This window comes from Cetorhinus maximus, chromosome 13 (genome assembly GCF_964194155.1).
Source record: "Cetorhinus maximus chromosome 13, sCetMax3.hap1.1, whole genome shotgun sequence".
Classification (NCBI taxonomy): Eukaryota; Metazoa; Chordata; class Chondrichthyes; order Lamniformes; family Cetorhinidae; genus Cetorhinus; species Cetorhinus maximus.
In genome coordinates, this window is record NC_135891.1 from 7210594 (window position 1) to 7282682 (window position 72089).

The window sequence follows — 72089 nt, forward strand, 5'->3', positions numbered from 1 at the left end:
CACCTCCTCTCCCCCCACTCCTCTCACCTCCTCTCCCCCCCTCCTCTCACCTCCTCTCCCCCCACTCCTCTCACCTCCTCTCCCCCCTCCTCTCACCTCCTCTCCCCCCCCTCCTCTCACCTCCTCTCCCCCCCCTCCTCTCACCTCCTCTCCCCCCCCTCCTCTCACCTCCTCTCCCCCCTCCTCTCACCTCCTCTCCCCCCCCTCCTCTCACCTCCTCCCCCCCTCCTCTCACCTCCTCTCCCCCCTCCTCTCACCTCCTCTCCCCCCCTCCTCTCACCTCCTCTCCCCCCCTCCTCTCACCTCCTCTCCCCCCCCTCCTCTCACCTCCTCTCCCCCCCCTCCTCTTCCCCCCCTCCTCTTTCCCCCCCCTCCTCTTCCCCCCCCTCCTCTTCCCCCCCCTCCTCTCTCCCCCCCTCCTCTTCTCCCCCCCTCCTCTTCCCCCCCTCCTCTTCCCCCCCTCCCTCTTCCCCCCCTCCCTCTTTCCCCCCTCCTCCCCCCTCCGCCTGAGTTTAATTGTTAAGACCCCAAATGAAAGTGAAGCAGGAAAGAATACGAGAAGCTGAAAATGATTCCAAAGCCTAGAGGGGGGGGTTCCTCCCCACCCCAGTGATGGGTGCTGACGTGCCTGCTTTCTCTGTGTTTTCCCCAGCTCCGCTTTAGTTACATTGGGGAAAGCAAGAGTTTGCGGAAATTACGCTGCAGACGGGAGGCGGGGAGAGAGAGAGAGAGCGCAGAGCAGCACAGTATAAAAACCTAGGCGGCTTACACAGGGAGGCACTGCAGAACCAGTTTGCTGTCGGAGTCAGTTTCACGGTGTAACTCACCCACACCCACCACCTCCGGCTGTGACTTCGCACCCGATCCAGGGGGGGACAAAGGAAATTGACGCAAGAAACTCGCTCGCAAGTTTTTTATTTGTAGTTCGCAAGTTTCGGCCAACGCTCCCGTCCAAGAAGGAGAAGGAGAAGGGGAGAGTCGGAGTCAATAAGAACCGATTGCGAGAGAGAGAGAGAGAGAGAGCGCTACCCAGTCGGGTTTTAGACACAGACAGAGAGCGAGAGGACAAAAACAAAACAGGAGCCCATTAAAGTCCAGAGAAACTTCCAAAAATGTTGAGATTCTGGGCACTAGTTACGCTGCTTCTCGTTTCCCTCTGCGGCATTTCTTCAGTTAAAACGGTAAGTACCAGAATTATACAGATCTAAACTTTACCCACTGTTTTCAAACATCAATCCTTTCTTTATTTATTTTAATATATAAATAAAAGCCTCAGGACAGGATCCCAGCGCCTGGGCTGCTAAAGGCACGAGTTGCTGGGACCTTTTTCTTTTCGGTTTCGAGGTCTCTACATCTTTTACCTTTTCGATCGATTTATTATTTTATTGTTGATGTGGACAATTAAACGCCGATCGAGAAGGGGAGGGGGGTCAGTTAATGAGACGCAAACCGGTGTCTTCGGGTGAATTCTGCAGTTCATTTGACATGATTCAGCCGCATCTGTTTTACTCTCTCACTTGAGTTGGGACTAACTCGGAGGGAGGGAGGGGGTGTTAAATTCCTCCTTTAACGACAGTCGGAGGTATGTTTCAGACTCTATCTCTCTCTCCACAACTTTTAACGATTGAAATGGCAACAAGCGGGCTTACACATACCTCCCTGGGTTGGAGTCTGTTCGCTTTCTAGCCCCCGCCCCCCTGTATCTGTTTTCACACAGGACCTGAAACGTGACTTACAACACAACTTGAGTCGCTGCACTCTTGAGACCAGAAGACATTGGGTGGGAGGGGGGGGTGGTCTTGCAACTGAATGATTTTCATCCTCCGGGGTTCAGTCGAATTTCCAATGTGGGGTGGGTGAGTGGGGCAGTGGAGAAGGGTGAAAATACTGAACCCGAAAGGGGGTGGGTGCGGGTTGCTGAAACACTTTGCCCCCCCCACCAAATCTCTTTACCGCTAGTGATAATTGCCCCTTTGGACTGGTGTGAAGGGTAAATGATAATTACCATTTGTACTATTAGCCTTTTTTTTTTTTGTTTTGGTTTTGAATGTCTTTCCAATAAGTGTTTTTGAAGGCAACTGTAAGAAGGCTGAATCGCAAATGAATATTCCTTCCCCTCTCCCGGTGTAAACTTTATTGCCCCAGCATTATCAGCCACGTGTTAATCCTGCATTGAATTCTCCCAATGTACAGGTCAGCGCAGTGTTTTGAGTGCATTGGGCTAAGTAACTCGGGGGCTGATCCTGAACTTTGTTGAAGTGTTTGGTTTCTCCAGCTAAATCACAGCCTCTCGATCAAAAACAGAAACGAGAGATTTGCTGTGATTAGAATCTGTCAGCCGAGGAGATCATTTGGCTCATCACGTCTGTGCTGACCGAGTAGCATGGTTGTCCAATTAGTCCCGATCCGCTGTTCTTTCCCCACAGCCCTGTAATATTTTCTCCTTTTCAATTGTTAAATTATAACCCCATGGAAAATTACTGGCTGCATTTTTACTGACGGCTCTTACCCATGAGTTAAATTATTCCCTTTCAGTATTTTGAAAATGAGATGGGGATGTAGATAATGAAAAATGGTTTACTCACAGAAATTGATTGGTAATGTTCCAATATAATCTGCGGCACTGAATGGATAAAAGTTAATAGATTGGAAATTAACTCTGAAAGTCAAAATGTCATAAATATCGCCAGGGCAGTGATTCTCAAAAGGTGGTTGTTTGACTTCATAACTCTCAAGACCAATTATGAAAAGGGCTGTGTTGTTGACTACATCTTGGAGTTATGCCCCTTCTTAAGAGTGGTGTTTGTATGGCCGTCTCCTGCATTGCTTTAAAAAGTCCAGGTTGTAACTCTTTTCGAGTCAAAACAATAAACTAAATGAACAGAAACAAGGGAGAAATCAAGCACAGCCCCTAAGTCAGGTCAGCTGTAAGATCAAGGAAAAACTTCAAAGGAACCTTACAAACATCAAACTAAGATGTGATTAAAGGGGTCAACAAAACACCCCAGTCCCCGCGTTGCCCACCGTGCACGGAAAGCAAGTCCAGGTTGTATTCTAGATGAGCTCACTTGCCTTGTTACCAGGAAGCATGGAGGAGGCAGGGAATAACCCCCCCACACATAATCACCCATATGTGATATAACTCTAATGCCTTGTATTTGGAACCAAATATCAAGATTGCACTTCTCTGTTTGATTTCTGGAACTTTCTTTGGCTTCGTCTTTCATAAACGTGTGAGACTTTTTTTTTAAAAAAAAAGTTGTTTTAATTATTCAAGCTCTTTACCAAGTCTTGATAAGAATGTTATTTTGGAATGGTGCAGCCTAAAGCTGACCTATCATGCATTCCATATAGTGACAAGTGTGTTTTGTTGTTTTTTGCATAATGATTTGCCGAAAGCATCTATGTGCAAACATTTCAGGAATTCCTACAGTTTAAAAAGTTAGGTCACGGTTACTTGAGAGACCCTGGGGTTTGTTTCTCCTCAGTGGAAAAATTCCCTTACTAAATTGCTCTTGTAAACCAATAAGTTTTAATTAAAAGGGTTTTTTTCCCCTCTTAAACTGTACACAAAGGCCATGGCTCTGTTCTGTAGGGAGGTACAATGTAACTTTCACTGTTACCATGTGCAAGAATGTCATTTATCACAGCCCCTAGCTGCAGTGTTTGGCAAACACATAGGAAAAGTTTATCAAGGCCTGTTTTAATGAAGGCAATGATCTTTTTAGTTTGTTAACTTCCATGGCATTGGAAAGAATCAAGACTATAAAACAGCATCAGTTGCTACCATACAGGATATCTAGTGACCAATACATAACCCACCCCTCTATGGTCTGTTCTGTATTGGCTTATTCAGAATTGCCAATGTTTCGCATAGACTTGATGAATTTGGTACCCTAGCCTTGACTTTACTACTTGTGACTGAACTCTTGATGTTGCAAGAGTTTGTTTGCCTTTTTTTTTAGTTCAACCACCTTCTGTTTGTCATCGTCTTGGAACTGAGGTTTGAAGCTAATTTTTTTCACTGATTTACAGTACTGTAGTGAAATGACCAAGCAGGTTGGGCAACTAAACTGCAGAGGTTCTTTGTGTAATTGTAGCTGTGTTTTGGTTTTGTTGTCCAGTCCGTGCTGTGGTGGAATTGTAAATCTACCCCTTAATGCCTCTGGCAAGGCACTGTGCACAAGAACCAATGTTTGCCTCTGTGTGTCTGTGCATGAAGCTGAAAGAAGGAGCTTGCTTTGGGGTGTCTTGGAGATGCCATACAAAACTGCTTCAGCACCAAGAAGAATTCATTTTGCAATCCAGCCATTATGACCATAAGACATAGGAGCAGAAGTAGGCCATTTGGCCCATCAAGTCTGCTCTGCTATTCAATGAGATCATGGCTGATCTGATAATCCTTACTGCACTTTCCTTTTCTCCATAACCTTTGATTCCCTTACTGATTTAAAATCTGTCTATCTCCGCCTTGAATATACTTAATGACCCAGCCTCTACAGCCCTCTGCGGTAAAGAATTCCACAGATTCACTACTCTCAGAAGAAATTCCTCCTCATCCCTCTCTTAAATGGGTGACCCCCTTACTCTGAGATTATGCCCCCTGGTCCTAGACTCTCCCACAAGGGGAAACAACCTCTCAGCATCTACCCTGTCAAGCCCCCTAAGAATCTTATATGTTTCAATAAGGTCGCCTCTCATTCTTCTAAACTCCAATGAGCACGGGCTCAACCTCTCCTCATAAGAATATCCCTCTATCCCCAGGATCAACCTAGTGAACCTTCTCTGGACTGCCTCCAATGCCAGTATATCTTTCTTTCCTTAGATAAGGGGACCGAAACTGTTCACAGTATTTTAGGTGTGGTCTAACTAGTGCCTTGTATAGTTTTAGCAAGACTTCCCTATTTTTAAACTCCATTCCCTTTGAAATACCGATTTTAATTTTTTTTTATTTTAAAGAATTTAGTAAAAAGGCATCCTCTTTTACAGAGCGAAGTAAATCTCAGGAATTTTTTGTTTGTAAATCATACTTCAGAGGAGAGCTTTGCTTCGGAAGGAATATCTAATGCACACATCATTTTGCAAAACAACCTGCCCATCACTTACCAGATCTGTAGAGGGTATTGAAAGGGTAGCAGATTCGCCAGAATGTCACTGAGCTAAGTTAAATTATGAGATAAACTAAGCTTGTATTCCCTCGAGTATAGAAGATTAAAGGGGTGAGCTGATGATTAAAGGATTTGATAAATCTCTCGCTCTCTCAAAACTGAGAATTGAGGGTATTATGGGTTATGGAACCAAGGCGGACAGGTGAAGTTGAGATACGCTATGTTCTAACTGAATGGTGAAACAGGCCAAAGGGGCTGATTGGCCTCCTCAGGTTTCAGAGGATTGCAGACAGGCATCCAATCAGCAGTTCAGCCAAAGTATCAATGTTGTCAGTAGATTGTTACACCTCGGATTAATTCCCAACCTGTGACTGCTGTTAATGATTTCTATATTACATCAGTTTTAATAATCAGTCTAGTTGCAGGACATGGAATTAATTTAAATGCTGATTTACCTTACACATGACACAGATTAGTCTTTTTCTGAAGTTTATCTAATAAGCAGGATGACCAAATGTTCCAATCAGACTCTTAATTTTGTTTTTAACATTTTTGAATGAAACAGACAATGGTGCACTTAAACAACTTGGACAATGGAAGCTGCAATGTGGTGATATTAGTGTTGCAGAAATTGGAGTGCTTTCTTCAAAGAGAGACTTGCATTTATATAACACTTTTTCATGACCATGGGGTGTCTCAAATTACTCTACATCTGTAATGCAGGACACGTGGCATCCAATTTGCACACCAGCTTTCACAGACAGCAATATGATAAAGACCTGACCGCTTTTCTGATCTGAGGATACATCATTGACCAGGACACTGGGGAGACCTTCCCTGCTCTTTAAAATAGTGTCATGTGATCTTGTATGTCCATTTGAGAAAGGCAGGTGGGACCTTGGTTAAACATCTCATCTGAAAGAAGGTGCCTCTGACAGTGCAGTGCTCCCTCGGTACTGCAGTGGAGTATTAGCCTTGGTTTTTTTTTGTGCTCAAGTTCTGGAATGCAACCTCCCCCTGAATGAGTTCAAGAGTGTTCTTGAGCCATGACCCTTTGCACCAGCTGGGAGGGGTGAACTCTTATTCCATTGATCTGGGTTGCCAGAGATGGTGATCCCAGTAGATTTTGTTCTTGGTCTGCATACACACCAGGCAAAAAAAATCGACATCTTCCCAAAACACCCTATGCAATGCTCAAACAGCATTGGATATAGGCTTCATGACGCTTGAAGAACAAAGGTTACACTGAAAGTGCAGTAGGACATGGGTAGGTCATATGTAGGCTTCAGATAAAATTCACATAACCTTCCCCTGCAATAAAGTGATAAAAGGCTTAATGGGCCATTGCATTCAGACCAAGGTCCATCCTTGTATTGTCTCCATTTATAATGAATGCAACTAACTTTGCTGAAAGTGGCCCTTTGTGTAACAGCTGGGCATGCTCCCTGAGGAATATTTGTTTTAAAACCTCATGGAGGGGCTGAAACTAAATGAATGCACAGTGAATCCTAAACTAATGAGCCTAGAGTTCCATTGCAACCGAATAGGAGAGATGAGATTGAAGATGCAGTGATGCCTGCTTCTGGTGAAGTGAACTCTCGCTGTCCAACTGATCTAATTGGCTGATACTGAGCATCTCCAATTCCTGTTGGCAGGTCGTGGGGAAGTGATTCCCACCGCCCCCCCCGAGCCCCTATGAGAGCGTAGATCACCCAGCCCAGGAGGCCAGTTAGCCAAATGAAACCTGCACCAACTCTAAGAGCAACCCAGTTATTCCCACTCCTCTGCTTCACACACACACACACACACACACACACACACACCCCTTCCCCTCAATATTCTTTCACTTTTTTTTTCTCCTAGTAATTATCCATTTCCCTTTTTGAAAGCCAGTATCAAATCTGTCCAGCAGCGCATTCCAAATACTAACCTTGGCTGGCTGGAGTTATACAACCCTGTTGGGTCAGGGCTGTAAAATGCAGCAAGCCATTCTGAACTCCCATTGACTTCGGGAATGTAAAATCCTGTCCCCATGTGTTTCATAAAACCTTTTTCCTCATGTCAACATGGGTTCTTTTACCAATCACCTTAACTCTGTGCCCTCAGGTTATTGCCCTTTCAGCCATTGGAGGCTGTTCCTCTTTGCTCACTCTATCCAAACTCTATCTGACTTTAATCAGATCTGGTCTTTTCTGCTCTGAAGAGAGCAGCCCTAGCCTCTTCGGTTTATCATTTCTTATCCCTGGATTCATTCTAATAAATCTCTAACCCCCTCTCCAAAGCCTTCATGTCCTCCCTAAAGTCTGGTACCCAGACTTGGACACTACTCCAGCTGGGGCCAAACTAGTATTTTATGTAGGTTTAGCAAAATTTCCTGCCTTTTATGCACATGCCCCCTGTCTGAAGATTTGTGCATAAGCACCCCATGTCTCTGTCCATGCAGCCCTTTTTACAACTCTATTTAGAGACTCCTGACATAAATATACAAGTTTCATTCCGAGTTTCATCTGTCATGCGTCCTCTCGTTTTGCCAGCCTGCCCATATTCTCTTCCTCAATGTTTACTACATTTTCCAAATTTCATATCATCTGAAAATATTGATGCAAGTGTTGAAATAGCCATTCATGTAACATTGATTGTTATCTTGCCACCATGTGCCTTCTGCGCTCAAAGCTGTGGAATTCCTCCCTAACCCCCTCCCCTCCTGTGACGAGTTGCTTGAAACCTATGTCTTTAATCATGCTTTTAGTGGCCTGTCCTAATATCTCCTTTGTGTCTCGGTGCCCCCTTTTTTTTTCTCTTGTCTGGTTATGTTCCATGGTGTGTTCTGTTAATGGTGCTATATCGATACAAGTTTGGGATGGTAAAGAGTTTTTACTGTGGGATCCTTGGGAGCATTTAGCAGCTTGCAGAGTGTGCCTGCCACTTGGTGATGAGACACCAGTTTCCCCCTTGTTCAGTGAAAGCATTTTATCCTCCAATTGAACTAATTTCTGTGGCCAAAGGGTCTAAACTACTGTAACATGAGCATTGCAGAAATGCGTGTTTATGCATCAGCTTTTTTTTTTTAGTCGTGGGGTGTTTTTGTAGTCCTCCATGGGTGTATTTTAAAACAATGCTCTGGCTGACAGAGCCAGGCGGAAAGGGCCACTTCTGAGTCGATGGGATGGGGTTAAGGTCAACTTGTTTTTGTACAGTTCAAAGTGAAAGATTGTAGCAATAATGGTTGGCAAAAGGAGCACTGAGCCTGGTACAGAGACATTGACTCAGAAAGGGTTACATTGCATGGCGTGACCTTGCTTTCAGATGTTTGGCAGAGTGCGTTTGAATTCCATCTTGAAATGACTAAGTACTTTCCACTGTCCTCCTGAAGGGGTTCTGTGGGCATTGGTATCTACAGTGGAAATGAGCCTGGATCTTTGAGGGTAGCTGCACTTGTGTGTAGTGCCTTCTACACAACATTGGGAACTCCTCAGAATGCCTCAAAGGCTCCTCCTCCTGATCAGTGACTAAACTGCACTGTCATTTAAAAACATAATCATTTTCATAATATTGATTTTACTGTAGAGGTAGGTTAACAGTGGGATTTGGGTTAGTTTCTCTGTGTGCAGGAGATTGAATTGAATTGGAGGCAGCTGGTTTGGAGCTTTTGAGTTACCAAAAGGGAAGTTAAGTTTGAAATGCTAAATACATAAGCGGTTGAAAATTTAGAATGTGAGGTGTGAGGAACATTTGCATTTTTTTTTTAGATAAACCAGAGTAGTGAATTTCAAAAAGATGCTAAGGTGTTACACCTAGCCAAAAGAGGCTAAGTGAAACTATATTTATCTTTCCCCAAAGGTTACTGATAATATGAGTACTATGAAAAGATTAATATTATGAGAAAAGTAAAGTTGCAAAGACGTCTTGGAACAATGGGAGTTACATTTAAAAAGGGAGAAACATGCACAACGGAGATGGGGTTACACGTAAGGGGGAAGGCATTCTAAGATCTAAGGCAAGTGTGAAAAGCCTCTGGGCATCAAGGAACCGAAGCTAAAAACTCACTTTGAATATCACTGCCCAGGGTGTTGTGCGCTTTGCTTGGATCTGTTGAAATCTATTTTATTTTACTGTTGCCTTAATGGAGGTGTAACTGGGGGTCAGATTAATTAGAGGACAGACCTATGTATGTGCTTAAAATCTTTTAATGACTTTTTTGTAAAAAAAAAAGGAGTCCACCGAGACGTGGTTTACTACTGAAGTCAAGGCATGCGTCTCAAAATAAAATGCAAATTGCAAAAGAGTTGTGGCAGCTGTTTCAGGTTTCCCACTGGGATTTGAGCAGCTCGGCATTTACCATCTGCTGTGCTGCCATAACTGGCAATTCTTGCCAACCAACCCAAGTGCCATCCATGGAGGGAACAGTGAAAGGGTTTAGCAGTTTGGGAATAGACCTTTTATGAGAACTGGAAGATATTACATTTAAGCAGCCTTCCTTTTTTTTTTAAAGAGAAGAGGGTAAATGAGTGTGTAAATAGAACAATAGAATAGAAAACAAGACTGTTCAAAGATTGATTACTATGTGACATAATGAGAAATCTCAAATACACTCAGAACACAACATGTGTGAATGGGCACAGGAGGTTTCAGCCCCTCAAGCTATTCCACTGTTCAATTAGATCACAACTGATCTGTATCTTAACTCTATTTGCCTGCCATCTTTCCAGGCGCCTTTAATCCTCTTGCCCAAAAGAATGCGGCTGATTTAAAAATTGGAAGCAGGGGAAAGTGGCCCAGGTGAACACTACTTCACCTGTAAGCTGCTACCTGACAGGCTTCCAAACCTGGCTCTGTCGTTGCCTAAACATTAATTCTGCAAGGAGTTGCAGTAACAGATAGTGATGAGTAGCAGAATCCCAGGCTAACCTTTCCCCCTCCCCTACTACTCCTGGGTGCAGAACCCAGTCAGCGCTGCTACCACCAACCCTATCAAATGTTGGCCAAAGCTGAACTTGTGATCTACTCTTGTGTGACTATGCACATTTGGCTGTATTTTCCCACTTGTTTTGTGGTCACAACCTATTGAGGCACAACAGATGTGTGGTGGCTTTCTGCGATGCAGAGCTTCATTGACTTGTCAGTCTTTGGGATGTTCTGAGGCAGTGAAAGATGCTATATAAAGACAGTTTCCTTGTTGTTTACCTGAGGTATGGTTGATGTTGGAGAGGAGCGGTGTCTCTCTTGATCCATTGTTTACTAACTTCAAAGAAATGATTTGCATTATATAATACTTTTTCAGGATGCCTTGAAGTGCTTTACAGCCAATTAAGTGCTTTGAAATATATAAAAAGGAAATGCTGGTAGGCCAGTCAGCATCTGTGGAGAGTAACAAAGTATAAGGCTTGAGGTCATACATTTTTGCAAAAGATCAATCACTTTTGTAATGCAGGGAAATGCTATATCTGGTTTTTGTCCACATTAAGGTGCCACAAACAGCACTGAGGTAAATGACCAAACTACTGGCTGAGGGATAAATATTGGACAGACCACCTCAAATTTCCCCTGCTTTTCTTTGAACTTAGCACCATTGTCTCTTTTTGATCCAGTTGATAGGGGGCAGGCAGGGCTTGGGTTTAACGTCCCATTCCAAAGAAGGCCCCTCAGGCAGTGCAGCACTTACCTCTGTCCTGCACTGGAGTTTTAGCATGGATTATATGTGCTCCAGTTTCTGCAGTGGAAATGGAACCCATGGCCTTCTGACCCAGAGGTGAGAGCTGCCCACCAAAGAACAGTGGACATCAGTGTACTCTACAACCTATTGTGTAGTGAATTGCTAAGGCTTGTTGATGTTGTGCCTGTCCCAGTAGTTTGATACCCCTGTGGCAGCGTGGTTGACACTAGGCTGACATTGAAAGCCCCATTGACCAGTTCTACTGGGATGTTTACTCTGGTGGGGCTAACTGAGTTGCTCTAGCAGAGGGCTGGCATGGACACAATGGGCTGCATGGCCTCTTTCTGTCTTGTGACCATTCTATGAAATGTTTTTGCTTTCTTGGCATGAAACTTGAGTCATTGCCAAGGTGGGTGGCATGTCACACTGTGATTAGCTTCGTAAAACTAGGCTCAAGCAGATAATTTTGTAATTGAAGAGCCTTGCTTCAGAAGGAGACTGCAATGTCGGATAAGATGAATCCCATGTTTCATATAGGAGTAGATCAGTTTCTCCCCTACGCTTTTTCCCCCCCCTCTCTCTCCCTCCTCCTCTAGATGGCAAGTTTTTTTTTCTCTTTGGTGGACTCACTGACCCCTTTTTAAACTGCTACTATCGGTGAGGCTTGGTGCTATTTACAGAATCAAATGGAATGCAGTCCCCCTAGATTAAACATAGTCTGCAATCCAAAGGGGTGTTTTCAATTGGAAAGCCCGTTGCATGTTGATGCTTAGCTGCTTTGATAAGCACTTTGAACTAGGATGTTGAGGTCTTGTGATCTGAAGGCTGTGGTTTTCTCTGAGCAGATAAAATTCTATTGAATGGTTTGAGAGAAGTCTTTGTAACTTTGACATTTTATTACCTAGTTAAAATGACTTATGTATAGAATAGGTGATCTGTGCCTCTATTGCTACCATTAACATCATTGTTCTCGTAAGCAGTTCTTTTAATTTGCTCTTGCTCTCTTGGATTGAGGGATCTATTTGTTGACCCTACCCATTTCTTGAGCTAGTTGTTCTCAGCCTGGTCAGAACTGTACCCCTGGGTTAGGGCAGATGGGGACAAATCAGCCAGTGTACTTACTACATGTAGTCTGGCGAGGGCAGAATCTGGTTTGTATTGTGCTGCCTCTCACAGTGGATCAGCTGACTACCTAGACTGGAAAATGCAAAAGAATAGCCTCTCGGAGAGGACAAAAAAAGGTAGGATGACTGTGTAAGCCTTCAGAAGATGGATCTAATGGTGGGATGCCCCTTTAACAGAAATCCCACACAATGTTAATGCTTCTATAGCCTGCCCTTTATTACCAACGAGAGGCTGACTTGAGTTATTGCAAATCTTCACTCCACAAGGAATAACCGATTTGTAAGTAAACCTTTTCTATCTTGAGGCTTTAAAACATTTTTCTTCCTCCTGTGACGGTGCCAAAATACCCAGTCCAGTTTCTCCTGTACTCAGGCCCTCGGGCCTGAACCCCACACCCTCCTGAGACCAGCCTTGACCTTTTCTGTTTCATTCGGTATCAAAGTTCCCCTTCAGAACAGGGAGTGGCTGCAAAACATTCCTTTACCGGACGGCAATGCAGCAGAATTCATTAAATTGCGCAGCAAATCTTTCTAACAATTTTTAATTGTTGTGATGTTATTGTTAATCCAGCACCTCTACCTCTTTGCTTTACATAATGGAAAATACAGGGGTGCTCCAGTGGCTTCTAAATTGAAGAGATTTTGCTTGTGTTTTCTGGGGGAGGCACGCGTGTGCTATTGAGCTGAATCACATGGGGGCCCTTTTTTTTTGCTGTTGGTTCCCCCCAGAGGCCATGAGATCAACTTCTTAACCTTCAGACTCGCCAAAGCGTTTTACAGCCAATGCAGTCATCACTTGCAATGCCGGAAACAATAGTAGCCAACTTGCATATAGCCAGTTCTCAGAAGCAGCTGTGTGATAACAACTGGATAGCTTGTTTGTAGTGATGTTGGCTGAGGGACACTGACCATTCTGTTCAGTGTACAGATCAGCTGGGGCTGCAGGTTGTGCCTCAGGTGCTTGATATCTCCAGTGGATGTAGGGTTGGGGTGGGGGAGGGAGGGAGGAGTAAGAGGTGGGAAACACAATCTAAATCTCGAGCCCTTGATTTTAATGCGTTCCAGAAAGAAACTTTATTCTTGAGGCAAACGAGTTGGAGACTGTGTATAGAACTTGAGCCTCTTAAACCACCCCGCCTCAGTGCATGGCAGAGGCTTTTAAACTCTGCCTGGGAGTCACTGTCTGTCTCTCTTTCCCTCCCAGCCCCCACCATTGTCTTCTGTTTCAAGTGTAAATAATATGAATGTAGAAACCATTGTCGAGCAAAACAAAGGAAATCAGAATGACAGCCAAGTTTTTTTTTCTCACTCAGGAACAGTGTTTGAAGGCCTCATTGACCCTTTGGCTACAAAAAGGCTTTTTTGTCACATTTGTAGTGCATAACCGGGGCAAGAGTTGAGGTGGAATTCTGTTGTCTCTTAATGACCAAGGCCACCAAGGAACTTTCAACCAACACTGAAAAGTTAGAAAATGAAGAAATGTGCACAAATTGGCTGCTACATTATAATAATTACTACACGCCAACTGCTTGGAGATATCTTGCAGTTGTGAAAGGTGCAAAGAGCAAATTTTCCCCCCCTCCACTCCCCTCTTGACTGCCGAAGAGACTTGGACAGAGTGTAACACCCCCAGCACCATGGCAGTGCTACTTCCAAGAACTTGAGGCCATCCTTTGGTCTTTGATCCACCAGGGAGCACAGTTTGGTGTGAAGAGATGCCATGAGTGGCATATTTAAATCTCTAAACTGGCTTCCCTTGCAGTGCCAGCTCACCTAGGAATGCCAAAACCAGGTTTTTAAAAAATATATTTGAAAGCCTTTAGATGTACTGAAGGTATGCAACCTAGTTTTTGTTGTTAGAAAAGAAGTTGTGGATCCAGGAGCCTACACAAGTCTATTAATCCCCAACTGGCTTTATTAGCAACTTTCGACCCCTTTAACATGTTGTTTTTTGGCTGTTGAATGCACTGCCTGCTGATTAAGATTAATGGTGCTCTGAGGACACTATCACAGTCATTAATTCCTTCCCCTCTGCCATCAAACCTGCCTCCATCTGTTGTGGCTGGGTACAGACCCTGGCCGCAGTTATTTCAGGTCAGATGTTGTTTTTTTGTGTTAAATAGCTGCCCCATACTGACAGCAGAACCAATGAGATTTGACACACCCTGCTGCTCCTGCTACCCAAGAGGTAACTTTGTCTCGATGTGATCTAGGCCATATTTTCGCTACTTTTAATAAGCTGGGCTGCTGAGTTGTAATGAAATGAAATTTTGTTGACTTGTTTTTGATGGGTTTTCTCAGCAGGGGCTAACATTTTATCCCCTTTTTTTTAATTTCCTGCTGTTTTGGGCATATGGATCCTAACTGTCCATTCTACCCATCCCCAGCCTGTCTGATTGGACTTCTTTATTTAACTACCAGTCGCTGTACTACTGCCAATGCATAGCTCTCAACTTGCACATCAGTAACGGTCAATAAAGAGTTTGCAACTACGATTGTTCATAGCCGTGTTAGCATGGTGTCGGAAACAAAAATGTTCTGGTGCAGTAGAAAACACTCAGCATGCATTTATATAGCACCTGTTTTTTTTTAAACGTAGTAAATGTCACAAGATGCTTCACGGGAGCATTTTCAAACAAAAAATTTTGTCACTGAGCTGCGTAGATTAGGACAGGTGACCAAATGCTTTGATTTAAGGAGGTAGTAATATATAAGGGAGAGGGGCGAGAAATAGCAGTTTAGGGAGAAAATTCCTGAGCTTGGAGCCCAGCCATTTATAGGTAGTGATGGAGTGATGAGCTATTTAAAAAGTTGTGGGGTTGGAGCAGGGAGGATTGAGGCCATGGAGGGATTTGTAAATGGATGATTTTCTTTTCCAGTCCTGGGAGTAGCTGCAGAGTAAAGAGCACTTTGAATTCCGAATTAGCATGGCAAGAGTTGGAATTATTTAATGCCAGAGCTTTATTATAATATGGAATTATACTTTATAACAAGTGACTGTTCAAACTTGAGTCATTTGGAGACATTTTGAGGCAATTAGTGTGAAATTATTAAAGGGCACAAGGAAATTGTATTGAAGTAGATAGCTCCCCGGAGAGCAAGTACCATCCACATAGGCTTCCTCCAAATGAAAATGTCTGTCATTTTGATGCTACCTAAGATCGCACCATTTCACCTCTGCACAAATGGGAGGAAATTGCACATGAGTGTGTGTGAGAGTTGCCAGGAGGTCTTGAATTTGGACAGCTCCCAGGAGTTACAGGTTCAGACTTGAGAAGGATCAAGAGATCGTTGCGTGATCAATATTGAAACTGAGAATAGTGAAGTCACTCCCCGTATGCTTAGCTTGTTTTCAGATGAAGTTAAAAATACCCTAATTATTGGTGTATTTCTACTCCCTTGGTATTGTCAAAGGACCCAGTGTGGTATCCACCCCTCTTTAACATTGCAGCAAACAAAATAAAACTGGGAGTGGTTTGGAAAGTTGCTGAGTATTGGGTCATTATCTCTCTCTCTCTTTCCTTGTTGCAACAGAACGACCCATGCATTGATAGCGAGTGAGAAGTCCGTAAGATTGGCCTTTGTGGCAAGGCTTGAGTTGCTTGGCTGGGAAGTGCTGCATCCTTCAAGTATAGGTGGAAGCAAGTTCGGAATTTCCATTCCAACCTGGAATAATGTGTGTGTGTGTGTGTGTGTGTGTGTGTGTGTGTGTTCCTTCAACTGATCGGAGCTTTTTAATTAGGCGGAATAATGAGTGAACTTTAATCAAATCCAGAAGGTTAGTTAGATATTTGTGGAGATCAAATGAGATTGCTCCCACAGAAATGGCTCTTTACATGAGAGGAAATGCAATGGTCACCATAATCCGTTGCTAACATGGTATTGTGTTCAACTTGGCAAAAGGCCACTAATTTAATTGCTGTAAATCCCGAACTTCATTGAGAATTAAGACTTTCTTGTTAAGCCTAAAGTTGACACCAATGACTTTTCAGAGACCCCCTTCACATTTCCTTTGGAAATGCAGCAACTCGAGCATGACATCCACCAGACTTTCTTTATAGTTGAAAATGCTCTGTTCATATCACCTGTTCACTAGAAAGAAATGAGATTATCAACTGGAAATCACACTGCAATGAGTTAGGATCTAGAACATAAATAGTGTTTAAATTTTTGTTTTTATTGACATTAACAGCCAAATGCTTCCGCTTAACCTTGACCTAGGGTCACATTCCCTGGAATATTAGATTAAAGGTTGATTTGCTCGAAGTTTGAGATATTAAAGTGGAGGAAAGAATTGTTTTCGCTTGTGGAATCTAGAACTAGAAACTTAAAAATAAGTCAGATTCAGAGTTGTCTTTACATGAAAAAGGATGGTAGAAGTTTGGAACATTCTTCCTCCAAAGGACAATTGGTGTTGGGTCAATTTTAAACCTGAGATATTAAGGGATATGGGGCAAAAGTGGGGAGCTTTTTAAAATTCACTCAAGATGTGGGTGTCCCTGGCTAGATGAGCATTATTGCCCAATGTAATTGTGGGTGAATCTAGAACTAGGGGTCACTCATTTGAGACCAAGATGAGGAGAATTCTTTTTGAGGTTTGAGTCTTTGGAACACTCCTTTTAAAGGTGGTGGAAGCAGAGTTTGAATATTTTTAAGGCAGGGCTAGATAGATACTTGATTAACAAGAAGGTGAAAGGTTTTTTTGGGGGTAGGCAGGAATGTGGGGCTGAGGTTACAATCAAATCAGCCGTGATCTTATTGAATGGCACAGCAGGCTCGAGGGGCCTACTCCTGCTAATTCATATATTTGTTTGTAATTTCCCTTGAAGGTGGTGGTGAGCTGCAGTCCATGTGGTGCAGGTATACCCACAGTGCTGTTGGGTCCAGCTCAGTTTCTGGTCAATGGTAACCCTGCACCCCCACGATGTAGAGTTGGGTCATAGATCTGCCATTATTTAATTGAACGGTGGGACAGGTTGAAGGGGCTGAAATAGCCCACTCCTGTTCCTGTTTTTACATATTGTGACTATTTTCAAGGTGACCAGGGATTAGAAGCCCAGGCATTTTTCCCCCTTTCTGTGATAGAACTACTATTCTCATGGGGACACTGTTATGTTTTTCTTATATTGAAACTTTGTAGATCTGTGACTTGTGCTGTGGCATGCTGCACTGCAAGTTGTAAGGGATAGGGTTAAATGGAGGATTAGTAACTGGATGTGCCAAGAATAGAATCTTGCAGGGTAAAGAGAGGCCATTTGGCCCATGATGACTGAGCCAGCTCTTTGAAAGAACTATCCAATTTAGTCCCACTCCCCTGCTCTTCTCTTTCTCCCATCATTTCCTCCCCCGCCCTCAACCACAAACCCTAAAAATTGGTCCTCTTCACATACAGGTCTGCTTGCCATTTCAGAAGTTACTATGGGGTCTGGTTCTACCACAGAATCCTTTTCATCTGGGTTTTTCCAAAAAACAGAATCTGCAGATTGCAAGCGGAAGGGATAAATGGAACGATGGTCTATTTTTCCTGTACTGTCCAACCTTATTAGAGTTAGAAATGGTCTGATTAGCAGTGTATTTTTCAGAGTTGTCCGTGACATTTATTTCTGTGGCTCTCCACTTGAGGCTACTGTATGAGTACTGACACTGCAGTCTTGCTAACTGGTGGTGGTGGTGTGTTAGTATTTGCAAATCTGACACCTGTTTGATTTCAATCAACCTTTTTTTTAAAAAAAAAGAATGCAAGTTGCTTTTGTGAAGACATGTAACATGACCCCATTTTCTACATGTGGGAGCAATCATTCAACTGTGCTACACAGAATTTGACAGCAGTGTTTAATTAAACCGGAAGATTTATCATTAAGGGCGCAATCGTTAGGCTGCAGAGAATGGGAAGTGTGATCACTTTACACAAAGCACAAAAAAGGGAGTGTAGCAGCATCAGCTGCAAACATCGTGATTACTTGGCCTTGGAAGGGATCAGTTGAAGACTGAGGTCTGAGAGCTCATAGCTGCAGAGGCAGTAATGGAGGAGGATTCGCGGTCCTGTGTGTGGTTACTAGGACCTTTGGGTGTTGGCTTGAATTACCTTGTGCTCGTGGTCTTGAATAGTACAACATGGAAGGAGGGAATTTGGCCTCTTGAACCTGCTCGCCCAACACATTGGCCATCAAGTCCATTTAGGTTGTTGATGGCTCCAAATTCACGATGCCTGTGCCGAATTTGCTTGTTTGGGTGATGTAGCTTGCCCTCTACAGCAGACCTTGGCTGTCTAAGGTTAGGAGGAGAGGAGAAATGGGGCCTTGAATCCTGCTAATCACAAAAATTGACCTCCATGGCAACTTCTCCACTGGGGTGTACCTGAATGGTGGTCTCAAAGGGACAGTCTATACCCTAGCCACACTAAGCAATGCCACAGGAGATCAGCAAGTAGGCGGGGGTGGGGGGAGATTTCAATTTGACTTATGTAAAACCATTCCAGGTTTTGCTTTAAATTGCTATGGAAGTCCGAGATTTGTGTGGCTCACACATGCAGCACATATGCTCTAGGTGACCCTTCCTATGATCAAGGTGCAAAGCTGTGGATGTGGGATGTGACTGCCCCAGGCTAGGAGTTATCCTGGCAGTCAACCAGCCAGATGCCAAGGCTGTTACCAGTCACACTGATTTTAATCAGAAAATATGCACTTTTCATCACCACCCGCACCTTCCATTTCAATCTTTTTGTTTTTCTCTGTTGCTTTAGTGTTTGGGGAGTTTCTCTGCTTCACTGTTCCTTTTTTGACTGTGCAGGCCATTGACCAAGCTACAACTCGCTCTGAGCACCCAGCCATGACTTTCTTGTGATGATGTTTTTGTGTTTTTATTCAGCCTTATCACTCAAATACCAGGCATTTACTGGAGTTTTGTGTGTTTACACAGCTGAAAGTGTGAGGGTGTTTTCGACTGACTTAATCTGGCTGGTGCTAATGAGCAGCTAATACAACAGCCCCTTTATCATAGTTTGTGATAAAACAACAACTTGTATAGCACTTTTTTTTTAAAAAAAAGCAGTAAAACATCCCAAAGCACTTTGCAAGAGTATCATCTGATATTTTTGATCGGAAGCCACGTAAAGAGCTATTGGGGCAGGTAACCAAACTGTCAATCAACGGTGCACATGCTAAAGGGGAGGGAGAGGGGGGCAGAAATGTTTATGGAGGGAATTCTAAAGCTTGGGTGCCAAGAGCACAAGAGGCCAGGATTGGAGGAGTGCAAAGATCTCTCAGGATTGTAGAGCAGGGGGAGGGAAGGAATAAGCCATGGAAGGATTTGAATATGAGGATGAGACACTGCCTTGGCAGTCATCTCCTGGCTGGGTGGTTGTGGCGTGTAGAGATTTGAGGTTTTATTGTGTGAGTAAATAGATATCCTCTAATGTGGCCTGCACAGATTAGAAGGCCTTGGATTTGACCACAGAAGAAGCAGAGGTTATGGAGATGGGTGATCAGCCAGGGTTTCCTTTTCTTATCAATGTTCAGAGACCTTTCTCGCTGTCCTTGCATGGGCAATGTGCCATTTGGGTCTGTTACTGGAGCTTGTGAAAATTGTGTCCTGGTGTGCCTTGAGGGGGAGAGGATTTGGCATGAGAGGGAAATTTTTGACTTGTACAAGTTTGTTAATTTTCATAACTAAGAAGGACATGTTGCAACAAGGACATGTTGCAACTCGATGACTCAATGTCCTAAACAAATTGTGTACGTAACCTTGTAGTCACTGGCTCTCCCCCTCCTCCATAATAATTCCCTGGTATTAATGCGCTCATATTATCTCGTATACATCCAAGAGGGATTCTGCAGCCCATCGGTGACTGCTGATCCACTCCCATCGGTTGTTATCAGCCATAGTTCTGGGTAGCAGTCTCTGATCATCAGAAGATTGTGGGTTCAAGCCCCAATCCCAGAGGCTAATGTACAAAACCTCCAACTGACAACCCAGTGCAGTTCTGTCTGAGACGATGTCCTTCGGGAAAAGCGATTAAAGGGCCAATCTGCCCCGTCAGGTTGGTGTAAAAGATTCCATGGCAGTAGCTCGAAGTTTTCTCCAGTGTCCTGGCCAATAGCTATCCCTCAGCCAACCTAATAAGATAGATGAAGTAGTCAACGTCGCGTTGCTGTTTATGGGACCTTGCTCTGTGCAAATTGGCTGCCCTATTACTACATTACAATAGTGACTGCACAAAATGCTTCATTGTCCATAAAGCACCGTGTGATGTGCTGAGGCTGTGGAAAGGCGCTATATAAATGCCAGTCTTTCTGTCAAAAATCACCAACAAGATCTTGTGTTCTATTCTCATTGCTTGGCTGTCACTTTGCATAGGTCATCTGAATTCAATATCCAGTAAGTTATGGAACGAGGCTTCCATTTGAGAGGGAGCGGGAGAGGTGAAAATAGCAGCCTTTCAAACCCAATCATTGTTAACACCAAGTGTTGGGCCTTGCAGTAATGTGACCGTGGTAACCTGTGCAGTTGGTAGCTTTATTTTGAAAAAGGTATGGTGATCTGGGATATGATTCCTCCATATCTTCTATGTATGAGAAGCGGGTTTGAAAAGGAAATTGACTGGAGACATGTACCATGGTAACTGTATCCCTGGATTAATTGGCTGGGAAACATCTTGCATTCCAGTTGCATGTTAGTGCTGTCATCAGCACATTGGATCCAACCCTTTTTGGAATTGCCCCAACCCCCTTTGCTGCATCTAGTTGCTTTTAAGTAGTTCTGGAAAAGGATCAAATCCCTGTCACATGGGATTGACTTGCACACGCTGAGACATTAGATCATTTTAAAAATGTAAATCCCACATGACACCAGATTTGATCTGCAGGGAAGGCACCAGTCTGAATGCACAAGTGGTAACTTTCTCCGTTGAAAAGCATCAGTTTTATTTTTCAAAGCTATTTGTTGTCACTTGCTGATGGAATGTTACATGTGTGGCTGTCAGGCTGATGGGCTGTAACTCTGTACCGCATCTATTTTAAATCTGCCATCTCTTCTACCCCATATTTTTGCACTTCTAGGCTTTCCAGAGCATGTTCACTGCTCTTGTTGTGGCCCAGGTGTGTCTTTCTCTCTCGTTCCCTGCCGTCCCTCATGTGCAGTGGTTGTCACTGCAGATGTTTGGTTGGTGTGTAGTCAGTCCCAGCTTGATTTTTTTTGCTTGCTACCTAAATTTACCTCAGGGGGCTCTTGGTTCTGATCTAGAATGGGAATCCTGGCTGATCTCCCCCTTCTGGTAACCTGAGACCAATTGTAGCAGTCAGTTGGTGTGATCTTTTCATCCCTATGGGTGAGAGTTTGATCATGATTCTACTGGCCAGCAATTGCAGTTCCACTTCAGAGGTGCCTGATGTTGCTTAGCTCATTTATAAACTGTAGTGGTTTACAAATGGGAGTCAGTACATCCGCCCCACCACCCTCCCAAACTGCCCCCAACTCTACATTTGTCATAACTCCTCACCTTTTGTACATGAGCCAAACCAGATCTTCCAGTCAACCTCTTCCCATTGTGAACCAGGTTCTGTCTGCTATAGCGAGTTGAATGTTGCTCTTGATGAGATGACAGTGCGACGTTAAGAGGTACATAATATTCGGATCAAATCACTTTTTTCCTGGTTCTGGTCGTATTTCAATGAAGTTTTTTAAAAATAATGGCAAGTAAATGGAAAGATTCGGAAGATTACATGTGGCAGAGTAGAAAGACAATTAATCTATCTGTCTCTTCCCCTCCAGTTGCACTAGTAACCAGGGTATATATTTATAACTTGTTTCCTGTTTACTGCCTGATTGGAATGTTTCTGCTTTAACAGCAAGAATGTAGCGCTTGTTTCTGTTTAACATGTGATTTGGAGCTTGTGCTAGACTGACCTCCTTGGGAAGGAAAGGTGGGGGGGGGTGGTGTAGATTAAAAGAAAAGTCTTAAATTCCCACTCTCCAACCATGAAAAAGAATGAATTAATATTGTTTAAATGTCTGGGAACTAAACCACATATTCGGTTAAGCTGCACAAGGTCTGGTTCCTGAATTGCATACTCTGTACTGATCTGAGTGTCCTCTCTCTCTACCTGATCTAGCAAAGGGAGTCCTTTCCTGAAAGGAACCACTTCAATGACCTGGAGGGTTCAGGGTTTGATGGACTAAATAAACTTCACCCTGATGAACTAGAAGATGGCTCTGGTTTTGCCTCTGGAGATGACAACGATATGGGTAACTATCTTGTTTCATGTTGTGTAGTTATACTAATCCAGGTTAATCGATGTGGATTGCGACTTGACAAGTTCTTTTTCACTTCCCCACCCGCCCCTGCAAGGGAAGCCAACAACTTTGCGCCTGAACTTAGCTTCTGGGCTCTTGAGTGGAGCTGAAAGCTTAATTGTTAGGAACAGAGACCAATGCGTTAACAAACTCCGTTCCAAGGTTCGAAGAACATTTATTTGCATCACTACAGCCCTTCTTAAAGAGACGAGACATTCACAGCTTCTCGCTGCCCCTCTGTGTGCAGCTGTTTGCTTAGTGTATAGGATTGTGCTCAGTCCCAGGGTGAAACAGATGAGCTAACTTAAGCACCTAACCATTCCTAATATCACAAGTCTCGAACGCATTGCAGTTCCACTAAGGACTCAAAACAGGTCCAATGCACACATCCATCTGTAACAAGTTGGTTGCTTTTTCCAACCTGGTTTGGGGGTAAAGGTCCTTACGAGCTTCAAGAGTTCAAAAGGATAGCTGTTCTTCATTCCAAAGGCAAATGGAATTTTGATAGCATTCTCCCAACAGTCCATCTTGCATAATCAATCTCTCATCATGAAACTCCATGCCCTTTGTATACATTAATGGAGCTGTAATATGAAATTATCTCTGCTTACTTCAGAAATAAGCAAGTCTCCTGCAATCCTCATCTGCCATTTGCAAGACGCGGTCTATCACATGCTAACAATTAACCTCATTCTACAATTAATCTGAGAACTATTTTTAAGCTCTCTTGCAGTTTACAATTTATGCCAAAATTGTATAAATTGTGCTTTTTATATAGCTTAGTTGACCGCATGTGTTCTGTAATCATTTATGTAGATGTTCCTTTCTTGTGGTTGGGGAGGGGGGGGTTTGGTGGCGTGTGTGTGTGTGTGTTCTCTCTATTTAAAAACTGTTTTGCAAGCCCACTCAGCCTTTTCAAAAGTGGGTGTACTTCTAGCTATTTAAAAATAGATTTTCAGCAAACCAAAAATGATTATTTTTCCTCATAAAATCCATATCCTTGGTTTGCTCACATAAATCTATCATTCTAGAGGGGCCCAGATTACCCCCCCCCCCCGCCCCCCCCACCCCCACCCAAACTCTGGGATTTGCATATTACAGGAGGCTGTGCCTGATTTAATCTAATCTATTTGAGTGGCCAGGCCAGTCTGTGCTTGGGTTGACCATTCATGGCATCTAGCTGTCACTGGCAAGACCAATGCGTATTGTCCATCCTTGGTTGCCCTTGAGGATCAGCCGCGTTAAATACGATGCTTGCAAAGCTATTTCGGGTTCGGCTGCGTTTTGTTGGCCTGGAGTCACGTACGGGTCAGTCAAGGAAGTGAATGGAGTCACTCTGGCCTTCCCTGACTTGATTTCAGATGAAAGGGAACCTGAAAAGGCAACAGGTCTGAGATGAAAGTTATTCCCGATGGGTGGGTGATGCTCTTGTTCCTTTTGCCTTCAGACAGGAAAAAACATCAAGTGCTTCAGGTGCCCTTCCCTCATCTTTGTTTTTGGGGAAAATTTCATATTTTTTTTTCCATGTTTGTTAACTAAATGTAGAATTTTAACAAAAACGTCCATGGATAAATGCCAGTGAGCACTTTTTTTTTTAATATATAAGAGCTAGAACTGGAGGTTTAGTAGGGTGCTGAGGGCTGGGAATTTTGACCTGTGGTTGAAGTACTGACATTCAGAAAGTTTGCAAGATTTTCATATCTCGATTCTCCCCTGCTCTCTCGTGGGGGCTATAACCTGCAGCTGAGCAGCTGGTGTTAGAGGAAGTGGTTTCAGCGAGGGAATGCAATGCTCTTCTATGAACCAGACTACAACTTCCGCAGTTCCTGTAAAAGTCTGTACAAGTGCAAGGGTTTTACTCCCGTCTACCTGTTGACACATTTCCCACCCCCACCATTACAAATGCACCTCATTGGCACACAGTGGAAATTCCAACTATCTTGAGTGGAAACTACATAACAGCTCACTTGAGATTGACGTCACCTAATGCTGAAGCAGGAGTTTAATTCTCTTCTTGCCTTGGGTGGGTCTGTGTTCAGCAATGTTTTTAACTACACGCTTGACTGTCCATTGGACTCCATCCATTCATGACCATCATATTTGCTGGTAGCATCACCAAGCATGTAGCGCAATTTCTGAAATAATTCTGTTAGCTGCAACCACTCCTGCTTTCTGCCCTTGGCTCTTGACTGCAGTTGGGCACGAAATGAAAGGAAAATCTTGCAGGTATATAAAGCTATTACAATCTTGTGACACCCCCCAAAACACTTCGGCTCCATTTCGTGTATTCATTGGCTGCAGTGTGATGCAGGAAACCGAGCCAAGTTATGCACAGCAAGCTCCCATGAACAGCAATGCCACAATGACCAGATCATCTCTTTTATGGTGATGGTTGAGGGATAAATTTTGGCCAGGACACCCCCTGCTCTACTTTAAATATTGTCATGGGATGTTTTACATCCACCTGAAGAAGAGGACAGACTAGTTAGCATCTCAATTGAAAGAGGGCACTTCCAACAGTCCAGTACTCCCTCCAGAACTGCATCAGTGTGACTGCCTAAATCTTTGCTCTTGTCTCTAGAGTAGAAGTACAAGCATAACTCTAGACAGTCTGATGCTATTTGCATTGCTATTATACCTAATCATTCAGATGTACTATATTCTTTGAGCCTCATATACTGCTTATCTAGATTTTACAAGTTGCAATGCTTAACCTGTTAATTCTTTACTTGCAGATGGGCGTGCAGAACCAATCGATGATGAGGTGAGATGTGCTTCATTCTTTACTAACTGTCTTTAGGGTGATATGATTTTCATAGTGCGCAGGATACATGAAGTCAAGTGAGCCCAAAAGCATAGGTGATTGGGAGAATAGTTGACTTTACAAAGCACCAGTGAATTTCATGGGATTTCTCCACTGACTTTAGGACTTTGGTTTTGTACAAGCTTCCCAACCATAAAATGTTACTGCACAGAGGCCATTCGACCCATCGCCTACAGCAGCTCTGTGCTAGTGTTACACAAAGTTAATGCCACTGCCTTGGACTATTTCTGTAATGCTATTGCATTGAGCTGACACTACAACAACCAAAGTTTTGGTATGTTGGCACCAATAAAGGACAACCTGACAGGAGCACAATTAGGGTTGTTGCAATATTTTGCTGTCCATGACTAAATGATGCTCCTAGATATGTTGCTGAATCACAGTGCCTTGGAAGATCCTATCATCAATTCACTAACTGTGCTAAGTTGAGCCCTGATCTAAGCTAAAGTGGCAACAATTGGACTCTGTGCCAGAAAAAGGGAAGGGAGGGTGGCGATGGTAGAAAGGAGGTGACCAGTATTACCAGAGCTCCCAATGCCCACTGGCCCTCCAGCAATGCCTGTTGGTAAGGGAGCAGTACTGAATTACCCATCACCTGGGTTATGACCAAGAGCTGACACCCATCACAACAAACAGTATTTTTGGCTTCCCTTCTCATTAAAAGAGAAGATTTTGGTGGGGGCGGGATGGTGGTCGGGAAAGGGAGAAGGGGACTAAGTGTAATGGAATTGACATTTCTGCTTAGGATGATTCTGACAACCGAATTGACGAAGTTGATGAGGCAACAGTTAACGACGTGGATACCGCTGTTAAGAAAAATGAGGTGCAGCAGATGAACAATGTCCCACCAGAGAAAGACCTTGACAACAGGGTTGCCATGGCAAGCACAAACAACGGCAGCAGTGTCTTTGAAAGCACAGAGATGCTAGCAGGTACCTGTCTGACACAACCTCAAGGGGCTGATACAAACATCTCATCCAACCACCACATACAGGAATGATCTGTACAGAATATTTATGCCCTCCCTACAAAACCCATCTTTGGTAGAGTTAACATTGTAGTAACAGGCCACTCTGACCAACCGGTCTGTGCTTTTTTTTTTTCTTCACCCGCCGCTCTTCATCTCATCCTCCTTTGTTTATCCAGCTTCACCTTAAATACATCTATATTATTCACCTCAACTACTCCCTGTGGTTGTGCATTCTAACCCATTAATTCAGTTTCTGCTGAATTCCCTATTGGATTTATTAGTGACTATCTTATGTTGATGGCCCCTAGTTCTGGTCTCTTCCCACAATTGGAAACTGCTTCCCAATGTCTACACTACCCTATTGAATGCTTTCCATAATCTTCAAGGCTTTCTATCAAGCCCTTGAACTGAATGCTCAGGCAGTTTGAGTGAACCACATTGCTGAGGATCTGGAGTCACATGTAGGCCAGACCGGGTAAGGACGGCAGATTTCCTTCCCTAAAGGGCGTTAGTGAAGCAGGTAGATTTTTCTGACAATTAACAATAGTTTCATAGTCACCGTTACTGAGATTCCCTTTATATTCCAGATTTATAAATTGCATTCATTCCGGCAGCTGCCGTGGTGCGATTTGACCCCTGTGTCCCAGAGCATTAGCTTGGACTCCTGTGCAGTGACATTATCATTACGCCACCCTCCCACTCCCACTCAAGGGAGACTGAGGAAATGCTTCATTGTCTGAGGTGCTGTCTTTTGGATAACGTGAGAAACACCAGCTGCCCTCATGGTTCAGGAAGATCCCATGGCGCTATTTTGAAAGGCTGGGGATGGACTCTTCAGGCATCCTGGCCAATTTTTAATCCCTTAACCCACATCAAAAACTGATTTTCATCTGGCTATTTATGGGAGCTTTGTGTGAAAGTTGGCTGTCACATCTGTTACAAAAGCAGCTACACTTCAGAAGAAGTGCTTCATTGGGCGTAAAGAACATTATTTCATGTCCCTGAGGTAGTGAAAGCCATTACATAAAACACAGTAAACTTGTGTGGTGGTGGTGATTTTTGTGACATCGAACATGCCTCCAATGTAAAACTACACTGACCGACTCTCCTTTATATTTGCAGCAATGATTGTCGGGGGTACTATTGGCCTTCTGTTTGCCATCCTTCTCATCCTGCTGCTAGTTTACCGCATGAGGAAGAAGGACGAAGGCAGCTACGACCTGAGCAAAAAACCCATCTACAAGAAGGCACCAACCACTGAGTTCTATGCGTAAGCCTCATGGGTGCCTGAGCTTCTGAACAACAGACTTTATCTTTCCAAGAGCTTCCGCCTTAAGACAAAGACAAAAGTGGAGCCAAATTCTGCAATTAGTTTAAAAACCTCCAATCAATATATATATATATATATGTATATGTGTATATATATATTAAAAAAAGGCCACTTTTAAGTGCTGGAAAATATGTTGCCTAACCCAGATTAAAAGCATTTTCAAATGGATGTGTCTGGACAAAAAAAAGTCATCTGTTATCGTCCGTGATGAGTATCTCTACCAAGATCTGTTGAGGGAGCGAAGAAAGGTTTCACATTTCCAATCCCTGAAATTGTAGCTGGTTTTCAATACTGCCAATCCTGGGCAGGCAGGAAAATCCACGGATTTTCACACAAATCCACGGATTAAACACTAATAGGCAACTTGATCAACGGCCTTTTTTTTTTATAAGAACCGCAGTTGCATTTCTACATTTCTTTTAAGAATTTTAAATATTTGACTGCTCATGTGTTTTTCCCCCATGCAGTAAACTATTAGTTACTTGTGTTTTCCCCCTGACCTTTAGAACAAATAAATTGGAATTTTTATAAATGGGTTGGTGACATACCTAAAGTAACAGATTATTACAAATACTAATAGCAAAAAATTATATTCCTATAACATCACTGTCAAAGAATTTTGCAGAACTGGTTCTAACTAAAATTTCATGCTTTTTTTTAAAAAAAAATAATTTATCTATAAAATATTTTAATTGCCGCCTCTTCATTTATTTCAAGGTGTGATTTATTTTGAATGTTTCAGTTGAATGATGTTTAATTCCAGGATGTACGTTTCTGCCATTTTTATTTTGTGAACAATATGACAGTACCACAGTTGGGTTTCATACTGGAATAGTCACTATTTAGAAGTCAGTGCATCACAGGATAATGTGGGGTCATTCACTCTGAAAGTGATAGAAAACATTTTACTGTTGTTGTTTTAAACCGGGTTTCTTTTTATGTATTTTTAATTTAACTCTGAATCCTGAAAGTGCCCCTTTTACATCCTGAGCAATTTTATGACCTCTCCGATCTTCATCCAATTAGTGACGAGCTTGACCTAGGCCCATGTTGTTGCTAGGAAACTCCAGACCTTCTGTGCAAGAAACATGCAAAAAGTCAAACCCTTTATCAGTTCAAGTTCCTCTTCCTGGCTATTTTGAAGTTGTTGTTTATTGTCCTCTCATTTCTTGTGTGTACACTAATTTTCACCCACAAGTCATCAGAATATCCAATTCGCTCTTTCCTACTGTATAAACTGCAGTAGTGTGGAGGCCTCAGGCTTTGCTGTTTTTAAGGCCTTGACGTAAACGGGCCTACGACTGTTGGATGTGTTCCTTAGTCAGCATTCTTGAGAATAAGATCCCATGACAATTAGAATGATTTCTTAAAATGTTAATTTATTCTTTAAAACATCAAATATCAAAGTTTTTAAATACAGCTCTCTTGACTTTGCCACTAAAACTGTTGGAAGTTTTAGTCTAAAGCTTTAGTCTAAACTAAACCTTCCAATGCCTCAATACTGGCACATTTTTTTTTGTTTGTACAAATGACAGAATTAGAGAGGGCAATTTATGGATTAAATTGTTTTATAAATAAAGGAATGTTTTCTCATGTGCAGCTGTAGATCCTATGATGTAAAAAGGGGTTTTGATGTGTTTCATAATTTAATAGCAATGCCATTGATACAGAAACACTAAGAGAAAATTCCCTTTGGTTCTCTCTCTGGTGGAAAAGCTGAGCTTTGAATTGGTATCCATGTGAGACTAAGAAGAAATACACTAAACAGTGTGGTGGTACCAGCTCTGCTGACAGGCCAAAATACAACAACAACATTTCTTCCGAAACAACACGCAGTTTTATATTTTTGTAATCAAACTTGTCACAAGAGCTTTGCAAAAGCATTTTTCAGACCACAATTGACTCTGCCACATTAGAGCAGCTTTTAAGGACAAGTTGATGAGTTTGGTTAATGTTTTTTTTAAGGAGAGGCTTAAAGGAAGAGAAGTTTAGGGAGGGAAATTGCAGAGCTGGGGCTTAGATGGTTGAAAGTATGGGTTTTTTAAATCCTCGAATGAGAATTCAGTCAGGCTTTTCAAAACCAGAAGTGTAATGTCAAAGGTTTAGTTTTAGCACTTTTTTTTAGTTTTGTTAAGTAGTTTCTTTTGACATCTTTTCGCTCTGCACATTTTGGGTATTCTCCACCAATTAGCCCCAATTCTTCTCCTTTAAACATGTGATTGCTACAGAGAGTAAGGTACCCCTTTAATTCTGGACTCTTTTTTTAATAGAGGTTAACATCCTTTGAACTGAATTAGATGACTTGCCAAAGTGACCTAGCAAATGGATAACAAGATGGCCAGAGGAGATGATGGCTTTGAAGCCATTAGCTTTTATCAATAAGGCCTCAATATCTGTTGCTTTGCTAGGGCCTAGGCCATTGGAGAGGCAGCCAGTATCCTCAATTACTATATAAAAAGAAACCATTTTGAGGGCTCATTTGGTTGAGTTAACATTTATATAGTAGGTGACCAAAACCCAACGTCCAACCATTATTCCCACCTCTTCAGCTGTTCAGTAAAGGGGATTGAAATCTAAAAGGTTATTTTCTTTAGTCAGAGTTTGTCTCTGAAAACTTTTAGCAAAAAGTGCTCACTTACTGGCTCCAGTATTTGAAAAGTGCACCAGGTACAGAACTTTATAAAAGTATAATGTTTTTTGGTTCTTCAATAAAACTATATATTTTGATATATAAAAGGAATTTGTGATTCTTTGGATTAATATTGGTGTAAATACTAATGGCAACATTCTTAATGGCAGCTTGATGTGGGGGTGGGATTGGGTTTTTAAGAAACTCCAATGCTTCCACTCCTTTGTGCAGCCAATTAGTGGCTGTTGAGTTGCATACCGCCCTTGGTGCTATTATACGCAAATAGAAAGTGTCATAAAATATAACTGGAGCAAGAGGTTCCAGCATCGTTTGTCAGGCTGGACCTTAAAAGTGAAGCTCCTTTCCTTAGCCCACAACTAAGCTTCGAATAACTGCAGGGTAAAAAGTGTCTGGATAAGGGAAGGAGCTTTCTACACGTTTCAGTATGTCACTACCTGCTTGTTGAAGATGTTGGGATGGTCGTGAGTTGGGACTGCTTTTGAACCGAGATATCCTGTTTATTGTAGCTCTTGCATCCCCGTTGTGCAATGCTTGTGAGGACATATCCTTGAAGCTCTTGTGATGCATGAGCACAGCGGGGTGAAGGAGAGGGGCAAGCCTGGGAGATTTTGGGATATCTCTCCCTTTTGATATTTATGGGGTTGGGGGGGTGGGTGTTGTGGGCAGAAGGCACCATTTCTTGCTCCCTGTTATATTCCAAGTATGATCTATGCTAGTAGATAGGAGTGCTTGGAAGTTTTAACCGATGAGTGAGTTTGGCACTGGTGGGTGCAACACAAGCTCCAATTTGAGTGTTGTTACTCTGAATACCTTTTTGTACATGCAGAATCCACACTGGTCTAGTCTTTGTAGTGATCCACATGGTAACTTCCAGTGCCCTATCTTGTGGGTGCAATTTTAACCCAAATTGCAGGATGGGGTTGCACGCCAGTTTCACATCCCTCCCAACATTGCTCTCTGATTTCAAGGGGAGTAAAACCGCCTGTTGTGTAAATACCTGTGTTGCTTCTGATCCTGCCAGTATTCCAATGAGCAGATTAGATTAAATGACTCTTTTTCACCCCCCTCCCCCCACCAACCCCCCACCCCCCCCAAAGTTCCAAACTGTCTTAGTACCAGTGGAAAAGCTGTAACTTGTCTTCCTGTTGACTAATTAGTTTGTCTATGGAGAAAAAAGTGATTTTTTTTTTTGCTATTTTCAGATCTGTACATATTCATGTTTTAATTTGTTCTATTGCTGGATGTATTGTGTATAAATAAAACATTATCTTTACACAAGGATGTCGCATCATTTTTTTTCTTCAATTAGTTAAGAAACACTGCACTTGTATTGCGCCGTGATCTCAGGACGTCTCTTTACAGTCAATGAACTTCTTTTGGAAGGTAGTCAGTATTGTAGGAAACATGGCAGTTGGCTTGCACACAGCAAGATCCCACAAACAGCAATACGATAATGACGTAACCTCTTTTTGGCGTAAGTTTAAAAATTGGCTAGGACACCAGGGAGAATTCCCCTGCTCTTCTTTCAAATGATGGCCATGGAATCTTTCTTGCCAACCTGATGGGGAAGATGGGGCCTCTGTTTAACGTCTCACCTGAAAACTGTCACTCTGACAGCACGGTGCTCCCTTGGCACTGAGCCTCTGACAGCACGCTGCTCCCTCAAGACACTTAGTGATAGGCAATACATGCTGGCCTTGCCGGTGCCAGCCATATCCAAGGAATGAATGAAAAATAATATTCGATGTCATTGACAGCAATGTTCTGAAAATCTCCAGAGTTATTTCCAAAGTCTTGGAGGGAGAGCAGCAGACCCTCGAGGATGGAAAATCCACGTGTAGCTGTTTGCTGCATTTTCCTGACCGATTCTGGCTAGTGTCTTGCCAGAGAGGGTATGTGGTAATTCCAGCCACACGTGGTTTACCTCAAGACATCATCGAGAGAGAGAGCGCACATTTCTTTAGTGGCATCCAATACCTGGGAGCTTTGTGTCACCTGAGAGCTAATGTTGCAGGCAGCATCACAACAGCTGGTGGTGGGCCCAAAATGCATATCTTTGTCAACTCAGACTTGACTATCCAAACCTTCTCATCATTGGTCTTCTGAATACATAAGCTTGATCTCATCAAAAACCCTGTTAGCTGTATTCTAACTCGCACCCATCATGAGTGTGCTCAATGACCTAGATTGTTTTTATTATGGTCGTTTGGTAGTACAGAACTTGAGTATTGCTGAAAAAAAGAGAGCCATTCGCTGACTCATTCCTCATGGCAATGCCTTGACCAATCAGGGTCAAGATGCCTGGTTTAAATTTAAAACAGTGCTTGGCAGTTAACTGTCAGTCGCCATCAAGTGGTGCATTCTCCATGGCCACACCTCTACTAATCAGTGTTCACTTGCCCAACTAATCAGCACACTCTTCTCGTACAGTTTAAATTGTTATTTTCCCCTTTAATTGGTTTTTTTTTTGATATTCATTCTTGGGATGTGAGCATCAGTGGAAAGGCCATCATTTGTTGCCCAACTATAAATGCCCTTGAGAAAATGATGGGGAACAGCCTCCTTGAACTGCTTCAGCCCATGTGGTGCACAACTGTGTCTTGCTCGGTGATTTTAGAGGACAGTTAAGAGTCAACCACATTGCTGTGGGTCTGGAATTACATTTAGGCCAGACCGGGTAAGGTTGGCAGATTTCCTTCCCTGAAGGACATTAGTGAATCAGATGGGTTTCTGACACTCCAATGCTGGACTGAGGGACTGCTGCACTGTCACAGGTGCTAACTTACAGATGTAATATTAAACTGAAGCCTGTCTGCCCTAGGTTGGTCAGCTCTGGGCTGAGGACAAGCAGCTGTGCCTGCCCAGCCTTGGTCAGGTGCTGCTGCCTCATATTATGGGCACCCTGCCCTGTATGAGAGAGGGAAGCGTGTCAGTGAGTCTAGTGCAACGTGTCTGGTTGATGTGGCTGCCACAGTTGAATAGGTGACAATGTGGGGAAGTTGTGAGACGTGGCGTGAGGCTTGCGGCAGTGCTAAGTGTGTGGCATTGAGGTAAGGTTATGACTGCAATGTATGAGTTGTGGCTGATAGAGACTGTTTAAGGTGAGTAAAGGTGGCGCGTGATGAACGGAGTAGCTAAGAATCTAATGGTGCAGTAGGTAGGATGTGGCATATTCACTCATGGACCTTGATCACTTGTGAGGTCATTGAACTTCTTCTGGCACTGCACCCAGGCCTGGGTTAGACTGCTTGCATTGACCTCATTTGCTATCTGCTCCCATTGCCGCCTTAGTATCTGCCTGGAGGACTTCCTAGCTCCCTGTGGGAAGACAACCCACTAATCCTTAAGTTAGTTGTTGCTCAGTTGATAGCACTCTTGCTTCTGAGTCGCAGGGTTTGTTGGATCCTGGTCTCTGGTTTAGTTGGATTAATGGATCCAGGTTGCACACTTGTTTTGGGATGACTGAGTTGGTACCATAGACATAGCAGATCAGTAGACGGTTCTTATGTAGAACACATTTTATTTATTTACAAAGGAACTCAGCAGCTACACTTGTGTACTTACAACTAAAACCCTGTCTCTATTTTACAGACTCTTACCCTAAACTACTGACTACAGACTACGAAGGTAGCCGGCTTTGCTCTGTCATTGGATAATACGATCATGTGATGTATTATAACATTCTTAAAGGTATATTACACATCAGATTACCACATCCCTCCCCCTTTACTCAGACATACATTTTACAGTTACAATTACAATTTTTCTCAAAACACCAAATTATTTACACAGATAAGTAATTTATAAATTCAGTCTCTCTGAGGGTTCCCTTATGCATGTAGAACATCTCAGCTCCACAGCTTCAGCTGGTTTGTCAGGAACCTGCTTTTCTGGTGCTGTCCGAAAATCAGGTTCTTCGGTGAGCACCTGCAAATCTGTTTCCTCACCTCTTGCAGGTACAGCCAATTCTTCAGACACATCTGTACTCAGTTGAGTTCCTTCAACAGGAGATGTTGAAGCAGTCGTGAACGCTGGAGGAATCATTTCCTGATACTTTGGTTCTCTCCTCCTTAAATGACCTATATGTCTCTGTATGACTTGGTCTTCTACTTTCACGTGGTAAGATTGAGGTCCAGTCACTGCACTTATTTCACTTGTAACCACTTAGGTTCTTCACCAAAATTTTTCACATACACCGTATCTCCTATGGTAAACTTTCTGTCATGAATATGCCAGCCATGTACAATTTTCTGACTTCCCTGACTCCTTTCCACCTCCCCCACTAAATCTAGCATTAGTAATCTCAATCTCATTCAGAGACAGCGTATCATCAACAATTCAGCAGGTCTGACACCTGTGTCGTGTGAGGGGCGGATCTATAATGGAAGAGAAAACATGCTAACTTGGTCACTATGGAATCTCCAGTTAATTTCTTCATTCCGCTTTTGGATGTTTGAACCACTCGCTCGGCCAGTCCGTTGGAAGAAGGGTGATAGGGTGAAGTTTTTACATGAGTGATACTGTTGAGGCTGATAAACCATTGAAATTCAGCACTCGTAAGTGCCGTGCTGTTGTCTGATATGACCACTTCTGGTAATCCGTTGATGGAGAAACTTTGACCTAGTTTGTCGATTGTAGCAGAAGATGTTGGCGGCTTCACCTCATTTATGCCCATCCATTTTGAGTGAGCGTCAACGATAAGGAGAAACATTGTTCCCAGAAAAGATGCTTGGGCTGGTAATGACTCTTCACAAGGTTCACTAAATCATCAAAACTTTTCGAATCCAGAGCACTGGATGCCATTAAGCTTCGGATCAATCCATATGTCTCACTCCCACTCGCGGATAAGAGGATTACCCTCCTCTTCTCTTCTCCCCTACCATCTCATTAGCTTGGAAAAAGAACGCGAGGCATTCAACATAATGAAACCACTGTTGGTTTGAAAGGATCAACTGTTGCAAACTGCGGCATGCTTCGAGAGGACTGCTTCAACGATCAGGATGGAAATTCTACTTACAATTACCGTGCGAGGTACGGTCTGATTTTGGTTTGCCTGATTTCCTTCCTCGCTTTTTCTTGCTTTTTCACCTCGTCGCCAGTTTGTTGAATAGTGGTCACTAGTTTAGTTGGACTAATGGATCTGGGTTGCACACTTGTTTCGGGATGACCGAGTTGGTACCATAGACAGAGCAGATTAGTAGACGGCTCTTATGTAGAACACATTCTATTTATTTACAAAGGAACTCAGCAGCTACATTTACAACTAGAACTCTGTCTCTACATTACAGACTCTCACTCTAGACTACTAACTACTGATTATACACTACGAAGGTAGTCTGCGCTACTCTGTCATTGGATAAAAAGATCATGTGATCTTCTATTATAACATTCTTCCTAAAGGCATATTACACATCATATTACCACAAAGTTCAAGTCTCGCCTGGTGTTTGAGCAGAAAAATCAAGACTAACATTCCAGTGCAGTACTGGGGGAGTGCTGACTGTTGGAGGTGCCGTCTTTCGGATGAGATGTTAAATTAAGCTGTCTCAGATGGATTTAAATGATTCCATGGCATTATTTTGGATAAGGGCAGGAGAGTTATCCCCGTTGTTCCAACAAATAGTTACCCCTCAATCAACATCACAAACACAGGTTATCTGATCACTGTCACATTGCTGTTTGTGGGAGCTGGCTGTGCACAAATTGGCTGCTGCTTTTCCTATTTTACAACAGTAACTAGGCTTCAAAAAAGTGTAAAGAGTAAGTGTAAAAGTGGCTCCAAAGTACTTTGGGACGTCCGGTAGTCATGGTAGACGCCTGGTGCTGCAGAAATGCAAGTCTTTCCTTTTCTCCTGCACCAAAGCTTCCAGCATTGCATCAGGGAACACATTATTCTCCGGACCACCTGCTCCTCTTTAACTCTTCCTTCACCCCCTTCAAGTCACTGCTGCAAACTGCAGCTCGTCTTTAAGAGGTGCAGCTTAGCTTTAATTGGTGTAGTCCCCCCAACACGGAGAAGCGCAGCCCCTCAGCAGTGCATTCACCGCTGGGCTGCACACCACACTCATTATAACTAGCACAAAATTTACCTGCTGCTTGCATTACTTCAGGTGGATGTGAGGTAATCACTACTGGTTTCAGGGCTTATTCAATTTTTCTCCCAAAATATTTTTAATGCTGCTTTTTTTTCCCCCTACTGGGTGTTGCTTGTGGTGGTGTTCTTGAAATTAATCTTCATTCCTATAGTGTCAAGGACAATCCTGGATGGCTGAGAACTTTAAATACAATTGATGAGATATAATTGTACTGAATGCTTCAATCACTTCACAGGAATGTTATCAAATAAGATTTGACACTCAGCCACATAAGGAGATATTATAACAGGCGACCAAAGGCTTGGTCAAAGAGGCAGGGTGCATCTTAAAGGAGGAAAGAGTGGTAGAGTGGTGGAGAGGTTTAGGGAGGGAATTCCTGAGTTTAGGGTTCAGGCAGCTGAAGGCACGGCCACCATTGGTGGAGAGATTAAAATCAGGGATGCTCAAGAGGCCAGAATTGGAGAAACTCAGACATCTCGGAGGGTTGTTGGGCTGGAGGACATTACACAACAAGGTAATCGCTTCTGGTGAACTTTATTCTAGCATTATATTTTCAAAGATTTCAATTACCGCACATTCCTGTTGTTTCTCTCTCCTTTGCCAAATGTATTGCTCAATATTGCTTCGTCACTTATGTCCTTCAGATAATCACTTCCCAGCAAGACAGAGGCAATCCTGGGATCAGCTGCCTTCTCCGAATTCTGGACCCAGAGAGTGCGTCAGTTCTTGTGGTGCGTGGTGGGCTGGTGGGGTGGGGGGGGGCGGGTGTCAAATGGGCAGATTTGTGTTTTTTAGTAGTTTCACAGCTAGTTGCTGACAAGCAAAGGAAGAAATGCCAATGGCGGATATTTCCAAAAAAAGAAGAGAAATGAAATTTGAGTGGGTGAAACTGATTCAAACAACACAGGAGAAATGATTCATGGGGTGAAGTCCAGATGTGGGTCACTGGGCTCAGTTAACAGCGAGGCCCTGTCATTTAAATGGCTTATTTAGATGTGGTGTTACGTAGGCATTAAGGGCCACGGGCCCATGCGAAGATCCATACAATCTACAAGAATCATCTGCTGGGTTTTCCCAGCCCCTCGGAGGGCGCTGGGAGGTGGGAGCCGGGAGGGCTGGCAAAACGGCGTCAGGATGGATTCTCGCCCCTCGGGGATATTCTGGCCAAAAGACAGCCATTTTACCGAGCCACCAGCATTTTACAAGCGTCAGAACTGCCCCACCTTGTGGCGAACTTGCCAGCTGCTGCCCAGCTGTCTGCCTGGAGGTGGGTGACCTTCCTTTCTGGAAGGTCCATGTCCCTAAGAGGGGCCCCCTCCTGGCGCTAATGGCCGCCCCTCCTGCACCCATGCTGCCCCTGCAGGATCCACCTCTCCAGTTGCCGGGCTCTGCCTGCCTGACCAAGGCATGACAGTACTTTTTAACGCCTGCCCTTAAAGAGCTCCTCAGTATGGAAGTGCCCTCTCTTTCCACGGCCACCTCTCTTGGTGGCGCTGCTGAGCTGCCGGCCCTCTGATTGGACCAGCAGCTCAGAGAGGTAGGCCAACGTCCTCAATCGGGACGGCGATCCCAGTGGCTGCTTCTTAATTGTCCACCATTGGTAAAATTGTCACAACAGACCCAGCATTTGCCTTTGCAGGCTTGGGACCTGCATTGTGTCCCAATGTCGGGAGCCACAGTGTGCCAATAAAATCCTAGCCATAGAATCAAACAGCACAGAATGAGGTCATTCGGCACATGGTACCTGTGCCTGAATCTATAAATAATGGTAGGATGGCATAACATCTTGAACATTTTCAGCCAATCAGAGAGCGTAGCTCATGAATTTGATTGAATTTTTTGAAGAGGTGACTCAAGTAGTGGACATGGGAAATGTTTACGGATGTTATTCAAATGGATTTCCAGGAGGCATTTGGTAAGGTCACTCAATAAGCTACTGTTTGCTAAAGCTAAAATCCACGGAATTGAAGGCAAATCATTGACCTGGTTAGGAAATTGGCTGAGCTGCAGGAGACGGAGAGCAAAGATAATGGGCAGATGCTCCAATTGGGAGCATGTGGCTAGTGGTGTCCCACAACAATCTGTGCTGGGACCTCAACTCTTCATCTTAGAACATTGTGAAATTCTGGCAGTCTGAGGTTTGATATGATTCAACCATATCTGGCAATGAATGGCGAAACATTTGAGCTTCCTGGCTAAAGGAAACCACAAATCAATACAACAAGGGGAAAACAAGCCCATAATATTATGATGAGTAAATATGAGTGTGTGCAGATGTAATTACCACATACTGGACCAAATTATATCATCTTCACTCTGTTGATAGAGCTCTCACCTATGAGTCAGAGGAGGTGGGTTCAGTTCTCATTCTTGGATCCCAGCACGTTGTTGAAACTTGCACTCCGGGGCGTGGCTTACCGAGTACCACACAAAAAAAAACCAGCTGGTGATTCGTCAACTGTTGTTTGTCAAATCTCCCTGTTGCAAATTGATGGCAAAACTCTGCTGCTCGTATCTTAACTCATAATAAGCCCCATTCAACTTCTGCACTCGCTGATTGGTTCCCAGTCCAGCAATGCCTCAATTTTAAAACTGTCATCCTCAGGTTCAAGTCTTTCCATGACCCCGGCCCTTCTCATCCACATAGCCTCCTCCACCCAGCCTGACAACCCTCCGACATCTCTGCACTCCCCCAATTCTGCTCTCTGGCACATCCCTAATTTTCATCATTCTACCTCTGGCAAATGTGCCTTCAGTTGTCTAGGAGCTGGAATTCTCTCACTACATCTCTCTGACTCTCTACTCTCCTATTAGCTTGGTGTCAGCTGTGGCTCAGTTGGTGGCACTTATGTCTCTGCGTTAGAAGGTTGTGGGTCCAGGACTTAGAGCTCAAAGACCATGGTAATCTCTCAAGTGGGGGAGTGCTGCAATGCCGGAGGTGCTATCATTTAGAGGAGATCTGTCTGCCTTTTCAAAAGAGCTTTGGTTCATTGGAATTCTACACAATATGAATGAACAGGAAAGGTTTGGGCTTTTACATTTGATGTCACAGATTTCTTTGTTAGAATTGTATACCCTATGTGTATTTAGATAGAGTAAATGAAGAGAAACTGTTTCCATTGGAGTGGGACAAACATTGTTGTTTGAAAGAGCCAGCATGGACTTGATGGGCCAAATAGCCTCTTCATGTGCTGTACTGTCCTATGATTCAATGCAGGAAACATTCAGCACATCTATTCTCTTGTTTCAACACCAGTTAATAAAAAGAAGGCATCTCCCTTTACTTTAATATATCGTTGATTGAATTATTTGAGCAGAAGCAACATGCTCCCTCTACCCCAGCTGTATGAGCTTCCTCTGCTGATTAAAGCGTGTGTCGTATGTGTATGAGGCTCTGTGTGTGGATGTGTGTGTGTGTGTGGGTGCGTGTGTGTATGTGTCCATGCTTGTGTGTCTTTCTGTGTGTGTGTGTGTGTGTGTGTGTGCATTTGTAGCCTGTATTTATACAGTGCCTTTAATCTTACAAAATGCCCTAAGATGCTTCACAAATATGTGTTATCAAAAATATCACTGACACTGAGCCATGTTATGAGACAATAGGGGACAGGACCAAAAAGCTTTTGATCAAAGACATAGGGCAGAACTTTCTAGGCTCCCCCCGCGATGGGTTTAATGGCGGGTGGGCGGGGGTGGGTCAATACGGTGGGAGCTGAATGATTGGTTTCCCGTCAGCATAAAATGATGGTGGGAATGTGTGCTCCCGCCCGTCACAGCGTTTGGCCATTCCCGCTAGAGGCCAGCGTGAAACCATCTTGCACCCGGTTAGTGGGAAGCAGGTAGAAGCCCAACCGGAACTCACCCCCACCACCCCCCGCAATCCTCCGTGTTGCCGGTGGAATTTCACGTCGGCACAGAACACGTCTGGACCAACATGGTGTGAACATGTCGGGACTTACCTGAAGAAGGCCTGGGGCAGCCTGTGCAAATCGGGATGGAGGTCTCCAGCGACCATGGACCCTGGAACACAACATGCAGCAGTGAGTGGGTGGAACATCATCCACATGGACCTTCACCCAGCAGGCAGACAGCTGCAGGCAGTGCTGTGGGGCGGCGATGGTCTGTGCTGGGGGGCGGGGGGATTTCTTTTTCATTCACTTACGGGATGTGGGCTTCACTGGCTGGGCCAGCATTTATTGCCCATCCCTAATTGCCCTTGAGGAGGTGATGGTGAACTGCCTTCTTGAACCACTGCAGTCCATGTGGTGTCGGTACACCCATAGTGCTGTTAGGGAGGGAGTTCCAGGATTATGACCCAGCGACAGTGAAGGAACGGAGATATATTTCCAAGTCAGGATAGTGTGTGACTTGGAGGGGAATTTCCAGGTGGTGGTGTTCCCATCTATCTGCTGCCCTTGTCCTTCTAGATGGTAGTGGTCGTGGGTCTGGAAGGTGCTGTTGAAGGAGCCTTGGTGAATTCCTGCAGTGCATCTTGTAGATGGTACACACTGCTGCTACTGTGCATCAGTGGTGGAGGGAGTGAATGTTTGTGGAAGGGGTGCCAATCAAGTGGGCTGCATTGTTCTGGATGGTGTCGAGCTTCTTGAGTGTTGTGGGAGCTGCACTTATCCAGGCAAGTGGGGAGAGTATTCCATCACACTCCTGAATTGAGCCTTGTAGATGGCGGACAGGCTTTGGGGATATCAGGAGGTGAGTTACTCGTCACAGGATTCCTCGCCTCTGACCTGCTCTTGTAGCCACAGTATTTATATGGCTAGTCCAGTTCAGTTTCTGGTCAATGGTAACCCCCAGGATGTTGATAGTGAGGGATTCAGTGATAATAATGCCATTGAGCATCAAAGAGTGATGGTTAGATTTAGTCTTGTTGGAGACGGTCATTGCCTGGCACTTGTCTGGTGTGAATGTTACTTGCCACTTGTCAGCCCAAGCCTGGATATTGTCCAGGTCTTGCTGCATTTGGACATGGACTGCTTCAGTACCTGAGGAGTTGCGAATGGTGCTGAACATTGTGCAATCATCAGCTTACACAGGGAGGAGAGGGTGAAGAGGTGGGGCAAGTGTGGAGGCGCAGAGGGGGCCGGAGAGGTTGGGTGTGGTAGGGGGAATACAGAGATGCTACAAGGGGTTGTTGAAAGGGTAAGGTGGTATGGAGCAGGGGGACGGGAAGGACTGTGCTGGAGTCCAGGCCGAGTGGGTGGGGGGAGGAAGGGGGTGCGTTGTGCAGGTGTGAATGGGTATGGGGGAGTTGTGAAGGTGTGAACTGGCATGGGGGGAAGAGGGGAAAGGGGTTCAGAGGGAGGGGTCTGTGGTGTCAACTGATGAGTCCTGGGGAGGGCCATACTGAGGGAATGGGTGATTGGAAGGGATGGTAAGGGTTAAAGGCGGCAGTGGGAGCTGATAAGGTGGGAGGGTGAGGGTCCTGCGACATTGGGAAAAGGGGCGCTGAGTGTTTGTTGGAGGGGATACGGAAGGAGAAGTAGATTCTGGGGTAGGCAGGATGAAGTGGGGGGGGAGCTCTTCAGGAAGGTAGGTTACATCAACATTCACCTGCACGGGACAGAGGGTGATGGGGGCGGGTTGAAGGGTAACTGCGGGGAGGTCAAATTTTACAACTGGGGGAGGGGGTCAATAGTTATGGGGGGAGGGTGTGGGTCATCATGGGAGGGATAAAGGCAATGGCGTAGTGGTATTCTTGCTGGACTAGCAATCCAAAGGACCCAGGGTAATGCTGTGGGGTACCCGAGTTCAAATCCCACCAAAGTACATGGTGGAATTTGAATTCGATAAAAATCTGGAATTAAAAATATAATGATGACCATGAAATGATTGTTGTAAAAACCCATCTGGTTCACTAATGCCCTTTAGGGAAGGAAATCTGCTGTCCTTACTTGGTCTGGCCTACATGTGAGTCCAGACCCACAGCAATGTGGTTCACTCTTAACTGCCCTCTGAAATGATCCAGTAAGTCACTCAATAGTGGTTCAAGAAGGCTGCTCAGCATCACCTTCTCAAGGGCAACTTAGGATGGGCAATAAATGCTGGCCCAGCCAGTGACACCCACATCCTGTGAATGAATAGATTAAAGGTATTTGACTGCACATTGTTGGCAATGGCAACCATGGCTACTCACAACTATGCAGAGTCCTTGTGGTGGAGATCTTGAGATGCTGCATGGGGAGTCGGGTCACCTGGGCTGAGTGGAGATGCAGGTCAGCTCAACTAGACAACTGAAGGGGAACCCCAGCACGTAGTATTTACAATGCTTGGGAATTGGCACAGATGAATGTGTGGAGGGCAAAGGCTCAGTGTCAAAGGGGGGTAGGGGGTGGTCCGGTTTACTCTGTCTGTCCTGCTGCAGGGCAGCTGCTCCCTCTGCAGTCACAGAGGGTGAAGCTTAAAGGGTCATAGGAAAGGGGGATTCCAAAGGGCCGAACACCCTCAGAGTCTTGGGTGGAAGTCCCATGGTTGTCGCACAGCCGCTTCTCCTCCCTTTGGGTGCCCGAGGGCCCTGCCTGGCTCCTTGAGGGGAAGGGGCGCCTGGACGGAGGCCGAGATGTCCCGTCTCTCTCTTGCAAAGCCACAGCAAAAGCTCAACCACTCACTATGGCAATGGGGTGCAGGTCTGCGCACATCTCCAGCAGAAACTAGTCGTTCTACTGGACCAGGTTCTCTATGGCGTCAGTCACCCTCCCCATGGAGACCTCCACGTGTGCACAGGTCAGAGCCACTTCATCAGAGAGCAGGCAGACAGACTCTTCCACCTCCCCTGCCACTCTGTGAGGGCCTCTGACACCTCTGCCTGGTGTTCCCCCCTCCTCCCGCTGCATTTCCAGCATCTCAGGTAGGGCCCCATCCCTGTGATCTGTCACCCGACTTGGACATCGTAGATGCCTCTTCCCCAGAATGTCCTCCAAGTGCTGGTGAGCTTGGCTGACCTTGCCTCCTCCTGCTGCGGGCGTGCGTCTGAGCGGTGACAGCCAGAATGTGAGACCTGGCCTGAACTAGATCTAGTCCCCACCGAGGTGTGTGTCTCTGTGCTGGTGGAGAGTTCAAGTGGCTGCTGTGACGCCTCTACAGGTGCACTTTGTTCCTCCCCTCCAATGTCCTGGGTCATCTGTGGGCTGGATGAACCATAGGACAGGGTCTCCTCTTGTTCCCTTGCCCTCTTCCTACTGGCACCTGTAAGTGAGAGAGGAGAGAGCGAGTGACTATATGAGTTGCCTCCAACATGGAGGAACGCATGACCCTTAGTTTATTCTACGTGACATCATGGATCTTTACTGGGTGGAGGCCCCCTGCCAAACTCTCCATCACCACCGGCTCGGTCTGGCTCCCCCCCAGCCAGCTGGGCTGCCCATTCCCTGAAGTCGGTGAGGTTCTTGTGGTCAGGCTGGCCCCCTCCGTCTTCTCTCTCTCTCTCTCTCCTGTTGGTGCCTCAAGTGTTCCTGCGCAAAGAGAGAAGATGGGGTTGAGAGCAATTGGGTTTCAGGTATCTTTCTCATTCTTCCACTCTTACAAATAGCCCACTGGATTGTGCGCCATGTGATTGATGCACTGCAGGTTGTCCACAAGGGTTCTGGTGCAGCACCCTCTAGAGTGGTCAGCTCATGCAGTTAGAAGGATAAGGGCCACAGAGGCACGTCATTAGCGGTGCTTGCTGGTACCCTCAATACCTGACTGCCCATCCCACCTCCCCCTCAGACAGCATCTGAGCTTCTCTGTGTGGAAGGGTCAGGGACCCACAGTGGCCTCGCCACCTGCAGATTAGATGAACTGCAGTGGGACTATGAAGCATCACCTTATCGTGTTGAGTCTCTCTTTTCTGCAGAGGCTGCACGGGTGATGCCCTTGCCACTGAAGCCCATGTCCCCTGTACCATTCAGTGAGGTGAGTGTGAGCAGCTGAGTGCTCACTTACCCTGGTGGAGTGACTGAGGTCATTCATCGGTTTGTGGCGCTGCAGGGCAATCCTCTGGTGGGAGGCCCTGGGCACTGTCCTCCCGTGCAGGGTTGGTCTGATGGAGCCATATTTCATATGGCGCCCGGATATGTCGGTAGAGAACATTCCATTCAGCACCCCCCCACACCATGAAAAATGCAGCAAACCCCCCCAACTGTATAATGAATGAGGCCAGCCTCGCGCAATACGGTGTGAATTCCTACTGGCCTCTGCAGCGGGAAACATTCCCGGCTCCTGCCCCTGGCCAAGGGACTTAACCCTAGAGTGGAAAATTCTGTCCATAGATTTTAAGGGGTATCTTAAAGGAGGATAGAGAGCTGGGAGGTTTAGGGATGGAACTCTCCTCAAGTACTGAAACATGCCGTGTCCATATACAGTAAGATCTGTACAACGTTCAGGTTTGGGCTGATAAGTGGCAAGTACCAACCATGCCACACAAGCGCCAGGCAATGATTATCTTCAACAAGAGAGAATCTAACCATCTTGACATTCAATGGCATTACCATCACTGAATCCCCCACCATCAACATCCTGGGGTTACCATTGACCAGAAACTGAACTGCACTAGCCATATAAATACTGTAGCTACAAGAGCAGGTCAGAGTCTGGGAATTTTGCAGAGAGTAACTCTCCTCCTGAACCCCCAAACTCTGTCTATAAGGCAAGGAGTGTGATGGAATACTCTCCACTTGACTGGATGAGTGCAGCTCCAACAACTGTCAAGAAGCTCAATGCCATCCAGGACAAAGCAGCCCACTTGATTGGCACCACATCCACCATCTTCAATATTCAGTCCCTCCACCAACAGCAGCTGTCTGTACCATCTACAAGATAGCAACTACAGCATCTACAGCAACTCGAAAAGTGTCTTTTGACAGCACCCTCCAAACCCATATTCTCTACTACCTAGAAGCTCAAGGGCAGCAGACACATGGGAACACTGCCACTTGGAAGTTACCCTCCAAGCTACTCACCATCCTGACTTGGAAATATATCGCCGTTCCTTCACTGTCACTGGGTCAAAATCCTGGAACTCCTTCCCTAACAGCACTGTGGGTGTATCTACACCACATGGACTGCAGCGGTTCAAAAAGGCAACTCACCACCACCTCCTCAAGGGCAATTAGGGATGGGCAGTAAATGCTGGCCTAGATAGAGATGCTCAAGTTACATGAACAAATGAAGAAAACTTTATCCAGTGGACAGCTAGGCAATCCTAATCCCACCCCATGTCTGGGAAACATCCTCAATGGTGGGAATGCAACATGGAGCCTCCCATATGGCTTTCCCCGATTTTCCCAGCACCCTCATTCCTTCGCCTCCACTCTTGCCACACATGCCAGGGAAAATCCTGCCCTGAATATTGTCAATAGGACCACAAACAGTAAAAGGAGAAGTGGGCCCAATTAGGGACTATCAAGGGAATTTACACATTGAAGCAGAGGCCATGGTTGAAGTATTTAATGAACACTTTGCGTCTGTCTTTCCCAAGGAAGAAGATGCTGCCCAAGTCATAGTGAATGAAGAAATAGTTGAAAAACTTGATGGTCTAAAATTTGACAAAGAGGAGGTGTTGGATAGGTTGGCTGTACTTAAAGCTGTTGTGACCAGATCAGATGTGTCTGAGGGAATAGAGAGTGGAAACTGTGGAGGCACTGGTGTTACAACTGCATGAGGAAGGCTGAAATGGCTCTCCCATTCTTCCTCTTTAGGTCTGACCATAACAGGGTTTTTTCCTTTGTGAATTTAGAGAGGATGTGCTATGCCAATTCTGTAAGAGTCCCACTGTTTTCTCTTTCAGACTGTAAAGGATTAGTCAGACAGGTTTTCTTAGCTTAAACAAAGAACAAGATAAGTTCATTGGAACTACTTCCTGAACTAAAACAAAACTAGGTAAATCGCAACCACCATTCATACGTCACATGCATTCATCTGCGCCCACACACACCCCAGTACAGATGGCAGAGTAAGAGGCTGAAAGGATTTTTACAGTTCATGAAAATTAAAGCAGAGAAGTATAGGTCCTGGGCTGGTCTTGATGCGGTGATTTTACATTGCAGCCGTTTTGTTCTGCTATCTTCACGGATGTAGTTGTACAGAGCAGATTTCCACATTTTTTTGTCAAAGGGTCTTGGTTCGCAGTAGGTTTCTCTTCTCAGGATGGTTACTTTGCAAAACTGGGCACAACACTTCTGAGAGAGAGAAAGAGAGACAGAGTCAGCGCGCAGCTGTAGCAGCCTGTGTTCAGTACAGCATTGTTGTTTTGTTCTCACTCTGCTGCTTGGTAAGGAGCACATAAAGTATCTTGCTGGCTGTATATTCCAAAGAAATTCTATTAGTCCATGTCTGCTGCAGTTACTGTTGCAAAACAGGTAATTGCATTTTGATGTCTCATCTCGGAAACATTTGAAAAGTCTCAGGACGGTGTGAAGCCAACAGGAAATAGGGTCATTCACACTCCCCAGGGGGTTGTGTCTGCTTTTCATCCACTTGGTGGAATGTGAGATTGTAGCAGTCTGAACAGTTTTGTCATTGTTTCTGGAGGGTTCCAGTTTTTCAAAAACCCAACCAGGAAAATGAAAATTAGAAATTATATTTTTAAAAAGCACATCCTCGTAACACTGGCCAGAACCTTGCAATGCTGCTTAGATACAGGGGTGGGCCCAGAGGACTGCAGAATTGCAAATGTACAAAAAAATGGGTGTAAGGAAAAACCCAGCAATTACAGTCAAGCCAGTTTAACCTCAGCGGTGGAAAAGCTTTTAGAAATGATAATCTGGGACAAAATTAACAGTCACTTGGACAAATGTGGATTAAAGCCAACATGGATTTGTTAAAAGCAAATCTTTTTTTGATGACATAACAGGGAGGATTTATGAGGGTAATGCAGTTGATATGGTGTTCTTGGACTTGTATAAGGTGTTTGATAAAGTGCCACATGACAGGCTTGCCAGCAAAGTTAAAGTCCATGGAATAAAAGGGATAATGACAGCATGGATACAAAGTTGGCTAAGTGACAGGATACAGGGAGTAGAGGTGAACGGTTGTTTATTGGACTGGAGGTTGATATAGAGTTGGGTTCTCCAGGGAGCAGTATGAGGACCACTGCTTTTCTGGATCTACATTATTGGCCTAAATTTGGGTGTGCAGGGCGCAATTTCAAAATTTGTCGATGACATGAAACTTGGAAATATTGTGAACTGTAAGAGGATAGTGATAGGCTTCAAGAGGGCATAGACAGGCTGGTGGAATGTACAGACATGTGGCAGATAAAATTTAATGAAGAGATGTGTGAAGTGATCCATTTTGGTAGGGAGAATAAGGAGAAGCAGCATAAAATAAAGGGTACAATTCTAAAGAGGGTGCAGGAGCAAAGGGACCTGGAGATTTTTGTGGACAAGTCATTGAAAGGCAGGATGAGAAATCAGTTAATAAAGCACATGGGACCCTGTTCTTTATAAATAGAGGCACAGCCGGGATTTTTTGGCCCCGTCAAAAGCCCATTGATTTTCGGCGGCACCGATAGGTCCCGGTAGCAGGTAGGGCCGGAAAATCCCGGAAAATGGATTGAGAAACAAGCACGCTATGGTGAACATTCATAAAATGCTGATCCAGACTCCACTGGAGTATTTTGTCCATTTCTGGGCACCACCCTTTCAGAAATGCACTTGAGAGGGTGTGGAAAAGATTCATGAGAATGGTTCCAGGGATGAGAGAACTTCAGTTACATGGATAGATCGGAGAAGCTGGAGCTGTTCTTGTTGGAGGAGAGAAGGTTGAGGAGATTTGATAGAGGGGGGTCTGGACAGAACTGATAGTGAGAAACCGTTTCCATTGACAGGAGTGTCGAGAACCAGAAGGCACCGAGTTAAGGTGATTGGCAAAAGAACCAAAAGAAACGTGTGGTTAGGATCTGGAATGCACAGCCTGAGAGTGTGGTGGAGGCAGATTCAGCTGTGGCTTTCAAATGGGAGTTGGATAATTATCTGAAGAGAAAAGGTTTGCAGGACTATGGGGAAAAGGGCAGGGCAGTGGGGCTAGCTGAGTTGCTTTTGCAGAGATTTGGCACAAATAAGACAGTCAAATGACCTCCTTCTGTGCTGTAACCATTATATAATTCATCATGATTTTGACTTGGCATTCATCCAGCTCTCATATATCAAACTGCAGCCGCTGATTTTAGAAATCAAGTGGCTTTTCTCTATGAAATATTGTTTCATTCAATGCTTTTCCATTTAGTCTGAATTGCTGAATGAATGATGTGTGTAGTTGTAGCAAGACTGAACAAATTACTGTCTTTCTCTGCAGTGTGCGATGAATCTGATGCTTTTTAATCCTGATTCAAGCTGAGCGCCAGTTGGCAAAGTGGTTACATGTTTATCAGGACTAGACCCTGCATGTTAAAGTCTGCTACAACCTCCTTTAATCTGTGTCGGTTTTCAAACAAAAAAATTATCCCCTATTCATTTCCTTGGTAGCCTCCTGTGTTAATTCAACAGTTGCCATGGAGAATTTTGTAAAGAGTAACTAGCACTCCTCGTAAAAAAAAACATGCTCGGGAGTGGCTTTGTAACCTTTTTAAAGTAAAAACTTACCAGCTGGACACAAGTGAGTTGCGTAAATACCAATGCTTCGGGTCCAGTAGCTGCTTTTGTTGCCAGTCCTGGTGGATGTGCTGCATGCAAGTACTGCCCATGGAAGCAGCAATGCATTCCCTCAAAGAATGGCTGAACATGAGGGTGGAGAAAAGGCCTGCAAGGACAACAACTTGTATCTCTACTCTGCCTTTAGCTGAACAAAACACCTCAAGTCCATTTAGAGGAGGGAAAATCAGACCAAAAGAATTGACATTGAGCCACATGAGGAGATGTTAGGTCGGGTTATTGAGTCATAGAGCTGTAAGGGCAGTGAAGGAGGCCACTTGGCCCATTGAGTCCATGCTGGCTCTCTGTGCAGCAATCCCAGTCGGTCCCACCCCCACATTCTATCCCCGAAGGGCTGCAAGTTCCCTCAAATACCCATCTACTTTCCTTTGAAATCATTCATCATCTCATTCCACCACCCTCGCAGGCTGTGAGTTCTAGGTCATTACCACTTGCTGCATTAAACCGTTCTTCCTCACATTCTGTACCACAACCAACCCCCACCCCCAGCCCATATGTCTTGACCAAAACCTTATTTCTGTGACCCCCACTTGCCCTCGTACCATCAGCCAATGGGAACAGTTTTTCATTGTCTACTTTATCAAACCTTACACACCCCTATCAAATCTCCCCTCAATCTCCTCTACTCCAATAAGCTGCCCCAAAAAGCTTGGCCAAAGATGTAGGTTTTTTGGAATCGAGGTGGAGTGGAGTGGAGAGGAGCGGCTTCCAATGCCTGGGCCTTAGGCTTTGTGCTTCTATTGCTTTACAGTAGGTGGATATGCATTGAAGGGAAAGGCGTGTGCGCTGAAGGCTTGATATAAAGTTCTGGGGTGAGAGGTGGAGAAATGATCTGGTGGTATCAATTTCTTCTTATGCTGCGGAATTTAGTGCAACCCAGTTTGGTTTGGGGCTTAGTTTGATCCTATTTTTCAAAGCTAATTTACTCTGAGAACATGAAAACTTAAGAAATAGGAGAAGAGTAGGTAGCTTGGCCCTGAGAGCCAGTTTCCTAACTTGATTACGTCATGGTCGATCTTATACATTAACTTTACCCACCCACACCCTAGCCCCATATCCCTTAATTCCTTTAGTACCCAAAAATCTATCCACCTCAGTCTTGAATACATTCAATAACTGAGCATTCACAGCCTTATGGGGTAGAGAATTCCAAAGTTTCACAGCCCTTTGAGTAAAGACATTTCTCCTCATTTCGGTCCGAAATGACTGTTCTATTATTCTGAGAGTATGATCCTAACCCTAATTCTGGAAGATAGAGTGTAACACACGATTTAAATATGGCAAATAAAATTCCTTGTCAAGACTTCAATATCGTTTCAGTATATTCAAACCTTCCTCACTGGGATTCTAGCGCCAGATAAACAACGTCAAACTTATTTACAAAATGCTGCTAAGTTAATGCCGAGACAAACTGGTTATAGCCCATCAGTCCCTGTTCGCAGAGCAGGTGGGGGAGGAGTGGGAAGTGTCAGCGGTGGGGGCAGGGAGGGGAGAAGGGGGGGTGGAGGGGGGTGGGTGGTGTGATTGTGGGAGGCGTAGTAGTTATCAGCATTAAGGGTGTGCTGATTTAATTAAACAAGCATCTTTTGTTTGAAAAGAGCTTGAGGGTAATACATATTAATCAAAACAAAACCCTAGAACTGAATCCTGATGAAGGGTCACACCCATGTATTAACCCAATTCAAGGTACATTAGTTTACTGTGCGTGGGACTTGTGGCTCGAGGAGTCAGCTATGGTTCAGTACTTGCTGCACTTACTTCAGGAAAGCTGTGGGTTCAAGCCCCACGTTGAAGACTTGAGCATCCAATCAATGATTGACACTCTGGTACAGTGCTGAGGGAATGTTCGACTGTTTGAGGTGATTGCCTTTCGGATGAGATGTTAAACTGAGGTCCTGGTCTCACAACCCCGTTTCATAAAGAGCAAAGGAGTTCTCCCTGGTGTCCTAGCCAATTTTTCTCCCTCAACCCGCATCACTAAATCAGATTACCTGCTCATTATCATGCTGCCGCTTGTGGGAGTTTGCTGTGTGCAAATTGGCTGTTGCATTTCCTACATTACAACGGTAATTACACATCAAAAACAAAAATAAAAATACCTGGAAAAACTCAGCAGGTCTGACAGCATCTGCGGAGAGGAATATAGTTAACGTTTAACGTTAACTGTGTTCCTCTCCGCAGATGCTGTCAGACCTGCTGAGTTTTTCCAGGTATTTTTATTGTTTTGGATTTCCAGCATCCACAGTTTTTTGCTTTTATCTTACATAGTAGCACATGCTTGGCAGTGAAGCATTTTGAGATGTCCTGAGGTTGTGAAAGGTTTTTTCCCATCCACAGAACAGAGCTTTCCCGATGGTTCAGTCGGGAAACGCACTGCCCCGGTTTGGAACTGAGCCCAACAGATCAAGAAAAGGTTCAGGGGTAATGGCAAATTTAGGACTTGTATCAGAAAGATCTCCACAGAAAGTATGGTTAACATTTGGAATAGATTCCTGGCAGGTTAAAACCATGGAATTAAAGAGAGATAGCAGGGGAATCGCAACTTGGTGTTCAATAATTTCAGATTGTAATGAATTCTTCCATTTGTGATGGCTCTGTGTTTGCCATTCACACCTCCTCTAGACCCAGCTTTTCTTTCTTTACTTGTCCCATTACCATCCCTTTATGCCCACCATCAACCCTTTAGTCATCTAATCTCTCCTATCTTCACCCCTATCACAGACCTTTCCCTGATGGTTCTTTCCTCCCCACTGTTGCTGGACTAGTAATCCAGAGGCCTCAGGCTAATGCTCTGGGGGCACAGGTTCAAATCCCACCACAGCAGCTGGTGGACTTTGAATTCAGGTAATAACATCTGGAGTTAAAAGCTAGTCTGAGTAACGGTGACCACGAAACCATTGTTGATTGTTGTAAAAACCCATCTGGTTCACTAATGTCCTTTAGGGGAAGGAAATCTGCCGTCCTTACCTGGTCTGGCCTACATGTGACTCCAGGCCCACAGCAATGTGGTTGACGTTTAACAGCCCTCCGAAATGGCCGAGCAAGCCACTCAGTACAAGGGATGAGCAACAAATGCTGGCCTTGCCAGCAATGCCGACATCCCATAAAAAAAAAACCTTCCCCTTGCCCTTGCCTCTGTACCTTTGTTTAAACTGTAACATTCCTAACATCTTCCAGTTCCATCAACTGAAAGGCCATCAGCATGAAACATTAATTCTGCTTCTCTCTCTGCAGATGCTCCTGACTTGCTGGATATTTAAAGCATTTTCTGATTTTATTTTGGGTTTCCAGCATCTGCAGTATTTTGACTTAAAGGGACAGTTGGATAGGGGAAAGAGGTGAGCTAAGATGTGCTATCTATATCTCTCTTATGACCTAGTGTGTACCCATCTTGAGTTGGTGTCGTGGTCGAAGTGCGATTCTTTTCCAAGTCTTCAAATTTGCAGTTCCCCACTCTAAAAAGCTCAGGAATAGGTAAGCTTATTCTCTTCAGGGAGTACTAAGCCGTATATCTTGGTGCCTCACCTGTCAGAGATAAAAAGAAGCTTTTAAGTGAACATTCTTCTTAATTTTCACAAATCTCGCACTGCAAATTCTAACAAGACTAGACACTCCGAATGAGAATTTACTCATCGGCGCTAAAATGGCCCTTTGTAAAGGACATCAAACAAATTAGAATGGTAGCAGGAGCGAAAGATTTCAGTTACGTGTGGAGAGTGGAGAAACAGGCTCTTCTTCGAGCAGGGAAGGTTAAGAGCAGATTTGATAGAGGTTTTCAAAACCATGAGAGGTTTTGATAGAATAAAAAGGAGAGAGTGGACTGGGTTTAATGCAGCCGGTTGTGACAGGAACCATGGCAACCAGGCCCACTTCATCGTGGGAGAAGCCCCATGTCCATCTCCTGGCAGTGGGAAAAGTTCCCCTGATTAATTCATAGGGCGGAAGGGACAGACGCAGGATTCCCAGTTTCCGGCGGGATATCAGTTAGGCTCATTAATTAATTGTCACCTGCTATCCCTGAGCCCACTACAATTTAGTGGTGCCTCAGGGATTTAAGGAGCCCACAAGGCCTAACCATACTCTCAGAAGGCCGCCCTAAAAAACCTGTTGAATATGCCAGCGGCCTCCCAGAGGGAGGCAATTTGTGCCCAAGCAAGGGGACCTGGCGTCGGGAAGTTGAAAGCCACTCCCCTGCCCTTGCCTCTGATCCCCATGCCTCCCAACCTGCTTCACCCCCACTCCACGATCCCATCCCGCCATCTACTCACCTTTGGCTGTGGGTGGGTCCTTCATCAACCCTGGGCCCCTGGTGATTGCAGTGCCATCAGCAGCCACCGATCCATCAAAATCTGGTGTCAATGAGAAACTGCCGGCCTCTGATTTTTCTGGCAGGTGAGACCCCCCGTCAGGTTGAGAGAACCCCGGCCATTGTTTCTTGTGGCAGGAGGGTTGCTAACCAGAGGACAAAGATTTACAAAAAAAAGAAGTGAGAACAGATCATAACAATTTGCTGTATTAAAAAATAAATCTCCTCATCTTCCCTCCTGCTTCGTTTGGCAATTACTTTAAGTCTGTGTCCCCTGGTTACTGACCCTCCTGACAATGGAAACAATTTCTCTCTATCCCTCTATCATAGCAATTCATAAATTTTAATACACGTGTAGCAGAAAATCACCGAGCGACTTCAACAGTATCTCCCAGCCATACAGCCCGTACCATCAATAAAGACAAGAGCAGAACCTCACAGGTACACACTCATTATGGCAGCAGAATCATGATGTACTGAATGGCCTCCTTCTGTGCTGTAGGGGTCCATGATTTGCCAGTAAGAGAAAGAATTGAATTTCTATAGCACCTTTCCAAGCCTTAGTGATTCCCAAAGTGCTTTGCAGGCATTGAAGTTTTTTTTTGAAGTGTTGTCACTCTTACAATGTAGGAAGCATGGCAGCCAATTTGAGCACAGCAAGCTCCCACAAAGAGCAATGTGGTAATGATCAGATAACCTACTTCTGGATGACGTGGATGGAGGGATAAATATTGGCCAGGACATTTGGGGAGAGCTCGCCTGTTCTTCTTTGAAATTGGAGATCTTTGACGTCCTCCTGTGGGAAAGACAAGGCCTTGTTTTCCTATCTCACCTGAAGGACAGTGCCCCTGACAGTGCAGCACTCCCTCCGTACCGGCACTGGGACTGCAGAAGCCTAGATGTTTCTGACTCAAGCCTCCTGACCCAGAGTTTACAATTAAGCAACTCATCTGTAAAAATGCGCTGACAATATTCAACTCTCGGGCTTGCACCTAACAAACAACAACATCACTGAAGTGCTGGAGAGCTTCCAATGTCTCTGGGATTTGCATACAACTTGTTGGCTTCGAAAACTCGGAGGGGAAATTGACGAGAAGGAAATAAATCAAAAATGTATTAAAACTGTTCCCTGTGACTGAAAAGGCAAGCTTGTTTGAGCTAGTATCTCCTCATATATCTCAGGGTCAAATATTACCTGTTAAGACTCCTGGCAAGCATCTTAGGGCATTCTACTCTAGTAAAGGTGCTAAATAAATGCACGTTGTTGTTGTAGTGAGTGAACATCTTAGCATAGCATTGTCCTGTGAGATCATTGGCCAGAGCTTTAATTTGTGTGTGAACAGTGTCTCAGTGGGTAGCCTGCTCATCTCTGAGTCAGAAGATTCTGGGGTCAAGTCCCACTCCAGAGACTTGAACACAAAAATCAAGATTGATCCTTGAGTGCAATGCTGAGTGAATGCTGTTTTGGATGAGATGTTAATCCAACTCAGGTTAACAGGAAAGATCCTATGGCAGTATTTCTAAGAAGAGCAGTGGAGAGCAGTAGGGAGGGGTGGGGGATTATCCCCAGTGTCCTGGCCAATATTTATCCCTTGTTCAATATCCCAAAACCAGATTATCTGGTCATTATCACGTTGCTGTTTGTGGGAGCTTTCTGTGTGCAAACATTCTACATTACAACAGTGACTATACTTCAAAAGCACTTCATTGGCTGAAAAGTGCTTTGGGATGTCCAGTGGTTGTAAAAGATGCCGTAGAAATGCAAGACTTTCTTTAAATTGATCTTAACAGAACCCATGTCGAAACTTCTGACAACGTTAGCAAAGGCGCCAGGATTAAGTGTTTAATCCAAAGTCCCCTCAGCCATGTTGTAGGTGCAGCCATGCATGTGTCCTCTCAGTGAACACCTACTGTCAGATGTGATGATTCTCCTCAGCCTGTTCGGCCATGATGTGATTACGCTTCATGTTTGAACAGGAACGTTATAGGTCTACCAACACAGAAGAGGCAAGATAAATGGGAAGGACTTGAATGCAAACAATCATGCTTCATCTTAAAGAGCCACGGTATCAATTTTGTAGAAATTTTGCTAACCAATTTTTTAATGCAAAATACCATTAATTTTGCTTCTCCTGCTCCTGTTTCTAATCATTGATGATGTAAGAGCAACGAACGCTCTGGAGTGGGAGAACATTTCAAAAAAATGTCCTGGTCAATTTTCCTTCTTGTTTTTGGAATGTGGGCGTCACCGGCAAAGCTGGTGTCCATCCCCCATTGGCCCCTGAGAAGCTGCCGCTTCCTTATCATCGCTGCAGTCTAGGTGGCACTGTGAAGGCCCGGCAATGAGAAATGAAGCAGGGGCCTTGGTGAGACCACACTTGGGAATATTGTGCGCAGTTTTGGTCTCCTTATCTGAGGAAGGATGTTCTTGCTATAGAGGGAGTGCAGCGAAGGTTTACCCAACTGATTCCTGGGATGGCGGGACTGACATATGAGGAGAGATTGAGTCAGTTAGGATTATATTCGCTGGAGTTCAGAAGAATGAGGGGGGATCGCATAGAAACCTATAAAATTCTAACAGGACTAGACAGGGTAGATGCAGGAAGGATGTTCCCGATGGTGGGGGAGTCCAGAACCAGGGGTCACAGTCTGAGGATATGGGGAACTGAGATGAGGAGAAATTTCTTCACCCAGAGAGTGGTGAGCCTGTGGAATTCGTTACCACAGAAAGTAGTCGAGGCCAAAACATTGTATGTTTTCAAGAAGGAGTTAGATATAGCTCTTGGGGCGAAAGGGATCAAAGGATATTGGGAGAAAGCGGGAGCAGGCTATTGAGTTGGATGATCAGCCATGATCATAATGAATGGTGGAGCAGGCTCGAAGGGCCAAATGGCCTACTCCTGCTCCTAGTTTCTATGTTTCTATGTTATGTCCAGGTCTGTGACTTGGAGGAAAACTTGGAAGTTCCCGTGACCTTGCTGCTTCTGATCCACTTAGATGGCAGAGGCCATGGAATTTTCCATCAACATTTTCCATACCTTCCAAGATGGCTGCTCTACGCTCCTTCCCCTGATGGCGCTGACTCTGTCCCAGAAATGAAATGCCTCTTATTTACAAGTCTTCAGTTGCCTGCCCAACCACCACCACTCCCTCACACCCTCTGTCCCCCTCCCTCTTCTGCCCCACCAGCCCTCTGTCCCACTCACCCTCCCCTTCTCCATTCCCTTGCCATTTGCTCCCCATTCAGCTCCCACTACCCCCCCCCGCCCCCATCCCTTCCTCCTTCACTTCATTCCCCTACCCTGGGCCTCCCGTTTTCCGGATGAGACATTAAATCAAGGACCCCTCTGCCCTCTTAGATGAAAGGAAAAGATCCCATAGAATTACTTCGAAATAAAGAAGGGGAGTTCTCCTAAGTGTCCTGGCCAATATTTATACCCCACCCAACATCACTAAAAAACGCGATTATCTGGGCCATTATCCCATTACTGTATGTGGGATCTTGCTATGCACAAGTTGGTTGCTGCGTTTCCTCCATTAGATGAGCGATTATACTTCAAAATGAACTCCAATGGCTGTGAAATGCTTTGAGATGCCTTAGGTCATGAAGCAATCCATGTAAATGTAAGTTCTAAATTAATTCTGTTTCAATTAAGTGCAAACTGTGCAGATCCATTTAAGAGCTCAACCGATGAGGTATTTCAATCTTTAATGTTTGTGGTAAAGCGTGTATGAAAATTCAATTCTCTGTCTCCAATGTAATTGATTTTAATTGAATCAATTCTGGGGGAAAAAATACCTCATTGGTGAAAAATACGGAATTCTTTCTCTTTCTGTGCCAAGTACCCTCAATTGGCTCGACCCAGGTGCTGGGGTAATTATTATAGGCACAGGGCCAGCTGGTGTTTAGCAGGGACTGCTTTGGCCTCGTGGTACTGCTGTTGTGTGGAAGCTTAGCTTTGGAGAGTGTGCTTTGAAATAAATGTGGTCTGCGTTGACTCACTGTAACTGGCAGTGCGCCCTAACAATTACCCCCACACCTGGACTGCACCAGCCATGTAGAGTGATGTGTGTGCGGTTTGCTATCTTCCCCAGTGAGAACGAGGCCACCAGCACCAGCACCTGTCTCAGTTAGTGGATTAAAACCTACAAAAACAGCAACAGTAACTTGCATTTGGATAGCACCTTTAATGTATACAACACTCCGAAGCAGGAGTGCTGTCATTATAGAGTTTAACACTGAGCCACATTTAAGGCAGGCGGCCAAGGACTTGGTCAAAGAGGTAGGTTTTAAGGAGCATCTGAAAGGAGGAGAGAGAGGTTTAGGGAAGGAATTTCAGAGTTTAGGGACTAGGCAGCTGAAGGCATGGCAGCCAGTGGTGAAGTGGAGGAAATTGGGAAGACGCAAGAGGGCAGAATTGGAGGAGTGCAGATATCTCAGTGTTGTAAAGCTGGAGGAGGGTACAGAGATAGGGATGAGCAAAACCTCAAGATGCCGATATCATGTACACCTTACACCATCCCATCTTTTTCCATCGAAGATTTCTGTGTTCACATTTAGAATGGAAACTGTGTAAACTTGTCATTCTGTAATTGCACTCAGTGAAGATAATGACGGTCCATATCCCCAGAGACCAGGAATCCTGTGGCAAGTAATTCACCTCCTGACTCCCCAAAGTCTGTCCACCGTCCACAAGGCACAAGTCAGGAGTGTGATGGAATACTCTCCACTTGCCTGGATGAGTGCAGCTCCTACATCACTCGAGAAGCTTGACACCATCCAAGACAAAGCAGCCTGCTTGTTGGCACCCCTTCCACAAACATTCACTCCCTCCACTACCGACAAACAGTGGCAGCAGTGTATACCATCTACAAGATGAACTGCAAAAACTCCCCAAGGCTCCTTAGGCAGTACCTCTCAAACTCACGACCACTATCATCTAGAATGACAAGGGCAGCATATACATGGGAACATCACCACCTGGAAGTTCCCCTCCAAGTCACCTACCATCCTGACTGGGAAATATATCGCCGTTCCTTCACCGTCGCTGGGTCAAAATCCTGGAACTCCCTTCCTATCAGCACTGTGGGTGTACCTACACCACATGGACTGCAGTGGTTGAAGAAGGCAGCTCACCACCACCTTCTCAAGGACAACTGGGGGTGGGCAATAAATGCTGGCCCAGCCAGCGAAGCCCATACCCCATGAACAAATGAAAAAAAGGTATGAGGATTGTAGTTACGGCATGACATGTTTACATGGGCAGTTTCCATGGCAAACATGGACAATAAAAGGAGGGACCGAATGTACAACACTTAAAATGGGGACTGATTTGCATCAACATGATCTGCTCTGAATATCCTGTGATATTTAACCCTGGTTCCCTATCTGCTGTGGCTCAGCATTAACACTCTCAGAGTCAGGAGGTCGTGAGGCTTTAGCCTGACACACCCATTGCAGAGAGAGTTCAGAGAGCACTGCCTTATTTTTCAGATGTGATGTTAAACTGGGGCTTCTCAGGAGGGTTTATTTTATTATTTGTTCATGGGATGTAGGCATCACTGGAATGGCCAACATTTGTTGCCCAGCCCTTGAGAACAGTTAAGAATCTACCACATTGCTGCAGGCCAGTCCAGGGAAGGACAGCAGATTTCCTTCCCTAAAGGGCATTTTTTTCTTCATGGTTAAATTATGTTTTAATTCCTCTCAGCATTAGTTGTATACAATGAACTGGCCCCAGGTATTTTTAAACACCCACTTGCCTTGGTGCAATCACAAATTATTTAAATTCGTGAACCAGATGGGTTTTTATAGCAATCAATGATAGTTTCATGGTCACTATTACTGAGACTAGATTTCAATTCCAGACTTGCTTTTTAATCAATTGAATTTAACATCTACTAGCTGCCAGGGTGGAATTTGAATCGGTGGCCCCAGGGCATTAGCTTGCATGGGGCTCTGGATCACTAGTCCAGTGGGACTACCACTACACCACCCTCTCCCTATAAATAGATTTAAAGATGTATAAGATCCCATGGTCATTGTTTGAATAAGAGCAGAGGAGTTCTCCCCAGCATCTTGGCCTGTCACAGAGGAATTTAAACTCACAACGTCTGCATTGCCAGTCCAGAGCCGTAACTATCAGGCTATCAAAACCTCGCATCATCGCCTCCTTCCCCGGAGTCCTCAATTATTGAGATATGTTGCTAAAAATTCTCATTTTCCTGACAAAGATAAGAAAGTAACTAACTGGAGCAGGAGTAGGCCATACGGCCCATCGACCCTGCTGCACCATTCAACAGAACCAAAATAAATATTATATTTATTACTGAGCATCTAAGAAAGAGAATCCTGGAACTCCCCCCTAACAGCACTGTGGGTGGACCTACACCACAAGGACTGCAGCGGTTCAAGAAGGCAGCTCACCCCCACCTTCTCACGGGCAATTAGGGATGGGCAATAAATGCTGGCCCAGCCAGCGACGCTCACATCCCATGAATGAATTTTTATAAAGAAGGCTGAGAGGTGATCTAATTTAAGACTGGGATGAGCTCGACAGGATAGACACAGGGAAGATGTTTCCACTTGTGGGAGGAGACAATATCAGATAGTCATTAAAAAATGCTGTGGAAAATTCAGGAGAAACTCCCTTGTCCGGTGAGCGGTAAGAATGTGGGACTCATTACCACAGGGTGTAGTTGAGGTGAGTAGATTGATTGCATTTCAGAGAGAGCTGGTTAAGTACCTGGGAGAAAGGAATAGACGGATAAGTTGATAGACTGAGATGAAGTAGGGTCGGTGGAGTTTCTGGTGCGGAGCATAAGCACCGGTATGAACATGTTGGGTCAAATGGCCTGTTTCTGGACTGTAAATTTTAATGTAATTGCATTTCCTGCATTCAAACATTCTCTGCTGCATTTTTCTGCCGTTTCTTTCCAAACACCTTCAGCAATTCCAGGCGTGACGGATGTATATCAGTTTGGGAGTAGCATGAAGGCGCCAAAATCTCTTTTGTTACAAAGTACAGAAGGCGGTGGGGGGGAGGGGGGTGGTAGTTGGCATTTGGCCCATCGAGCATATTAAAAGCTGCGCTCCCTCCAAAGCTCAGCGCATAGCTGCACATTCAAGTTTAGAATGGAATTCATTGGCAGGATGTGGGCTTCACTGGCGAGGTTGGCATTTATTATCCCTCCCTAACTGTGTGTCTCGCTCTGCCAGCTCAGAGGGCAGGTAAGAGTCACCCATGCTGAGGTTAGGACTGGAGTCACGTCTACACCCAGAGGGGGATTGGTAAACCACTTTGGGTTACAGCAATCGGGCAGCTTCATGGTGAGTTGCAAACGTTTCTGGCCTGTTGTCCATGGGCTGGATTTTACATGGAGATGGTGGCCCCTCCCATTGGCTGTAAGATCAGGGGCGAGCCTGGCTCTGCTGGCCTGGGAAGCCACGACCGGATTTTGCGGTCATACATACAAACATAGGAAATAGGAGCAGAAGCAGGCCATTCGGCCCATCGAGCCTGCTCCGTCATTCAATTAGATCATGGCTGATCTGTTTGTGTTTCGAATTCCACATTCCCAACTAGCCCTGATAACCTTTGATTCCCTTGCCAAACAAGAATCTATCTACAATAAAAACAGGGTCATGAGGACTCGAAACGTCAACTCTTTTCTTCTCCGCCGATGCTGCCAGACCTGCTGAGTTTTTCCAGGTAATTCTGTTTTTGTTTTGGATTTCCGGCATCCGCAGTAGTTTTTTGTTTTTAAGAATCTATCTACCTTTGCCTTAAAAATATTCAGTCACTTCCACTGCCTTCTGAGGCAGAGAGTTCCAAAGTCACACAACCCTCTGAGAGAAAAAAATTCTCCTCATCCCTGTCCTAAAAGGGTGACCTCCCTTACAGGACAGAGATGTCCTGGCACACTATGGCCCCACAATGCCCGTGGTCATCGCTGCTGACACTTCCTCCATTGGCCTCGGCACTGTTCTTATCCAACTGCAGGACACCAATGACAGGAAACCAGTACATTTTGCATCTAGAGCCCTGACGGAAGCTGAATGACGGTACGCCATCATTCAGAAAGAGACCCCGGCAGTTACATGGGCCGCTGGGCAGTTCTCGGATTACCTGATGGGTTTGCCCTTCCATGTAGAAACAGGCCACAAGCCTCTCTTATAATTCTGCTGAATTGTTAAAAATGCCCGTACGAATGCAAAGATTTCGCCTTCGCTTGATGCATTACCAATATACAGCCACTTACGTTCCAGAGTCGTGACAAACCATGGCTGATGCGCTCTCCAGAGCCACAGTCGACCAAGCTATTGACGTGGATTTCACATTTGTCTCGGAAGTGGAAGCTTTCTCCTCGGCTTACATGAGCCTCCTGCCCGTGTCCGCCCACGAAACTCCAGGGTGTCAGGCGTACCCAAAAAGAGGACACCGCATGCGTTCAAGTACGTGAGCTCCACCTCCAAGGGCGGTTGTGATACAAAACCCTGCAGACTGCCTTATCTGCAAATACCACGTGCAACGCGGCCACTTTACTGTTGTGGATGACCTCTTCGTTTTTGATCACCGTATGGTCATTCCTCAGTCCGTGCGAGAGGAGATCCTCTACAGAGCACACAGAGGCAACCTAGGCGTAGCTCAGTGCAAAGCATGAGCACTGTAATCTGTCTGGTGCCAGGGCCTCACACAGGCAATTCAAAATGTTGTCCTATCCTGCCACGGTCCAATACCCACGGAAAACTTGGTGCCATTTACTTTTCCACATTGACCTTGGCGGAAGCTGGGGCTCGACCTCTTTGATTATCACGGCTAGACATACCTCGTGGCTGTAAATTAATACCCTTGATGGCTAGAAGTACTCAGACTTCATGCAGCCACAGAGTCTGTAATCAAGGTGCTATACCCATGGTTTCCCAAATGAAATCGTTTCAGCTCTTGGTCCCCAATTTACAAATGACCACTTCCAGACGTTCACTGCTGACAACGGGATCATGGCTGATCTGATAATCCTTCCGCATTAAAGGAAGTAGCTACAGAGATGGTGGATGCACTGGTAGTAATCTTCCAAAAACCATTAGATTCTGGAAAAGTCCCAGAGGGTTGGAGAATGGCCAATGTAACACCCATATTCAAAAAGTGAGGAAGACAAAAAACAGGTAACTATAGGCAGTTAGCTTAACATCTGTCATTAGGAAAATGTTAGAGTCTATTATAAAGGATATAATAACAGAGAATTTAGAAACAAGCAGAGTCAGCATGTCTTCATGAAGGGGAAATTTATTAGAATTCTTTGAGGAGGTAACAAGCCGGATAGATAAAGGGGAACCAGTAGATGTAATATATTTGGATTTCCAAAAGGCGTTCGATAAGGTACCGCACATAAGGCTACTTAATAAGAGTCCATGGTGTTGGGGGTAATATATTAGCATGGATAGCGGATTGGCTAACTAAAGAATTGGGATAAGGGGGACATTTTCAGGATGGCAACCTGTAGCTAGTGGAGTGCCACAGGGATCAGTGCTGGGGCCACAATTATTTCAATATATATTAATGACTTGGATGAGGGAAGTGAATGTACTATCGCCAAGTTTGCGGATGACACAAAAATAGATGGGAAGGCAAGTGGTGAGGATGACACAAAAAGTCTATAGAGGGATATAGACACGTTAAGTGAGTGAGCAAAAACTTGGCAGATGGAATATAATGTGGGAAAATGTGAGGTTATGGACTTTGGCAGGAAGAACAGAAGAGCTGAATATTATTTAAATGGAGAAAGTCTGCAGAAAGCTGCAGCACAGAGGGCTTTGGGGGTCCTCGTATATGAATCACAAAAAGCTAGTAAACAAGTTCAGCAGGTAATAGGAAAGGCAAATGGAATGTTGGCCTTTTTCAAATGGAATGGAGTATAAAAATAGAGAAGTCTTGCTAAAACTATACAAGGCACTAGTTAGACCACATCTAGAAGACTGTGAACAGTTTTGGTCCCCTTATCCAAGGAAAAATATTGGAGGCAGTCCAGAAAAACTTCACTAAGTTGATCCCAGGTATGGAGCGATTTTCTTATGAGGAAAGGTTGAGTAGGTTGGGCCTGTACTCATTGGAGTTGAGGAGAATGAGAGGCGACCTTATTGAAACATTAGGGGGCTTGACAGGGTAGATGCTGAGAGGTTATTTCCCCTTGTGGGAGAGTCTAGGACCAGGGGGAATAATCTCAGAGTAAGGGGTCACCCATTTAAGACAGAGATGAGGAGGAATTCCTTCTCTCAGAGGGGAGTGAATCTGTGCAATTCTTTACCACTGGGGGCTGTAGAGGCTGGGTCATTAAGTATATTCAAGGGTGAGATAGACAGATTTTTAATCAGTAAGGAAATCAAGGGTTATGGAGAAATGGCAGGAAAGTGGAGTTGAGGATTATCTGATTAGCCATGACCTCATTGAATGGCGGAGCAGACTCGATGGGTCTTACTTCTGCTCCTGCGTCTTATGGTCTTATGGTCTTATAATACTAGCTACCCTCTTCATCCTCAAGCCAACGGGGAGACTGAGCGAGCGGTTAGGACCAGCAAGAATCTAATATCCATGAATCCAGATTGGCCTTCAGCCCTGATGCATTATCGAACCACGTCACTGGTTAATAGATTCTCTCCAGCCGAATTGCTCATTTGTTGATGTCCAGAAACGAATGTTCCTCTATTGCCTACGAACCTTCAACATAATGTCACCCCTGCAGACCACAAGAGGGTGAGAGAGAAGGAGTCGAACCTCCGTGAAAAGCAACGACAGTGGTATAATACCCAACACAGGGCCAAAACCCTACCACCCTGAATTCCAGGCCAGTGAATTTGGAACCATTACCGCAAGGCAGAAGGACTCATTCTTCCCAGAACGGAGCACCTCTGCTCATATTTGGTCCAGATACCGTATGGTTCCACCCAAAGAGAAAAGAGACTCCTCGTTGCACTAATACCCACCAGACTGCAAGTCTTTGATTACCACAATATGTGGGATGAAGACACTAAAAATACTTCCAGCACCTCAAGAGGCACTGATCCACCCTAGAACCCACTCCCAAACCTCAGACCCAGTGGGGCAGTCACAACAACATGGTTTGGAAGACTGGTGAAGGCTCTGCAGAGATTTAAACTCTAGTCAGGGTACTCTGTGGGGGGCAGGGAATGGGGGCTGTGGGGAAAGGAGGTGCCAGAACCAAAGAGTGTAAATTGTTTAAGAAACCAATGACATGTAAATAATTCAAAAACAAATGTGATGTAAATACTTTACTTAGTTAATATTGTTGTTTAAAGGTAGATAGTATACTTGGGGGGGAGGTGCAGTGTAAAGGGTTAACAGAATGGATATGTTAAAGTATGATGTAGATGATGATGTATCATTGACATCAGTCAGTCATGTGCTAGAGACTCTGTACAGCAGATGAACATCTCTTGGAGGAGATGTGGCTACTCAGAAACTCACCTTGTTATAGTCTGGAGCCACAAGTAGTGATGACAAAGTTTTCAATTTTTTTCCATCAGGAATCATCAGGAATCACTCCCACTATTACCACCTGCTATTAGCGTGTTTTGGAAGGATTTACAAGTGGATACTCAACCTGTTTGGCTATGTTATGAACACACCTTCCTTGGCCATCAAGTCCTGGAGTGGGATTTGAACCCAGAGCTTCTGTCTCAGAGGAAGGGGCACTGCCCACTGCACCACAACATCTGCTAGATAGATGCTACCTAACCAAAGTTCCAAAGTTTCTGGTTCTCCCCTAGGCCAGCAGTGGCAGACCTTTCCCTTACCACGCCATTGTTCTCTGGAACTCTTCAAATCCTTCTACCTGGCCACTTCTCTCTCTAACTTCCAAAGAAGCAGCACATCTACTGTTACAGCTGAGTCTTTACTGCAGTGTTCTCTGATCGCCTGTCAAAGTTTGTTCACCAAAAGGCACCATATAAGGGCAAATTGTTATACGCATTTAACCCGACATATGGCTGACATGTGATCCATCCACCAATACCCTCATCCACCCCAGGCATCTTGTAAACAAGTGCAGTATGAACAGATGGTTGTTGAGAAAGTCAAAAAAATCCTGCCTCAATAATGTGGGGAAACCTCAGGAGAACTATTTTTAAGCATTTCATTTTTAGACTGAGAAATTCTTGGTAAGCCACAAAGTCATGACAGAATTGTTAATTCCCCAAGGACACAATTCTTTGACCTGTGTTGTTGAGTGTGTTCTCCTCAGCACACAAATGGTCGAACATGTGATGTGTTTATCGGCAGTTGTGGCCTATATTCCTACAAAAATCCACAAAAACATCCAACTGACAAGCATTCACCAGCGATCCATCCACCACCTTCAACATTCACTTCCTCCACCACTGACGCACAGTAGCAGCAGTGTGTACCATCTACAAGATGTGCTGCAGGAACTCACCAAGGCTCCATCGACAGCACCTTCCAAACTTGCAACCTCCACCATTTGGAAGGACAAGAGTTAGCTGACACATGGGAACTCCACCACCTGGAAGTTCCCCTCCAAGGCACTCACCATCCTGATTTGGGAATATATCACCGTTCCTTCACTGTCACTGGGTCAGAATCCTGGCACTCCCTTCCTAACAGCACTGTGGGTGTACCTACACCACATGGACTGCAGAGGTTCATTAAGGCAGCTCACCACCACCTTCTCAAGGGCAATTAGAGATTAGCAATAAATGCTGCTCTTGCCAGCGATGCCCACGGCTGGGATTTTCTGTACTTGCTGGCGTCAGGCTTGTTCGGTGGCATGAGCGGACAATATGGCACGATCGGTTTCACGATGGCATGAAGCCAGTTGGCTGCTCAGCCCGCCAATGGCAGGCTGCGTTCTCTGCCATCAGACATCGGGAACCTCATTGTAATACATCAGCATCTCATTATTAGGTCTGCCTGCTGGACTCACCCCGACCCTGCTGAATCGACCATCGTTTTCCCGCCAACGTGTTTCCCAGCAGCACATAAGCGACATGCACCTGGCCGACTACACTTCACTCGGGACTTCAAGGTTTGTTTGCCTCCCTTGCTTCGGTCAGCACTCGCAGTCATCAGCGCCAGGCTTCACAGACAGCACCACATCACTGTTAGGGGGGCTCACGGGCAGGTCTCTACCTACCAGACCAGCCACATGTGGGTGGCTTTTCAATGGCTGCAGGGTGAGGGCTTTCTTGGGGAAGGGGGAGAGGGACCTCAGGCAAGGGAAGAGGCTGCAGGGCGAGGGCTGTACTGGGGAAGGAGGGTAACCCAGGGTGTGTGTGGGGGGCACATGTTGATCTGTACAAGTGGCCTCAAGATGGTGAGGGCTGAGGAGGCAGCTTCCAGAGGAGATGAGGCCAGATGGAGATGTGAGGGTTTGTGTGTGAGAGAGTGAGTGGTGATGTCCCTTGAGCTGGCAGTGAGTGAGGTGCCAGTGAATGTGTGATGGGATTGAGTGTGTGAATTTAGAGTGATGAGATGGTTGCCATACCCTGGCTGCACGGGTGAGATCATTTATCCTCTGTCTGCATTGGATGGCCAACCTCTTCTGTGCAACATTGGCACTGACCGCCGCTGCCATCGCCTACCAAGCCTGGTTGGTCACGCTGCTGCCCATCCATTTGGCAGTGCGGGGTTAGAGGACATCATGGTGGGCCTCCACAGCATCCAAAAGATGTTCCAGTAATGCATCACTAAACCTGAGGGCTGCAGTCTTTTTGCTTTTCGTGGACCTCCTCCCTGCAGTAGAGATAGGCTGGAAGCACTGAGATGTGTGCGCATACCTGGACTTTAAGTATGGCGCCCATTTTGATTAAGCGGTGAGGTGATGGCCAGGCGGGTGAATGAGAGCCCACCCGCCATCAAAACAGTGCGTTTCCTGGGAATGCATAACTAATATGGTGGGTTTGGGACAATAGGGCGTGAAAACCCGTCACTGCGGCCAGGAGGTATAACGTTGTTTTACCTGCCCGCTACCACACTTAGTGCAAATCTGGGACAATTCCCCCCTACACCTGTGAATCAATAAATTATAAAATTCCCATATACAGATCTTGATGTTAACATTCTATATCTGTTCTAATCTTTTACCTCCTGTCTGACACACCAGGTGAGTTTCTAATGGATAACAGAGACATGTTCAAGAAAAAGATACAACTGTCAAAGGTATATCCTTCTGGGGCACAAAACACATTTACTATTGCAAAAGAACATAAGAAATAAGAGCTGTAGTAGGCCATTCAGCCGCTCAAACTGCTCTACCACTCAATATATTCATGGTTGATCTTCAACCTCAACTCCACCTTTCTGCACTATCCATATATCTCTAGTGCTCTTGGTGTCCAAAAATATATCAGTCTCTGTCTTGGACGTACTCAATGGCTTTGCGCCCACCGACCTCCAGGATAGAGAATTCCAATGATTCTTTAAATGAAGAAATTTCTCAACTCAGTTCTAAGTGATGCAGTGCCAACAAATACTTGGGTTTTACAGGAACAGGAGGAGGCCATTCAGCCCCTCAAACCTGCACCACCACCCAATTATTTCACAGTTGATCTGCACTTGAATTGCATTTACCTGGTCCTGTTGCACATTCCTTGATACCTGTAGCTGAAACAAAACCTGTGCCTTATAGCACCAAACATAAAGGACAACATGGAGCACATTACAATAGGACAAAGAGAGTACTGAGCCAAAGATAGGAAGTGACTGTTGAAAAGGAGGATCTCTCAGAGGTTTTTGAAGGAGGTTGGGGTGAGTGTCATAGTTAGATAACATGGTTTTGGAAGAGTCCCATAAAGACTCTGTGATAGAGTGATTAATCTTTGTGGAACAAACAGAACTAATAACAAGTAGTGAGGCATTGTCAGTATGCTTCTGATAGTGCAGGGGTTGGGGGGAGGGCAGCATCAAAGTCAGCCCCAATCTGGTGCCATACACAGGTATGGGCAGATATTCCTCTTAATCATTTGGAGGCTAAGAATCGCTGGGACAAATTCATGATGGGGTTCAGGGGGGTGGGGGGAAGACCATTCAAAGGACCATTGAGTAACCCCCCAAGACCATAGAATCATAGAATGGTTCCAGCACAGAAGGAGGCCATGCAGCCTGTCAAGGTCACGCTCACTCCCTGAAAGAGCAAGATAGCTAATCTCGCTTCCTAAAGCCCGGAAAACTGTCATCCTTCAGGTTCTCATCCAATTCCCATTTGAAAGCCACAACTGAATCTGCCTCCACCACATTCTCAGGCAGTGCCTTCCAGATCCTAATCACTTGCTGTGTAAAAATATTTTTCCTTATGTCAATGTTGCTTCTTTTGCCAATCATCTTAAAACTGTGCTCTCTGGATCGCGACTCCTGCCAACAGGAAAGTTAACTCTGTCCAAACCCCTCATGGTTTTGAACACCTCAATCAAATCTGCCCTCAACCTTCTCTTCTCTAAGGAGAACAACCCCAGCTTCTCCAAATATCCACATGACTGAAGTCTCTCATCCCTGGAATGTTTTCTGCTCCCCCTCTAGCGCTTTCACATCCTTCCTAAAGTGCAGTGCCCAGAATTGGAGACAGTGCTCCAGCTGAGGCCAAGCCAGTGTTTTATAAAGGTTCAGTGTAACTCCCTTGCTCTTGTATTTGATGCCTTTATAAAGTGCATGATCCCGTATGCCTCATTCACCACTTTCTCAAGCTTCCCTGCCACATTCAATGATTTGTACATACTATACCCCCCAGGTCCCTCCGCTCCTGCATCCCCTTTAAAACTGTACCCTTTATTTTACACCTCTCCCTTCTTCCTTCCAAAATGCATCACTTCAGACGTCTCTGCGCCCACCCATTACACCCACCTGTAAATGTCCTTTTGAAGTCTGTCACCATCCTCCTCACAGTTCACTATGCTAAGATTGAAAGTTTCACCTTGCAGAGCCACAGGTACTGAGCGCCAACCCAGATCCGAGGGGCTTTCCAGGTGTGCGGAGCCCAGTTCCTGAACTGCTCGGTGCCACGACTAACCGAGGCCTCAATGTGATCTCTTATCAAGCAATGAGTCAGATAGAAAAAGGCTGGCCACAGGCCTCATGTAGCCCTACAGTTAATCGTCTTATCTTTCAGTAATCGGTAGGCCATTCAAAGAATGATCAGCCATGTGGAAAGCCCCAACTAACCAGGTAGCATCAATGACTGTGAAACCCGCAATCCCTTTTCATATCAGAGATCTGAGAAATGATTTGTCAGCTCAAAATTGTGCAAATTTAGATTTAATTCCCCCACTGCCCTTCAATTTAGCTGATGCTAACATTTTATATATTAATAACTCTTTTATCTTTCGAAGTGACGGCTTGTGTGTTAGTTTTGATTTCCTCTATGTATACTAATATGGCAGTTTCCACTGCTTATAGTGGGTGCATATGAGTGCACTCTATTTCCTCGCTCTAAGTGATAATTGCTATAACATAATGGCATTCTTACAGTAATGTAGTATAGACAAGTTATATGAATTTGCCACTGATATAAAAGCATTTCTGTTTAGGATAGTGTAGGAGGTTAAAAATCTGCTGCCCATATCCTAACTCACACCAAGTCGCACTTACTCTGTGCTCGCTAACCTACAATGGATTTAAAAATTCTTATTCTCATTTTCAAGTTCCTACATGAACTCACCACTCCCTATCTTGATAACCTCCTCCAGCTTCACAACCCTCCCAGCTCTCTGAGCTTCTCCAATTCTGACCGCTTGACCCCCCCTCAATTACTCCATGCTCAGAACCAGCAAGCACCACAATGGCATTGGCTGAATTTGCGCAATGGCTGGGACTGAGCCCTCCCTATCCCTGTAACCTCCTAAAGTTCTACAGCCGTCTGAGTGTACTGTGTTCCTCCAATTCTAACCTCATGCCCATTCCCAACTTGCCTCTCCTTTCCATTGGCTGCTGTGACTTCAGTCAATCTAGGTCCCCACCAGAAAGAGGATGTTGGCCCAGATTTTGGTTCTGAAATTAGCAGCTATTGGTACTCACCATTATTTATGCACCAATGGTACAGCGACTTTATGGAAAACTCAAATATCCAGAGGTTGCTGTACAAATTATGCCTCAGGGAAACAGCCATCTTGATGATTGCCTCTCCAGTGAAATGCACTGGATGGCGTGAAGTTGCTGCACTTGCTCAGTAAATACAAACTGAACTCAGCACAACAAATCAAGCCACGTCATTTTTCAAGTGTAAATACCCTTTTAAAATCGTGGTAACTATTAGTTACTGTCAATCCACCTCTCTGACACTGAAATTTAATTATTACCAAGTGTGGAGTCGCATTCCTTCAGCTTTAAATTGTTGTTGGAGATTTTAAGGATGTACAATTTTAAATTTAAAATGTTTTCTTTAACCAATATTGCTTTTCCTCTCATTGTTTATCTTCATGTATTTGATCTATTATTGAATTTGCTCTCCTTCTCAATCCTTGTGCTGTTAAGCTCACAATCCTTCAATCTAACTGTTCAAGGAGGTACAGAGTTTGGTTACTCTGATCACTGAAATCCCATATGCCTTATCTCCCTCACTGCATTGTTATCAGCTCATATCCTCAGCAACCTACCAGGCCAAAATGTCGTTGGATGCCCTGTTACAGGATTATATCCAATGGGAATGGTTGTGTCAATGGTTTCCATAATTTCACCAGGATACTTCTGTAGCTGTCAGTTTATTCAGCCACACTCACACCCCCATGTTTGATGCCCTTGTCCCCAGCAAAGCCTCTCATCACATTTCAAAATTTGTAACTTCCCTCCAGGTATGGCCTCCACCTTCAACCCTTCAAGTCCAAAGGATGCAAATTTGTGCATGTCCAATGCCCATTCAACAACAAATAACTTGTTTGTTATAGCGCCTTTAATGTAATAAAATGTCTCAAGGCTTCACAGAAGTGTAATCAGACAAAAATTGACACTGAGCCAAAAGAGATGACATTAGGACAGATGGCCAAAAACATGGTCAAAGATTTAGATTTTAAGGAGTTTCTTCAAGGAAGCGAGAGAGATGTAGAGGCAGAGAGATTTCAGGGATAGAATTCCAGAGTTTGGGACCTAGACAACTGAAGGTCCAGCTGCCAATGGTGGAGCAAAGGGAGTCGGAGATATACAGGAGGTCAGAAACACAGTCTTCCCGGATGGTTGTCAGGCTGGAGAAGGTTACAAAAAAATGACAGGATTATTGCTGATGTTTGTCTAAATCAGCTGACCCCATTCAATGAGTTTTGCCAGTTCTGAGTGTGGGGAAACCAGCTGAAGCACTAAGTTAGGGACGATGAGAAAGAAGCTCTTTCTAAGAAAGAGCGACTCCTGTTGGACAATCATAGATTATGAAGTGCAGCTCACCAACTTGACTTAAATAGGAAGCATGACAACTAGAAACAGGAGCTGCTTAGCTCAGGTGGCTCGGACTAGAGTGTGGTGTTGAATAATACCAACAGCGTGGGTTCAATCTCTGTACTCGCTCTTGGGACCTGCCTCCTCATGTTGCCCTGTAACAATATCATGGCGTAAGCCACGATTAGTACCTTTGGGCAATGTGGATGTTACATAGGGAGAGAGGTAACTGGAGGCAGCAGCCAGGGGATCCAAAGGAGAACCGGCAAAAAACTATCTTGGTCGACATCAGTTTTTAGATGTGACGTTATCATGAAACTTATTGTCTCCAGTAATTTTCAGAAGATCTTGGGATGGGACCATCTTTGGGATCTGTCCTGCCACAAACTGAAGGTCTAGGGCGGAATCTTCCCCTCCCGTGCTAAGTCCCATGATGGGATCAGAAGGTCAGAGTGATTCCTGCCATGAAGCAGGGCGAGCTTTTACACGCAATCATCTACTCCCCACCTCATTAGTTATACGCGCCGTAGTTCGCGTTGAGTCTCGTGGTGGGGTGGGCAGAAAGTCCGGCACCCCACCGTCATGTCCAGGGGCCTTTTACATAAAGCACCCTGACAGACCTTCATGAACAGTGCCAGGACCCTGGAAGAAGGGTGATCAAGAGAAGGCAACAAGCCACGGCTCCCCACTTCAGCAATGATGCTTCCCTGGA

General features: G+C 44.9%; 1 protein-coding gene across 1 annotated transcript; it reads left to right on the forward strand.

Moving 5' to 3' along the window:
- The first annotated feature begins 735 nt into the window (after positions 1-735).
- Positions 736-31227, forward strand: sdc4 (syndecan 4). The gene is made up of 5 exons (XM_078554864.1): positions 736-1181; positions 21995-22127; positions 24911-24939; positions 25745-25931; positions 27092-31227. Exons 1-5 carry the CDS (start codon positions 1113-1115, stop codon positions 27241-27243), a joined length of 570 nt encoding a protein of 189 aa, XP_078410990.1. The 5' UTR covers positions 736-1112; the 3' UTR covers positions 27244-31227.
- Positions 31228-72089: the final 40862 nt, after the last annotated feature.

Coding starts and splice junctions, on each gene's coding strand:
- sdc4 (XM_078554864.1), top strand. CDS start 1,113: ATGTTGAGATTCTGGGCACTAGTTACGCTGCTTCTCGTTTCCCTCTGC. Junction 1,182..21,994: donor GCATTTCTTCAGTTAAAACG/GTAAGTACCAGA, acceptor TACCTGATCTAG/CAAAGGGAGTCCTTTCCTGA. Junction 24,940..25,744: donor CAGAACCAATCGATGATGAG/GTGAGATGTGCT, acceptor ATTTCTGCTTAG/GATGATTCTGACAACCGAAT.